Source organism: Calliphora vicina, chromosome 2 (assembly GCF_958450345.1).
Source record: "Calliphora vicina chromosome 2, idCalVici1.1, whole genome shotgun sequence".
Classification (NCBI taxonomy): Eukaryota; Metazoa; Arthropoda; class Insecta; order Diptera; family Calliphoridae; genus Calliphora; species Calliphora vicina.
Genome location: NC_088781.1, coordinates 28718839 through 28780278, shown reverse-complemented (window position 1 = coordinate 28780278; position 61440 = coordinate 28718839). Strand labels below are relative to the sequence as shown.

Here is a 61440-nt window from a genome sequence, read left to right as displayed (position 1 = left end):
TTGTATACACAACAAATGATTTTATTTTGTACACACTAAAAACGACAGACAAAATCGTTCATACGCCCAGGAAACTTTAGTCGAAATACTTTAATTTTATGGCCAACAACACGAAATAAGCCACAACAACCTTTAACTTTGCTTGCAGATGTGCTACTAACAAGAAAAATAATAATAACAAACAACTAAAAGTACGAAAGAAATGGCGAAAACAAAAATAAATGTAATTCTGCTCTGTTTTTGATTTCCACAAAAAACAAATTCTGCGACAGAAAACCTCTTCAAACAGTCACCTCACACGAACGCATGTAAACCTTACCTGACTGACGAATTGACTTTTCCCTGCTTAACCACGACTCTCAAACACGCCATGTAAATTAGATGTTGTGTTTGAAAGGTTTGACTGACAAGCATGATTTTTTTGCGCTGCCGTTCCAATCGTTTCCAGTCGTGGAAATTCTCAAAAACAAATACAACTCTATACGAACAGGGGAGCAAAACGACAGAGAAGAAAACACTAGCACAGAAAGAAAATAAAGCAAAAGAAGAGAGAGTAAACTTTTGAATGAATGTTCAACCGGAAACAGGGTTGTATTTGTGACGGGAAACACTTGACAAAATAAAACGTGATTAGTTTATTTACGATAATGCAAATTAGTTTTGTAATTTTAAGTGATAACTAACTTATAAATAACAATTTTTAATTTATGTATTTCATTTAATAGATAAAAACACATATAATATAGATTTTTACTATAATATCAATGAAATATAAAAAAACAAACAAATTAATAAAAAAAACTAGGTCGTAATTTTAAAATTAAAAATATGTACATAGTAGTAGAGCCCTGCATTAGTGACATAAATAATATTGTTACGTTTAACCTTTTCAAAACGTTGAATTGTTTCCTTTAAATAAACCGGATACTTTTGATTGCAAATAAAGTTTAAAAATTGTAACAACTCTTTATTTATTTAAAATGTACAACAACAGAATCAAATAGTCACTCAATGTTTTTTACACACGTTTATAAATTCGCAGAAATTCAGACACACTTTATAATGTACACGAATTCACTTGAAAATACAGCACACTTAAGGCACTCAATTGATGTTTATTCGAATAGCGTCTCTGATAAACTGAACTCACGACTGCAACCATGGCCACTATTTATACACACGCCATCTCTGGTGGACTTTCTACAATGTTCTTTAACTGTCAAAACTCGTATATTCGAAGTCTAGAGCTTTCGAATACACACGCCATATCTGGAGAACTTTCTACAATGTTCTTTAACTGTCAAAAGTCGTATATTCGTAGACGAAAGCTTTCGAATTCGAATATACGAGTCGCAGCAAACATTCAGCGTTACCATTGATCAACTCAAAGCTTTTATTCAATGTTAATAATACCCACAGATATGTTACAGTTTGAGAGGCACTGCTGTTTGAAATCATTATGCAACTTTAAATCAGCTGTTAAAATCGTTATATTTGAATTCAAGTACAATTTCGTAACACTGTCCCCCGCTTAAGCATGTTCGTCCTTAATAGGCATAGATTCACTTCTCTCATAGGCAGCTAGTCGTTCTAGATGTACGACCTTCATTTTAGATCTCGGGCTCTTTTCTTTCTGTATTCTGTACACCACGTCGTTTAATTTCTTAATCACCTTGTATGGTCCATCCCAATGAGTTTGTAGTTTGGGAGACAGTCCTTTCTTACGTTGTGGGTTATACAGCAGTACAAGTTGGCCTTCATTAAATCCCTCAGAATTCGCTGCTCGATCGTATCTGGCTTTCATTTTGTCGCTGGTCATTTTTATTCGTCTGTGTACAAATTCATGAAGTTCGTTAAGGTCATCTTGCTCTTGGGATGTGTTTTCATTATTTGATGAGGGCTTAATACATAATTCTAAATCACCAGGCAGCTTGAGTTCTGTCCCGAAGACAATTTTTGCAGGTGTTTGAGAGGTTGAACAGCTGATCTGTATGCCAATAGAAATTTTGGTATGTGTTCATCCCAGTCCTTCTGGTGTGCACTGACCACTTTTCTTAAATATTCCTCCAGGGTGCGACTGAATCTTTCGACCATGCCATCAGATTGAGGATGCAGTGGCGTTGTTCTGGTTTCAAAATTTCTACCCTGATCCGAGTGCAACTCCAGTGGAACACCATAGCGACACACCCTCGAATGGCGCACCTGAGTTATACTGCTGAAGTTGTCCACGACTTCCTCTTACTGGGCCCTTCGCTGCTATGCATTGTGGACAATTGGCTACCCAATCGGCTACTGCTTGCTTACAACCCACCCAATAAAAACGTTGTTTTAGCTTTTCTAAGGTTTTTGTCACACCAAGATGACCACCACTGGTACCGTCATGAAACTCTTTCATTACTTCGTTTATTTTAGAAGATGGTACCACAATTAGATTTGTCACTGTTTTACCGTCAGCACTTTCCCATATGCGGTATAAGCAGCTAGTTAACAATTGTAGATATTCCATAGGGCCCAATAGGATTTCATCAGTGGACTTTCTGCCGATATTTCATTGCGGGCTGGCCTTCTGCCTTCTTCTTTTGCCGATATTATTTTCGCCAGTATGGGCTCATTTCTCTGCGATACAGACCAATCTGCATTGGAATCTATATGCATTAGTCGAACGTCAATGACACATTCCTTTTCCTCGGCTTTTGCGCAATGCTTGCATTGCACGTTGCAAGGCCGCCTTGAGAGCGCGTCCGCATTGCCGTGTTTCAAACCCTTCCGGTGCTCGATGCTAAAGTTATAGCTCTGAAGCCGCTCAATCCAACCAGTTGCCCTTCAGGTTGCTTAAATTGCAGCAACCTCCTGAGGGCAGAATGATCGGTTCTCAGTTGGAAGTGCTGACCATACAAATACTTGTGGAAATGCTTCACACACTCTTATACTGCCAGGAGTTCACGTCGCGTTACGCAGTAATTTCTCTCAGGCTTGGAAAGTATTCGACTGTAGTAGCCTATGACCTTTTCCGTCCCGTTGATCACCTGCGAAAGCACACCGCCGATTCCGTATCCACTCGCATCGCTGTCTAGCACAATCTTCGCCCCTGGGATGGGATATGCCAAAATTGGTGCTGTACACAACAATTCCTTTAACTGCAGGAATGTCTGTTCTTGAGAATCACTCCACAGGAACGGTCACAACTTCTGGGTTAGCTCATGAAAGCTTGCGGCAACACTGGCAAAATTCGGTACAAATCGTCTGTAGTACGTGTAAAGGTCTAGAAAACTTCGCAATTCGTGAATATTTTTCGGACGAGGCCAGTCCTTTACGGCTCGTATTTTATCTTCATCTGTTGATATGCCGTCTGCTGTTACACGATGCCCTAAATACTTTACTTCTTTCTGGAACAATGCACATTTCTTTACGCTAAGTTTTAGTCCAGCCGCAGCTATTCGTTTAAGGACTTCTTCAAGGTTTTTCAGGTGTTCATCGAAGGATCTTTTTCATAATCATCGGAATTTCTTCCGAAATCTTCATAGTAAAATTGTTCAAAAATTTGTTGTTAAATATTTGACTTTATTTTCACAAATAAAAATTATTCAAAGACAATTTCTATGAATAAAAGTATTCAAACATTTTTTGTTGAATATTTAAATATTTTTCTTTTTTTGGAGAAATAAAATTATTCAAAGAAAATTGCTTTGAATAAAATCTATCAACAAATTTTCGAATAAGTAAAATAATATTTTATTCATAACTAGTTGAATAAACTAAATTGAAATCTATTCATTACATAATAAATTAAAATCTATTCATTACATAATAAATAAAATACAATTGCCCAATTCACAATTGATGTTGTAGCGTTGTAGCATTGTATATCGTAAATATTTTGCAAACTAATTTTTCGAAACAAAAACAAAACATTAATAAAAAAAATTACGACATACAACGATACAACACTACGACACCAATTGTGAATTGGGCAAATATATTGTTACTTAAATACAAATACTATTAGTATAATTTTATAAACGAACTATTAGACGCAGGGCAAATGATGCTATCAATGAACATTTAAAGTAATCGAAACGGAAATGGAATGAATACTGTTATTTTTTCAGATGAATCCAAATACAATTAAAGAGCCATTTATGGGAGAACATTTGTAAGACGGCGGAAGAATCCCATTACACAGGTCAACAGCAAAAAAAAGGCTTCAATAGCCACTATATAGATTTGATGCATCATGATTACCTAAGGGTTAGTCCGATATTACTGAAATAAACTTGGAAAAGTTCAAATTTACATAACCTTTAACCTGTTTATATATTGTGTTTTAATCGGCTCAGTAGTTTCGGAGTTATAATAACAAATTGAAGCAAAAATATATTTTTTACGTGAAAATATCAAATTTTTTGTTTTAAAAAACTCATGAAAAATTGAAAACGGCAGAAATTGTTCATGTTTATTACTTTATCAAAATGCCACATTTAATAGGAATAAAATGAAATATCGATCATTAAAATCGATTGACTCTTTACGAATTTATTCACAATTAAGTGAATTCGCTCATTTTCACAAAATTTTACATATTTGTTTATTATACATAAAATTGAGTAGATAATGTTCTTCTTTCGACTGATTGAATTTTGAAAACATTTTCCCCATGCTATGTACAAATTTTCACATATCTATTGCGTTGCAAGCAAAAAATATATGTTTTACGTAAAAAATTAAATTTTTTTTGTTTTATTAAAATCATGAAAAATCGAAAAGCCACATGTAATAGGAACAAAATGAGATATCGATCATAAAAATCGATTAATCATTTTCGAATTTATTCACAATTAAGTGAATTCGCTTCTTTTCAAAGTACAAGTGTGTACTTTGAGTGTACATTTACATGTGTTTTGTTTTTGTTAAAATGTTTGTTACAATAAATTTTACACTCAAAGAACACGCTTGTAAGCACATACAATTTTCTGAAAATGAGTGAATTCACTTAATTGTTAATAAATTAGAGTTTATTTCAGTATTATCGGACTAACCCTATTTGAGTTATGTGGAATTATGTGGAAACATCTACAAAAATTCGCAATTTTAGAAAAAAAAAATTAAAAATAAACATCTCCATCGAATTTAAAATTCGGACCATATTTGTACTACTGAAACCACAATACATCAAAATTGTTTAGTGGTTTAAAAAGCATCTAAAATTTTTTGCGATTTTGTTGCCCTGTGTTATTAATGTTACATTTAACCAAGAAAAATATAAATTTTATTATATTTAAAAAAATACCAAATAAATAATTTTTCAAAAAAAAAACTACTTTTACCAAAAAACCATTTCTTGATAAAAAAAAAAAAATAATAAATCGATAAAAAGATGCAATTAATTTGTGTGTTTGTATAATATGAAATTAAATTGATATCTTGTAGCTATCTTGATCTGCCGATTAATAATATCATCGAATTAAGATATGAAATTCAATTAGAATATTTTCCTAAATATATTCAGTACGGTAACTCTTAATGCAGTTTCACTTATTTTAATTACACTGTTTTCTGTTTGCCACTACTGTAATACCTTGCTCTTGCTACCAATAAATACAACTCTGCTACACAAAGAATAAAAAAGTAGTAAATGATTTGACATAAGACGAATTTAATTAGACGTCATCGAATGCACTGCTGATTATCGCATTTTTACGTTGAAATGTCAAATTACATATATAAAAAATATACAACCAAACGTTGTTATGTCAAACTCCATATATAAAAAATGCATGTATTCACCAGAATTTACATAAGATATCCGCAACTTCCACCATTTTAAATGCGACCTGATTTGACATAAGCTGTAGACCGCATATTAAAAAAAAAGAAAAGTGTCACATTTTGCATTGACGAGGAAAAGAAAAAAGTAAATTAGGTGTTTTAATATAGAAAAACAGAAATATTTGTTAAACAATTTCATAAGAATACAAAACTTAAATCATGCCAGACGAAGTTCAACAAACATTTGTACGTAGCTTTATTGACTACTTGAAGAAACAAATCGATGGCCAGGCCTTTACGCCTGATGCCCAAGAAAGTTGTGAAGTGGCCATACAATGTCTACAGGCAGCCTTTGATCTGGGCGAAGAAGAGGCCGAACAGCAATCACAAACCTCGTCAGCGGCCGGAAATACAATCGCCGCATCAGCTACAGAGGGGAAAGCCAAACAAGTTTCGCTCTTTGACCTTTACGAAACGCATTATATGGAAAAGAATCCCGAAACACTTAAGATGGCCGAGACTATTAAGAATGAAGGCAATCGTTTGATGAAGGATGGCAAATATAATGAAGCATTATTGCAATATAATCGCGCCATTACTTATGATCCCAAGAACCCCATATTCTATTGTAATCGTGCAGCGGCCTACATACGACTGGGCGATAATGAGCGTGCAATAATTGATTGTAAGTCAGCCTTAGTGTATAACCCCAATTATGGCAAAGCCTATGGTCGCCTAGGCATTGCCTACTCCAATTTGGGCAAATATGAAGAAGCCCAACAGGCTTATGCCAAAGCCATTGAATTGGAACCAGAAAATCAAGATTATCACAACAACTTGGAGGTGGCTCGTAACGCTCGCAATCATGCCCAGACCGGCATGATACCCCAATTGACAGAGGGTCTTAATGCCATGCTTACGAATCCTGCCATACGTAATTTGTTTAGCACTGCTGACATTGATTTGGAATCCCTGCAATCAATGTCCCAAAATCCAGCAGTTATGAACGCCATTGGTCAGATGTTCTCTGGCATGCAAGGAGGTGGTGGCGGTATGCCAGATGGTGGTGCAGTACCACCCATGCCCAACGATATGTTGCAGCTATTCCAGGGCTTTGCTCAGCAACTATCAAGTGCCTCCTCCGCCGGTGCTAATCAACCCGACACTAATCCACCACCCTCAAACCCTGATCAAAAACAACCTCCTTCCAACTAAATCCGGAAGCATTTTACATTTCGTTCCGTACAGTTTGGGCAACGAAGTGAATGATGGACGACAAACATTTTTAAAGAAAAATTAAGATAATTTTTTGTATTGTATCACTGTATTCAAACTTAGTTTACTTGATTTTTCGAATATATAATTTTTTTTATTTTAACTTAATTTGGAATTTAAAACTTATATAATAGCGAGTGTTTTAGTATTTACAATAATTTAATCTAATACTGTTTGAAAACTACTGCGGTAGAATTATATAATATACATTTAAATAAATAAAAAATAATGTAAAAAGGCTTCTTATGTGTGTATACACAACATATTAACGCTTTAATTAAATCATAATTAAAATTGACTTTTAATGGAATATATAAAAAAAGAAATCTCAAATCCAAAGTTGAATTTGCGATCCCATAGTGTATATATTGATCGTTGTAGTAAGCGGAGTCAATATAACCATGTCCGTCTGTCTGTTGAAATCTAATTTCCGAAACCCCCAAATAATTTACATACTTGATTGATACATCAATATATCTGCAATAGTTCGGTTCGATTGCTATTTAAATTTGGAAAAATCGATCAACAAATGGCAGAGATATAAGCTAAAAACAACCTCTATTTCTGGATTACTTAGTCATTAAAATATGAAATATGGATATCTAATGATAGACATTTCTTTCCAACGACCAACATTTTACCAACTTTTTTCCAAACATTTTTATTCATTCAGTTACAGAATCCTCGACAATAGGCCATAATCGGTTACAATTTTATTCACAAAACATTTTTTTTCATAGGGCGTGGCACCTCCCATACGAAGTAAAAATTTATTATTGCATATACATATATAGTACTATTATAGTGGATAGTAATTAATCCTTTTCCAATGGATCGTAGGATACTTCGATCAATTTGAATACTTTCTATTTATATATTGAATGATCAGATTTCGTTATATTTCGTTTTATTTTACAAAAAACTTTGTACAGGTTAAAAAATTCTAAAAACTAAACTTACCACTAAATGCAGCATTGTCTTAGTAAAATTGTCAATTCTTTTTTGGCATTAAATGTAAACGGACATCGAATGATCGATAAATGTACGACACAGAGGACAGTTTTGTCTTTGGGAAGTAAAGAACATATAATCCGCACATTCCTCACAAAGGCACAAATGTTTACAGGGCAGCAACAGAACACATTTTTGTCGATCTCGGCAAACAACGCAACGTTGTGTGGAATCCAACGATTTGTCACTATTACTGGGAGAAATACTTGGGCGGGGTAATGGGGATCGTCTTTGAGCCCCCAAAGTTCGTGTTGGAGTAGTAAGAGTTTGAATTACTCTACGTCTAAACATTCGTCTAATTAAAAGCTTTAAACAAAGCCAACATAATCGAATAAACTGTAGAAGAAAACAACAATATATATACAAATTTTCTAGAAAATTCATTTCCGTATACTTACTCTTTTCACTTTTAAAAGCAATCTCAAAATTGCCAAACCCACTCTTCTACGATTGTGCCACAAAATAAATAGCAAAACGATACCGATTGTCAAACGAAAAACATCTTCCACTATAACCTGCACTGTATAAACTAAAGCCTTGCGTACTGCGGTTATGCTTTCTACGATAAAATCTCCCACAGCGATTAAAGCATACAGTAACCATCTGGGCAACAGAGTTATTAACCACCAGGCACAGTCTGCTATTAACAGTAAAGCATTTCTTAATAAATTTAAAAAATCAGCTATAAAGCTTCCAATTTGAGTAGCTAGAAGCTTGGTGTGCAAACGTGTGTTGATAAAAAATTTGCTTATGTGTTTTATAAAAACACCCACGGCTTCCAGCACACAATTAATGCCACCATTAGCGGAGCTTCTGATATAATTCGAAACAGCTGCAATGCTGGTATTCAGTTCGCAAACAAAGCGATAAAGTTCTTCTCCAATAATAGCTAATGCAGTTAATATATCTCGTATAATATTGCATACTTGTATTATCAGTAGAAATATGCCTCGTCCCATATGATAACTGGCGGTCAGTATAAACACTGCAACTGCATGCAAAAAATGCATACATTTTAAAACCGGTTGCACCAGAAAAGACAACATTTTGCATTTCTAATAGCTATTCATTAATATTAGTTATTTTTTACTAAATTGTGTTTTTAGAAACGTTTTAAAATTATAAAAATAATAAAGATTTCATCCGGTTTGTTTATGTTTTTGTTTTCAAAAGCAGATATTTTGAAATAATTCACGGAGTTGTATTTGTTAAACTAAACAAACTAGTTGGCAACATATACATAAGTAACAATTGTAGTTGGGTCGTCATGCGATGGCGATATTAATGAAAATAAATGATAAAAAACAACACTGAGTAACTTTTTTTTGGAAGAAGTCCTTGAAAAAATACTCCGGACCATGTACAAGATTCCAGCACATTGAAGAACGTATTTTGAAGTAGCCTGTCAAATCGCCAGGTCTCAATCTCTAGAAAATCTGAGGGAAATTGGAAAAAGGCAAAATACGAACTCAACGAATTAAGTTTAATTAGATGCGTTTATAAGTCCCGGTCCACACTGTGAAACATTTGCTGCAAAACATTTGAGTTTGTTGATGAAAGGGGAAAGAGGAATGAAAAAGGGAACTTTGTTTCATGTACATGAAGTTTTTGTTGAGTATGTCATCCACATTTATTCGTTCGTATTCGTACTGTACAGAAATGTCAAAAACTGAAAAGCAAAAACTTCACTGTGTGGACACAAATGCAGTTTCAAAAGAGAATTTAAAAATGTTTTGCAGCAAATGTTTCACTGTGTGGACCGGGACTAAGGGAATGACGATTTACAAGTAGACGATTGAATCTTTAATTAGTTCAATGCTGTAAAACTATAATAAAAACAAGCACTATCCAGCAAAATACTGAGTCACTAAAGGGGCCAGAGAAGCTTTGTAAAAATGAAATGAAACCAAAGCTCCAAATAACTTATATACATAATTGATTGCTATTTAAATATGGTAAAATCGACCCACAAATTGCTGAGATGTAAGCGAAAACCACTACTACCTCCACTTTTTACTAGTTTTATCTATATATGGATTAATCATTAAAAATTGTTCTCAATCATTATCTTAAAGTATGCATATAACTTATATCGTTTATTTTAGAAGATATCAAGCCTAGATTTTGCTTTAAAATTAAACTTTTTGAAAGCAGCTAGTGATTGTTTATTTATTTCATTTATTCAGAATCAAGTTTAGCTATATACACCACTTTTTGGACCCTGAATAATTTTTTATTGTAAAGCTCGGTATTCTGTACGAATTCAATTTAAAAAATATGTCAAAATCCATATATATAGTGCCCCAATTGAAGTTGCAAAAATTAATCTGTAGTGTAACTTAAAAAATAAATTATATAAATTAGCAGCGTTTTTTCACACTACAATACATATTTGCAGTTTAAATGTGTAGGCATCACCGCTTTTTTAAAGTTGGCAACACTAAAACATCGGCATCATCAAGTTTTCAAAAAAGGTGGCAACACTGTGAGCCGACACCGTGAGCGGTTCATATGAACAAAACTATATTTTTTATATACAAAATTATCTTAAAACTTAATAAGTTTCAAGATAATGAGAAATTGGGGCCTTGAAATCACTCAGTTCCATAAGAAATGCACGGTTTGTGTGTTTTTTTTTGTTTGAAGTGAGCCAGATGAGCCGAAGTCTATGTTTTTTAAGTTGGCAACGCTAAAATATCGGCATCATCATTTTTTCGTATTCCTTTTTCTCTCTACATTTGTTTTTTCTTCCACCAATTGTCTAACAGCGGGAATACACGCGATTTTTTCATGAAAGCAAATAATTTACCAAGTATAAATAAATAATTAAATGATTGTGAAATTAGTGATTATATAGCAATATAAATAATTTAATAGTTGTGAAAATTTAAATAAGTAATATATTTAGGAAATACACGCTAATTCGGAAGTCTTTTCATAACGAATAGCAAACGAAAAAGTAATCGGAAAATTAAAAAAAACTTGTCTACGAGGGAAAATAGACGCTCGCTATATTTGTATACAATAATAGGAAAACATAATTAAAGAATTAAACATGGATAATATTGAACATTTGTATAAATGTTATGAAATTTTATCGGATGCTGGTGACAAAATATCAGAAGTAAGTTGAATATATAAAAGAAAATGAAAAACAATTTTATTTAAATATTATTTTGTTTTTTCTAGCATGTTTCTGAATACAAGGACATTTTGAAAGCCGTCAAAGGCTCATCGAAGGAAAAACGTTTAGCTTCACAATTTATTGGTAAATTTTTCAAACATTTTCCGGATTTATCTGATACCGCTATTGATGCACAATTAGATTTATGCGAAGATGATGATATGCAGGTGAATATATAGTTTTTGTTGTTGGTGGTTTTTAATTCTAACCTATAATTTCTTAAATAATAATTATTTTTGCAATTTTCTCATAGATACGCCGCCAAGCCATTAAAGATTTGCCTAAATTATGTCAGGACACCGTAGGCATAACAGCCAAAGTTGGTGACACCTTAGCCCAGTTATTGGTTTTGGATGATCCTTTGGAATTGCAGCAAGTTAACAATTCCTTGCAAACTATTATCAAGGTAATTATAGATAATCAAGCATATTTTCTCTTTATTTAGTTTTTTTTTTCTTCTAAATATTAAATTTTAGATGGACTGCAAGGGTTCTTTAACTGGTATCTTTACACAAATTTCAAATGGTGATGAACCGACACGTGAACGTTGCTTTAAATTTATTGCCACCAAACTATTTGCCATGGGACCAACGATAGTTACCAAGGAAATTGAAGAATTTATTATTGATGAAATCAAGAAAATTTTACAGGTATGATGTTAAAAGTAAACATAAACATAACTTATTATTAAATAAATTTTATTAACAATAATAGGATGTTACGGCCGATGAATTCCACTTGTGTATGAATATTTTGGGAAGCACTAAACTCGGCACAACCATAACAGGACATGCTGAATTAGTTAATTTGGCCAAAGAACAAGCCGAACTTAATGCTGACATTGATGCTATAACCATAGAAGATGAAATTGTTGAACGTTTCATACAGTGTGCCACACACGCCATGCCATACTTTTCGGTAAGTTTTCAAATAAAAACTAAAATGAAAAATAGCTTTGTTGTAATAAAAAATGTTTGAAATTTTTAACTTTTAGAATACCATAAAATCAACAGAATTTGTGGTTTATGTTTGTGATAAATTATTACCTTTGAGCACTTGGAATATGATAGCCACAGCAGCCGCACAAGATCAAGTACAATTGCGTTTGTTGAAAGTTTTTGCTGAAATGTGTGCATATTGTGATGTCTTAGAAAATGCCACACAACGTATTGACAATATTTATCAAGTATTGAGAGTAAGTTTTCTTTGCATTAAATATTTAAGAAATTATATTAAATTTTGTTTATTTAGGAGTACATGCCTCTACCTCAGCTTAAAGATGACGAAGACATTATTAGTCCTCCACCATCTTTTCAATTTTCACATGCTGAGTGTTTATTGCATGCTGTACACACTTTGGGCAAAAAACATCCCGATAGTTTGTCATTTGTTAATGATGCCGAAAAATTAAAAGATTTTCGCTCTAGATTACAATATTTGGCCAGAGGTACTCAAGGGTAAGTTTTGCAAAGAATAATTATGCATTTTTGTATTGTTTCTAATAATTGTTTTATTATATTTTTAGTTATATTAAAAAATTAGAGGAAGCTGTTAAAGGCAAATCAGCCGAAGATTTGAAAACCGAAGAAAATCAATTAAAATTGACTGCTTTGAAGACTACATCAAATATTAGCACTTTAATAAGAGATTTATTCCATTCGCCACCAAGTTTCAAGCACGAAATTCAATTGTCATGGGTTAAACGTAAAAATGTAAGTATTGTTAAGAAAACTATCTGTAGATATGGTTAGAAATTCAAAACTTTTCTCAGAAAACATTGATTTATCGTGCAAAAGAACTTATTGTAGAGTAGAAAACAGTATTTGCAATTTAAAACGTCGGTCGGGGCACGGTCTGGACTATAAAGCGTGTGAGGAAAAACTTCCCAACCACTTCCTTTTAAATAGTTTTTGACAGGTATTGCAACATGTGGACGAGTGTTGTCAAGATGGAATATTTGGGCCAACGCTCGCTTCAAACGAATAGTTTTGTTCGGTACAAGTTCCCTGTGATAGTCTGGCAATATTTCAGCAGCTCATAATAGATTGGACCGTTTTGGCCCCACCAAATACAAAGCATTGGCTTTGGTATCGACTCGGCTGGTTGTCAGGGCTTCATATACGATCGTAATGGATCCATTTTTCATTGCAAGTTATGATTCGATGCATAAATGAGCAAAATCGTTTTTATAGGTCTATCGGCTACGATTCGTTGGTACCCAATTTCCCTGCTTTTGGACAACCAACAATTTTTTTTTTTAAAATTAAATTTTTTTTTAAAAAATTAAATTTTTTTTAAAAAATTAAATTTTTTTTTAAAAAATTAAACATTTGTTTTTTTAAAAATTAAACATTTTTTTTTTTTAAAAATTAATTTTTTTTTTAAAATTTAATTTTTTTTTAGAAATGTAAAAAAAATGTTTTTGTGAAAAGTTTTTAGTGTAAAAACGGTTTCGAATAAAAAACGATTTGACGCTTATAAATTGAAAAACAGTTTTTTGTAAAAATAACGATTTTTAATAAAACAATAAGGGTACTCATTTAAACGCTTATGTTTGCCATTTGTTCAATTGTGCAAATTTGCGCGACGTGTTTCATGAACCCACCTTATCAATGTTGTGCAAGTTTATACAGAAAATTTCTCTCTATTTGATATAAATGTCAAATAAAAATAAATTCAACAAAAGCCTTAACAAATTTTTCAAATTGTATAAATTTTAATTTTAAAAATGTTGAATGAAAGTTAAATCTTTGGAACAAACGGTGATATACAGAGTTTGCAAGATTTTGTTTATATTCTAGCTGTTGGTTAATGTTTTCATACACAATGCCATTTAATACAATCATTCTGTTCCAAAGTTACACAATTTTCACATGCACAACATTTTTATATTTTATTTGATTTTTATTTCTTATAAATAAAAGTAAACAAAAGCAGCTGATTCATCAAATGCACAATAAATTCAAGTTTGCGAGCCTAAATTGTCGCGCAAACTTATCGGAGTTGTGCAAACGAATTTCCATACATTTTTTGACATTTCATTTGCGAGAGTGTAAAAATGCACAGATTGCACAGTTTGCGAGGCTTTTAAACGTTTACATGAGGACCCTTAATGTTTTTTTAAGTTAACATTTTCAGTATTTGAAAAATTTATGTGTAATTCCTTTATTATAATTCCTAATTCCAGAATAAACTTGGATCTAAACGTCACGCCCCCATAACCTTCGATGGCAAAGCGGAAAACGGTAAAGAAGAAGAAAAGAAAACAAAAAATGCAACAGATCAGAAAATCTATTCGCCGCCTTCGGGTAAATATTCAGCCAAAGTACAAAACTATGGCAACAATCAAAACAATCGTCAACGTTCTCGCAACTCTGGAGGCGGTGGTGGTGGCGGTGGCTACAGAAATCGTCGCAATTTTAAAAAATACTAAACATAAATATCAATGTAAAAGAGTAGTGCATATTTAGAAGCTGCTTTTCCCTAATATTAGTTTAATAATAACAAACCTAAAAACAACAACAACAATATGATATGATATTTAAGCTGATGATGGTGGCTAAGCAACAAAAATATCATGCAACTTTAAACTTTTTCAACACTTAACTAGTCTGCAAATTCAAATACATTAAACATATAACTTAGAGTTAAACAATTTCTTCTCCATTACTTCCACTGCAATTACTCTGCTCATATACGACAGCAATTTCAAAGCAACACACAAGGGAGGACAACTTAATCTCTTGGTCGTTTACTACTACAGATTTAAATGTGGTTGGAGAAAATGAAATCAATCTTAATTTTTCTGTTCTTCTCGATTATAAAAAGGTAAGCTTTACAACTTTTTTAATAATTTGAATTTTTTTCTCTCATTTCAGTTTTTTTTTTTGATAAAAGAAAGTTTGAGCTTCTTCAATAACAAACACTTCAAATAAAGTAAATTTTTCTCTTACGTAATTGCTTTAACTCATTTAGCTAAATTGTTAATACATTTATTTCTTTTTTCTTAAAAAACAATTCTTTTAATTTTTCATGCTCTCGACAACTTATGTTTTTTTTATTATTTGTTTTATATTCATCATTTTTTTTTTGTGTAAGCAATTGTTAAATGCTTTCCTTTTATAATAACTTTAATATGTTTACGAGATTAACATTTAAAAAATGTTTCACCATGTAAATCATAAAAGAAAATTATTTATTTCTTCTTTTTATTTAAAAAAAAAATGAGTAAATATCAAATAACTTACGATATTTTGTTTTCGAAACTAATCACTTTAATAATATAGAAAAGTAACTATTTTACAAAACGTTTTTTTTATAATTTAAATCTTTCTAAGCACTATTTTCACCATGTCTAGTTATTTCTTTACTTCAAGTTGTACTGTCAGTATAACTATAGGTTAAACAATAACTAAACATTGTGAAAATGGGGGTAAGTTTTCTTTTAATTTGTTTAGATTTTCTTTTTCCAATTTTTTTTATATTATTTTTTCCCCAAACGTTTTGTTAAAAGTTCTTTTCAATTCAATTTTCTCTTAAATTCTTATAAATATTATAACGTTTTAATGTAATTTTTATATATATACTCAAAAATATATATTTATATTAAAAACAAATTAAAAAGAACAAACAAATTAATTTAATGAAAAAAATTCTTAAAATCGTAAAATGATTATTGGTGTGTGTATATTAACATTTCATTCTCATCTTTTTTTCTTCATTTATATACACCGCCTTTAGTTATTTCTTTATTTCTTTCTTTCGGTATATATTCAATCATTCATATTATTAATTGTAATTTTAAAATGAATAATAAAAATAATTATTATAAATATCTCGACTTTGTTCGTTGAAAAAAAAAATAAATCTACGAATTATATATGAGTCGCAATATACTTATATTTAAATCAATAAAATTACAAAAAAAAAACAAACAAAAAAAACTTTTTTTCTATCGGTTGCGAAATTGAAAATAAAGGTATATCCCTCTAATAACATTATTACATACTAATAACTATTATTGTTAAAGATAATTTCACCATTTTTTTATACATTTCAACGTGAGTCGCAAGGCTATATAATGGGACGATTAGGGATGTCAACAGAACTTCAGTTGGATTGTCAGAGGGCAATCACAAATTTCTGGTTGCAAATTTGTCAACAGAAAATGATAGCTGTCAGTTGACATCTGTAATACCATTTTGGAAAAGGACCAATATTGTCCAACTTAGGTTGCTATTTAAAATCGAGAAAATCGAACCATTAATAGCTGATATATAAGCAAAAAGATGCTACTACCTCAATTTGTTGTTATTTTACTATGTAGATATTTAGGGTATTCAATTACTCGGGTTTCTGGTTTAATAGGTTAATTAGAAAATAATTAATCGGGGTTAGAATTAATCGGTTAATGTTTTTATATGAAAAATATAAAATCACTCATAGATCGGTAATAAGACGTCCTAGAGGAAAAAGGGCAATAATTTGTGATCACTCATATATATTTCCCACCAAATATCGATTTTTATATGAAAAATATAAAATCACTCATAGATCGGTAATAAGACGTCCTAGAGGAAAAAGGGCAATAATCTGTGATCACTCATATTTCCCACCAAATATCGATTTTTATATGAAAAATATAAAATCACTCATAGATCGGTAATAAGACGTCCTAGAGGAAAAAGGGCAATAATCTGTGATCACTCATATTTCCCACCAAATATCGATTTTTATATAAAAAATATAAAATCACTCATAGATAGTTAATGAAAGGTCCTAAAGGCAAAAAGACAATAATCTGTGATCACTTATATTTCCCACCAAATATCGATTTTTATATGAAAAATATAAAATCACTCATAGATCGGTAATAAGACGTCCTAGAGGAAAAAGGGCAATAATCTGTGATCACTCATATATATTTCCCACCAAATATCGATTTTTATATGAAAAATATAAAATCACTCATAGATAGTTAATGAAAGGTCCTAAAGGCAAAAAGACAATAATCTGTGATCACTTATATTTCCCACCAAATATCGATTTTTATATGAAAAATCTAAAATCACTCGTAGATCGTTAATAAGACGTCCTAGAGGAAAAAGGACAATATTCTGTGATCACTCATATTTCCCACCAAATATCGATTTTTATATGAAAAATCTAAAATCACTCATAGATCGTTATTATTTCATATTTCCCACCAAATATCGATTTTTATATGAAAAATCTAAAATCACTCATAGATCGGTAATAAGACGTCCTAGAGGAAAAAGGGCAATAATCTGTGATCACTCATTTTTCCCAACCAAATATAGATTTTTATATGAAAAATATAAAATCACTCATAGATAGTTAATGAAAGGTCCTAAAGGCAAAAAGACAATAATCTGTGATCACTCATATTTCCCACCAAATATCGATTTTTATATGAAAAATCTAAAATCACTCGTAGATCGTTAATAAGACGTCCTAGAGGAAAAAGGACAATATTCTGTGATCACTCATATTTCCCACCAAATATCGATTTTTATATGAAAAATCTAAAATCACTCATAGATCGGTAATAAGACGTCCAAGGGGAAAAAGGACAATATTCTGTGATCACTCATATTTCCCACCAAATATCTATTTTTATATGAAAAATCTAAAATCACTCATATAAAACAAATTTTGTATGGAAATTTTGTTTGATAAACCCTTGATAAATTTATAAACTGTTTATGCATATGGGGGTTATTATATAATATCCACGATTGTATCTGATTATCTTCGAGGTTAATGTCTTCAATTTTCTTTATAAAACATCCACAATTGCTACTGAATGTGATCAAAGTTAATGTCTTCAAATTCCTTTATAAAACATCCACGATTGTTCCTGAATGTCTTCGTGATTGATGTTTTAAATTTTCTTTATAAAAGATCTACGATCGCTCCTGAATGTCTTCTGTCTAAAATTGTTTTTATAATTGCTTATGCATGTTTTTGTGGTCAGTGTCTTAATTTTTCTTTATCAAACAACCACGATTGCTCCCAAATATCTTAAGTTTTATTTATAAAAGATCAACGAAAGCAGTTCCCCTTGATCATGTTGATATTCCGAAATAAAACACTTGAAATGTTATTTTTACATCAAGGAAAAAGTAAATTTTTATTCTTTTTTTTTGTTTATTTATTCATACATTTCTGTATGTGTAATAATATAATGCAATAATAGTAACAAAAAACTTAATAATAACTAATATTAACTATTAATTAAACATAACGTAAGTAGATATTATAAAAATAAAAAAAAACGAAAACAAAACTTAACAAAATTTCGAAAATCAATTCGAACTGAGCAAACAAATTTCATTTTTACTTAAAGATTTTAAGGTTTTTTTATAGAAAATAAACTTTACATAGTCGATTTTTAGTTAAATATAACAATAACATGGTAAATAATTAAATATAACTGCGGATATAAAGTGAAGGTTTAGTTAGTAGCTTCTTTATGGAGTTTCTTGTTTGTTTTATAAAAATTAGGGTAAAATTTAAATAAATAAAATAAATTCATTTTTATGCATTGTTTAATTTAACATTTCTTTTAAATGTTTTAATTAGCACTAAAACAAACAAAGAATATTTAAGTAAAAAACTAAACAAAGAGATATTTTATTTTTTTTTAATTTAAGTGAAAACTTTTTTAGGTTAATTTTATTTCAATTTTTTTTAAACACATAAATTAAGTGCAATTTTTAACAAAACTGAGACTTATTTTGTATTGTATGTATGTATTTTGTAGTAAATATATATTTTCGTTTAATAATTTATTTATTTTTCTCTTTTGTTTGAGTTTTAATTTATTGTTTAATGAATTTTTTTTTCATTATGCTTTTTTTACTTTTAATTGAAGAAGGAGTTTTTAGGTAACAAAATATATTTTTAGTTTTTGTATATTATTTATATTTAAACAGTTTTATTTTTATTATATTTCCTAGCTAAAGTATCAAGAAATATGTAATTGAAATTTTTGAAAAACAAATATTATGAAATATGAAAATACATGTAAAAAATATTTTATTTTTTTATTCATTCATTTGTCTTAATTTTATTTCATTTATTTTAGTTTTTTTCTTTGAGTGTATGTTTATTCTTAACTATGGTTTTTAGTTTTTTCCCGTTTTTATTTATTTTTTATTAATATTTTATTTCTTTAAATTCATATTCCTTTCGAAAATTCAGGTTCCCAATGTTACATTTCAGTTTAACTGTTTTTAAGGTACATTTGTAGTTAATTTTTTTTATTTCATTACATATTTTATTTAAAGTTTTAAATGATTTTTTCTTTATTTTTTTTTTTGGCTGAAATAAATGAAAAAAATATGTATTTTAAAGAGATTTTTATAAATTTCAGACATTTTTTATATCCTTCAACGTATGAATAAATTTGTAAATAATGATGTATAAATAAATTTGTCATTATCTTTATAATTTGAGCCAAAACCTCCTTTGCTAGCTAGATGAGTGGATTTTATAAAGTCCGTCTGTCCGCATGTCTGATACATCAATAAATCGGTCCATAAATGGCTGAGCTTTGAGTAAATAAAAAAATAAATTCAAGATTTAAGGATCTGTCTGAAATACTAAAGTTTCGAAGTTAATAAGTCCGCGACTTTTTTAATTGCACGGCTCTTAACTGAAAGGGCAACATTGCTCCGGTCAACTGGCATCTGTCAGTTGATTCCTGTCAAAGTTTGAATCTGCTGCGTCATTTAGTTTGTGTTTGACAGTTATTAATAGCAGACTATCTCTTGACTTGAGGAGAAACTGGAAAAAGTGAATTTCGTCTGCTTTATTATTTTTTACGAAAAAAAAAACATCATTCATATAAAGGCTATGCTTGATACTATGGGTACTCTGCACCATCAATTTCTATGGTAAAAAAGTGGTTTACTGAATTACGTTATGGCCGTACAAGCACGGAAGTGGGTATGAGAAAGCTTTTCGCAAGATCATCTCATAAAAATAGCAATTTTTACGTCCTGGACAAATCTTATTTTTTTGAAAGGGATAACAAATTTGGATTAACTCTTTGGAATCTCCAATGTTTATGTAGAATACGATGGTGACCCACCATTAAGTTTGACAATGTTTTAGTAATAATAAATTTTGATATCAAATAGCAAAATCATCATTTTTCGATTTTTAACTGAATGAAAATTCATACCTCTATTTAGGTTTGAAAAATCTTTGATAATCCCAATATCGTCCCCAGAAAGGTAACCTTAGCTTGGATCCGACAAACTGTTTGAAGGTTGTGTTTTATTCACGGACGGATGAAATATGTAAATATTCTCAGGGGCCTACTAGTGAAGACTGATACTCGGCTATCATCTTGGCTGAAATCTTGGTGCTCTTTAAAACCTTCACTAGAGGGGAAATGCTGTTAGGTTGTGCCGGGACACAGTGACGAACAGGGAATGAGGTCGCGGAAGAATTTGCAAGAAAAGGCTCTGAACTATGCTTGGAGGTGAGGGAAATAAAGGCAAAATCTGTGATTTGTCACTATTACAGGGTAATATCTGAGAGGAACTTAAATGTCACCAACTAATTCTTGGGGAACAAGCCAAATGACCCAAGTTACGACATAGCAGGCACCAAATTGCTGTTAGAGTTAGAGAGGGTAGTTTGAGAACTTTTGTGTGCGTGATTACGGGCTTAATAAAATTTGTTTAATTCCTCGGTACTCCAAACGTATTGAATTAATTCTTTATATAATTAATTCCTCATTGAATCATTCAAGTTTTTTCTAATTCAAATCAACAATGAATGAATTCTATTTAAATAAAAGCCTTTGAATGAAGCTAAAGAATTAGATTTTTGTCACCGAAAAAAAAGTACGTGAAAAAATAAATAAAACTTTTAAAAAAATCCAATATGGACTTTCCAAAAAAATAGCAAAAGATTTGAAGGTTCATCTTCACACTGTTTCAAAAGCCATTAAACAGTATAATGAAAACTTGAATATTGAAAGGAAACCGGGTCCGGAAGTAAAAAGGTCTATCAGATATTGGTAAAATAAGTCGGAACAACTCTTTCGAAGAGTACCGTACACTTCTATCAGAAAAGCAGCTCATAAAGTTAAATGCTCTGATTCTTTTGTACTCAGAGTCAAAGCTAATGCTGGGTTGAAGTCGTATAAAGTTCCAGATCGCAATGCGCAAAAGAACTTAGAAGCAAAAGAACGATCGAAAGAATTGAGATCAAATTTTATAAAAAAATACACCTTTTGTGTGATGGATGTTGAAACTTATGTACTGGCAGCTCTTTAACAACTTCCGGGTCAAGAGTTTTATGTGGCTGATGTGGAAGTTTCAAGAAGTTTCTTGTGTGGCAAGACATTTGCAAATATACCAATGATTTGTGACATCAGGTACATTAAACACAGAAATTTATATTACGGAGTGTCTACAAAAACGGCTTTTACCTTTCATAAAACAGCATAGAGTGCCTTCATATTTCTGGCCTGATTTGGCATCATGTCACTATGGAAAATAAAGCCTTGAGTGGTATTCAAACTATAATGTAAATGTTGTACCACTGCATGCAAATCCACCCAACTGTCCAGAACTTCGGCCTGTGGAAAGGTATTGGGCTCTTTTAAAAAAGAATTAAAGAACACAGGAAAGGTATCGCAGGACATGTACGATTTTATGCGTAAGTGGACCACCTCATCCAAAATGGTAACGAAAACAACTATGTCTCTTCTCTTTTCATTTTAATTATTCTCGAAGGAAATCATAATGGACCCTATGGGCCTCCGAGTGAAAGTGAATGGTTTCAAATATTTAAAAATCTCTTTAAATTATTAGAAAAAATCAGTTTAATACGCAAAATTAATTTTAAAAAATGTTGTATAGGTTTTTTAATTTTTAAATATAAAAAATTATGAAAACAAATTAAGAAATATTTGCTCTATCTAAATAAAAAATCGTTACATACAAGAATCAACACAAATGAACGATCATTAAATCCTCTTATTAAATATATATGTATGATATGTTTTTTTCGTTTAAATCTATAATGTTTTAAAGCCAATCAGTTTAATGTGTGATTAATTATAAATTAATTTATTATAAATATTTATTTTAACTATATTAATTTGAATTAAAAATAAAAAAATATTTGTTACCTAACTACAATACTTAATAAATAACAGCGAAGGGGGAGGGGGAAATATTAAAAAATATAAATATATTTATGAATATATTATAGCTTAGTATTATTTTATTTATAATTATGTTATGTTTTAGTTTTAAAGGTATATAAATATATTTTATACATATATATATATTTAATTAATTATTTATTTAGTTATAACTGTAGTTAAACACTTAAATACATTAAATAAGTATAAATTAATTAGCAAGTTTACTGTATAATATATAAATTTAGGTTTTCCATTTTCATATTATTATTTTATAAGGAAAGGTATTTAAAGCTAATGATATACAATATAACTAATTACTATTAATATGTAAAAAAACATTGTTTTTATTCAAATATGAAGGTACATGCAAAATATGGAACTACTACAAAACATAAAATTATGAACTGACATAACTATCACAATGGAGACATATAAGTATACATAAATACGTACGTACAAATATATAGTATTGTAGAAAAATAAAAACTATACGATTGTTTTACGAGTTTTGGATACAAATAGAAATAATTAACCCTTTAAAAGAGCTTTAGTAAATTTTGTTCATTTCAAGACACACACAAAAGGATCAATTTTAAAACAAAATATTTTTATTTTACAGTAAAAATATTAAGATTAACAGGGTTTTTTAAGAATTCTAAGTAAAAAAATTAGTTTATTTTTTGTAAGATGTATAAAAAAAATAGTATAAACATGATATCTAAGTTTAGGGTTAATGTTAAGGTAATTGCTATTACTTTTAAGTATTTATTTATAGTATAAAAATATCTGCAAATTAAACCTTTTTTTATATAAATTCATTTGCAGACATTTCTTTGTTTTGTGTTGTTATTAAGGTACATTAACTCTCGTGAAATTTGTTTAAAATTTTAGATCTTATTAACTAGTTTTTTGTTTTGTGATTTAGTTTAAGTAAGAATGCAACAAAGAAAACTATAAAAATATTAACACTTATAGCTAAGTTAAGGGTTAGTTTTACAGAGAACTGCTAAAAGCTAACTTTAAACTAATAAAAATAACCTTTAATTAAGGGCTTTAAAACTTATCTAAATGATAAATTAAGACTTAACCAAAATTAACTTAACTATGGTTAAAATTGTGAGAATTTAACAGTTCTAAGTTGTTTCTGCTTAACAACTTGATAAGCAGGGCTTAGATGTGGTAAAAATAACCCTTAACTGGTTTTAATTTAACTAATTGCTAAGAAAGAGAGAGAGATAGCTGAAATATGTAGAATTTGTGTTGGATGGAACTTTATAAAAAAAATAAAGACAAATTTAATCGTTTTTTTCAAAAACCAGTCAAGCAACCAATTGTTGATTTTGAGTAAATCAAAGAAACATAAAAGTTACTTTTACAAAATTTATATTTTTTCCTATAAAAGTTATCCATTTGTGTAACTATTTGATAAACATAAACCTTTTTATCTATATTTAAAATATAATATAAAGTTTGCACTTGACTGGTTTCTGAAACTAACAGCCATCACTATTGTAAATTTCATAAGAAATATTATAACTTTTTAAAGAGTTTAAAATCATATTAATTTATACATATTTGTTCTGAAATACACTCGTTCTACAATGGATTCTGCCTCCGTTGTAGTCCATTGAAAAATATTCCCATAAAACTCTTTATATCCAACCAAGTAGGGTTTTAAAGCTTATAAATCTTTTATTTTTTTCACATTTATTGAGACCTACAACAGTTATGAAAAAAGAATAGATTAGGGCCTAGTATTACATAGTATAAAAAGTCCCTTGACTTCTTTATGCGCTAAACACGGATTTCTAGGCTTTGCTTTATCATAATAGGGGGCAGAATTTATTTTTTTGCATTAAACGATGCGTTTACCTTTACAAAATAGTAATCGCCCAATAAATCCATTTTTGGATTTTTTGTTGCTTGACTGGTTTTTGAAATAAACGATTCAATTGAAATGTAAACTTACGAGTTTAAAACTTATTTAGACGAAATGGGATTTCGCTGGTTAAGCTTCTGTAAATCCATAAATTATTTAAACTCTTTACCTGTTTTATATTTAACTCTTAAAATCATAAATTAAAGTTTATATTTTACTCAAGTTAATCTATTTTAATAAAGACAGTTAACCTTAGGTGTTTCCAAAAGGTTAAACTGATTATTGTTATAAATCTTTAAGTTAGTTTAAAATCTGTAAATTCATGGCTTATGTTAATTGCTTTCCAAAAAAATGTCAACTAAAGTTTAAACTTCAATGAACGGACATGATCAGCTAGCTTAGGGCGGATGACAATTAATTATTAGATTAATTAATCTAGAAATAAATCTAATCTCACGTAAAATGGTTTTATTTCTAAGTTCATTTTCTGTAAACCGTATTCGAGTAACGTTTTCGTTTTTAAAATGAATTCACATATTTTTGTATATGCCATTTGATTGTTTCAATGCACGAAATCGGGTGATTTGAAGAAATTAAATTTTTCAATTACTTGTTTTTAATATAATATAAAAATAATATGTGCAATTTTTCTATTCATAAAACATTACTTTCGTTAAATTTCAGAGACTTGAAGTTTCCAAGAGCAAATTATTGGAAATTCAACGAGTGTTACTTCTTATTGTAAATTTCGGAATATCACACCTCTACCGACAAATTTAGAATATTCAAGACCTTTATAATGATAATTTAAATTTTTTTGGAATCTTTTAACCATCAATTGGAAATATACATTCAATATTCATTGAAACTATTACCATCATACATACATTTCAAGAAATTTCATCTCATATTATGCTATAGTACAACTATAAATATCCAGTTTCCGGTAAGTACAGTCATTTACTAAATTTTAAATTTGCATTAAAAATATTGAAACAATAAAAAAATTAACGATAAGTTAACTAGGGGTTTGAGATCTCTGTTTTGCAATATAAATTTGATATTTAAAAGGATATTAATGGAAATTTCTACAACAGTTTGTCTCATCTTAAATCATGCTTAATTTGAATCTGCTATCAAAATAAATTGATCAATAAAATCAATCAACGAAATATCCTTTTTTATACCCTTTAGCATTCGTAATTTTTAAATTTTTCATTTACGACCCCACAAAGTATATATATTCTGGATCGTTATACATAGCCATTTCCGTTTGTATGCTGAAATCAACTTTCCTTAGCCCCCAAATAATATATACAACATACATGATTCATACATCAATATATCCGTTATGGGCCCGGTTCGGTTGCTATTTAAAATCGAGAAAATCGGCCTACAAATGGCTGAGATTTAAGGAAACAACCAGATCAACCTCGATTTATTACCTATTTAATATAGACAATTTCAAAGTTCATTCAAAGATATTTCTAAGTTCTTTCAATGACGTATTTAACGCCATAGTAAGTCGGACCTACAATGGGTCAAAATCGTGATTTTTAACCCGATTTTTTTTTCACAAATAAATTTTTTTTTTAAATTAATAAAAAAAATGTTGAAAAACAATTTCACTAATAAATTTAAGAATTTTAGATACATTGTATTAAAATTTTGAAAAATTATATTTTTTAAAAAACTTAAAAAAAATTGAAATAAAAGTTGTTAATCGTTTTTTTTTTAATGACTTTGAATTGTTATAGTTATGAAATATAATCAAAGTCAACATTTTTAATTGTACGAAAGTCTTAATTTTGACAAATATTGATATTAATTGTTTTATATATTTAAACCAATATAAATGTGCAATGGTCTATAATATTGATTTTTTAAACAAAATTCTATGTTTGTCATCAAATTTAAAAAAATGTTGCTTAAACTGGGAAATCAGATTTTATAAAAATAGTAAATTTTTCTGTAGATAAAATGCTACAGAAATTTATTATTTTTGTTATAATAAAATAATTTTTTTTTTATTATTCTTTAAAAACATAAAAAAATATTTTCTGAAAGCATTTTTTTTATCAATATTAAAATGTAAAATTTCTCTGAACATTTTGTTTTCGTTGACTAATTTTGTAAAAATCAAGGTAAAATTAAATTGAAATTAGAACTTTTCCAACAAACCAAACGCTATTGAACTGGAACAATTAGGAATCGCCAAATAAACGTTTACACATTATCCGCTGCCATTATAGAAAGTAATTTTAGTGTCATCTCGGCCATGAAATCCGATAGCTCTGTATTATCCCAATATACCAAAGTATATCATAACAATGTCGAAAATATTATCTTTTTACTATAAAATTTTTTTTATTTTTTTTGTAATTTAAATTTAGATTTTTTCTTTTTATGGTTTAAGTTAAATTAAACCAATATAACACTATATAGTGTTGATTTCAATGGACATGTTTCACTAAAATACGTAATTGGGTTTAAAATTTAAATTTTTAAGATTGATAATAGTTAAACTTTTCACATAGTTCAAACTTTAAGCTTTATTAAAACCGGAGATTAACTTTAGCCGTATAGTTGGGCATAAAATATGTAAAATATGGCATAAAAATAGTTAAACTCTTTAATGAGTTTAAATTTTTAACCTTTATTAAAATCGGAGATTATCTTAAGCCAAAAACTGTTTCAAATAATTGAAATTTTCAAAGTGTTCATACATTTTGGAACCCCTCTCTCTCTCTCTTTAAAAGATTTCATAACTCTGAATTAAACTAAAATGTTTGTGCGATTTATAATTAATTAATTAATGTTTATGCATGATTAACTAATGAGAATCTTGTGAAATTAGTAAAACAGTTAAACTGTTTAAATTTAATGAGATGTTTTTTTTGTTTTGACGATAAATAATTTCAAATTATTATCAATAATTAATGAATTTTCATACTTACTAAACTAGTTTCTTAATAAATATATTAAAAACTTACAAATACTAATTACAGGTACCAAATAAAATAAGGTAATTGTAACAAAAATGACTAGAAAAAATATTTTATAAATCTAAAAAAAAAAAAAAAATATTGTGCGTTCGTTCGAGAAATTATATTTATAAAAGGGGGAAACACAATAAGGGCGTAGTAGAAAAGCAGCAGAATAACAATATATTAAATTATTAAGAAATTATGGTATTTTTTTCAAGTAGTTGTAGTTGATTTAGCGCAGCAAATCCAAACGCCTTATTGTGTTTATTGTCTTATCCTTTTTTATATTTGTTTGTGTTTTATTTGTGTTTGTGGTTTGAGAGGGGTTGTTTTTCGGTTTCCTTCTGTTGAAATCAATTGAAAATAGATTTTGACAACTTAAACTATTGCTAATTTTTCAATTAATGTCTATAGTTTCAAATAAATAATAAATTGCTTTAAATAAAAAAAAGAACGTAAGTCACGTAAGGAATTTTTGCTTTAAAAACTTTAAAGAAAGGAAACAAAATTTTCAATTGATAGTTAAAAGGATTTATAGAACTTAATTTTTTAAAAAAAAAATAAGTATAAATTATAAATAGTTACTTATATTTAAAAATATGTATAAATAAAATATATTAGTTGCTAAATAAAAATTTTATTTAAATTTACTATTTACACTTAAATTAATTTTATAGTTATTATGTAGTTTTTCCTTTTTTTCCTTAACTATGCTTATCTTTCTTATATTTAATTTTTTGTGTGTTTATTTAGAGGAAGGGATGATTACTATTTAAAACGGCAAACTGGCCACAAACATATTTTCGATTAAGGCGGGCGCCGGCACTAGATCCTCTAATTTTAAATAGAATATTCTCTGCAGGCCTTGTACACTTAACGATCTTAGTTCGGGTAGTTTACCTAGTAGGCGACTGAAATAGTGTGGTTTCTTTTGTGCTTCGGCATTGTAGGTTACATGATCTCTCAAACTACCAATAATTTTCATTTGTAGTTGTTCGACCTTTTTCGGTTCTCGTAGGCCATGACGTTCTGAAAGAAAAGATTAATAAGAAGATTGGGATGTATTATTATGGATAACAAAATAGGAAACTTTGTATATAACAAGTTTTTCTATAGAAAAGTTTGTGTATTACAAGTTTTTTTTACAGAAAATTTTGTGTATAACAGTTTTTTTTACAGAAAATTTGGTGTATAACAGTTTTTCTATAGAAAATTTTCTATTGATTTTTTTACAGAAAATATTGTGTATAACAGTTTTTTCTATAGAAAATTTAGTGTATAACAGTTTTTTCTTTGGAAAATTTTGTGTATAACAGTTTTTTCTATAGAAAATGTTGTGTATAACAGTTTTTTCTATAGAAAATTTTGTGTATAACAGTTTTTTCTATAGAAAATTTTGTGTATAACAGTTTTTTCTATAGAAAATTTAGTGTATAACAGTTTTTTGTTTGAAACATTTTGTGTATAACAGTTTTTTCTATAGAAAATGTTGTGTATAACAGTTTTTTCTATAGAAAATTTTGTGTATAACAGTTTTTTCTATAGAAAATTTTGTGTATAACAGTTTTTTCTATAGAAAATTTTGTGTATAACAGTTTTTTCTATAGAAAATTTTGTGTATAACAGTTTTATGTATAACAGTATTTTCTATAGAAACTGTCATGTATAACAGTCCTAAAATTAAATGCCATACCAACCTGTAACAAGTGTCAATGCACATAGACACGCAAATGCCGATATATCGATCTCCAGATTGTGTAAACTCTTGCTAAACTCCAAAATACCATTCAACCAATCGCCAAACGAACGTTGACACTGAGTCCGATGCAGTACGATGCCATTGCAGAAAGTCATTTTGGTGTCATCGATCCGAGCACGATACGACAAACGCAACACGAATAATTCCAAAGAGGCAGATTGTAAAAGTAACTCTTGATCTTCGGCCGTAAGATCAGAATAGCCCGGTATTTTCTCGGCAAATTGCTTAATGACATCGACCGAGGTGGTAAGAAGATTATAGAATTGTTGAACCTTTTCCGCTTCACTCATTACCACGGGAGAGACTTCTTGGTTAGGCTCACGATACTGTGAGTAGTCGAGACATGATGGATCGGGTGTGGTGTCGACATGTGATCGCACCAAAGCGGTAATTAGAGAGACGGGTGGCGAAGGTGGTGATTCTTGTGGAGACTTGGGTTTGGAAGGCAAACGACCGCGGCGACCTTTTAGAGAATCGGTGCGTACCACCTCCTTGACCATGCCGACGGCTAGACACTTTTGAAAACGACAGAATTGACAACGATTTCGTCGTCTCTTGTCGACGGGACAGTTTTTATCTGCCAAGCACACGTATTTGGAACCCTTTTGGACGGTACGTTTGAAAAATCCCTTACAGCCTTCACACGTTCGTACGCCATAGTGTTGGCAAGCAGCCGTATCTCCACACACCGCACACAATTGCGAGGGTGGTGTTGGTATGACTCGGCCATTGAGCAAATCAGTGGTTTGTGTAATGTGATGTAGTATGGGCGTCGATGTTTGCTGTCGCACACTGGGCGAATTGGACGCTGAACTTGGTGCACTCGACAGTTGCGAATGTGTGTGATGCTTGAGGTGTAGTGATGAACTACTGCCTATAATCAGCTTAGGAAGTTTCGGACTATGAGTGATGGGTGATTCAGAACGATTGACGGGCAACGAAGCTCTACGCAGAGGAGCTAAAGCAGCTGTGGAAGCAGCAGCCGAAGCTGCTTCCAATTCGGACATGGTAGGAAATGTGGGTAAGCTATATCGTTCAGCTGGTGAAGATTGATAGTTCTGAAAATATATGAATTGAAATTCATTAAAATAAAAATGTTGTCGACTTGGATTGTCGTTGTGAGGATTAAACAGATTGTTGTTGGATTTTTTTAAATTTTATAAAATTTTAAAACTTACATTTGGTTGCGACAATTGATACTGCTGATAGAAACTTTCACTCGCAGCCGCCGCCGCAGCATTGAAATTCTGGACATTTTCATTGCCCGAACTGGAGCCGTTATTGAATTCATACGAGGAAGCCGAAGAACTTGATGAGGCTGGCGTCGTTGTGGCATTAAAATGGCCATGATAACTAAAATTATTTGTTGTCTGTTGCTGGGGTGGGGGCTGGTTGTGGAGCTGCTGATGACTGCCGGGCAAATTGTGTTGATTCTGCAACTGCGAATGCAAATGAGGATGCTGGTGATGATGATGTGTATGCGTCGCCTGATGTTGAGAGCTGAGTGATGTGTTAGTGTTGCTATTGTTGGAGGTGGTGTGTTGATTCAATGCAGGTCCACCTATAGCCTCTGTGGATGTGGACAAAGGATAACAATCTTCATCCATTTTAATGGTTAGTTCTGTAGTTAGAGAATCTGAAGTTGAAGAGGATGTACCGTATTTGAGAGAATAGGTTTCTTGAAAACTGGGTAGTGAGAGTGGTCCGCCCAAAGGCGATAAAAGAGGATCTCCGCCCGAACGTGAATGGCCAATATGGTGGCCCGATTGTTGTTGTTGCTGCTGTAAAGCTTGTCTTTCCTGCAGAGTATGTAAAGCTATGGCCGGATCACTGCTAGACCTTAAACTGAGTAGACCAATTTCTTGAGGTGTGGAACGATCGAAACACAACGAAGAATGATCTTGTTCGGAGTTGGGTGTAGTAGCTGTATGTTGTTCGGGTATTGAGGAAAGTCTCTTTTCACGCAGGCAGGTTAGTTTTGTCAAGTTCTCTATAGAGCTGGTAATATCCTCACTGGAACCCACCAAAGTCTCACAGGATGAGTGTAGATCTTGCAGCTGGCTGTGATGATGATGATGGTGGTGATGATGCGCCGCAGAATCCGTATCCCTTGAAGGATTTTGATCAATTGAGGGAGAGAGTAAAGATTGATTTGAATCGGCAGGAAAAAATAAATCTGACAATTGATTAAATGTATGATCAATTAATTCCGAATGCTCCGATGTCGTGGTATCCGTCAAGTTGCCAATCAAATGATCCTCCGAAGCCACCGACAATATATGATGATTACCGCTATGCGACGACGTCACGTTATGGTGATGATGATGGTGTCCACCACTTTGAGTTTGTAAAGAATTGTGGTGCTGGTGATGATGATGGTGGTGGTGATGATGTTGTGACGCTTGAGTTTGGTTTTGTTGAGAGTTCGATTGTGTGGAAAAATTATCAAACGGAGAAAGAGTACCGAAAGTGTTCTGTAACGGGAGACGGTTTAAAAATGACTAAATCAGTTTTTTGTCTAAGCTAGTAACTATAAAAAAATCAAAATACAATATAGAATTATGAAACATTAAAGCTAAGAAGTTAATGTTTCGTTTTGCTAGTGCTAGACATGCGCATTGTCGTAACATTAGAAAATGCAGCAGACGGACGCACAACATTGTTTGTGATTGGCAGTTATTGTTTCCGTCTTGTTTGCTTGCCAATTTCAAGTTACAAATAATGAATTTTTTATATGGTTATTACCAGTTAATGTTTTGGTATTTTTGTTGTTGTTGTTCCTTGTACCTAGTACAATTTTCAACCCTCTTTAAGAATTGTATTGTTTGTGTGTGTTTGTGTTATGAAAAGAAGACCCTTTGGCTTGGTTATAAAAGGTGTTGCTGGTGATAATTTGTTGATTGGTTGCGGTTGACTTTCAATTGAGTGTTTTTTTTGGTTTTTGCCAGGCACAATATATTTTGCGTAAATATTTAAAAGTACTTTGAGTTGTTGTTAATGATAGTGTAATTAGTGAAATATTGTTGTGCAAATTAGAGGAGGGATTTTATAAAGTTTGTAGCTCTATAAATCAGTTGTTTAGATAAATAGATTTGAATATATGTTTGCATATATTTGTATGTTTATATGGCTATGGATATTATCTATAGTATCCAATTTAAGGTGTGATAATTAAAAAAACTGTTTAAAATATTCCCATGTGCTAAAAACATATAAATAGTTAATATTGCAGATTGTATAAAAAGCATACTGTGAAACCTTTTCAAATAGTAGATATTTTGTATTTTTTTTTAATATTTTGAGATTTCTGTGGTTTCGTTTTTATATTTTGCCATTTTTTTAATAAAAAAAATCTAGCAACTTCTACGTTTTGAAACCTTTCATTTTTAACTTTAACAGTACTTCAAATATTTCTGAAATGTTTATAAGAAAAGAAAATCTCCAATAAAATAGTTACAATTCCGATTTAGACTTCGTTTTGTAACTTCGTCGTCTTGTCATCTTGGAAACTCTGTAACAGTTCTTCAGATATTCACTTTCAATTTGAAGAACAAATTTGCATACGATTGAATATTTTCTTCAAGGAAGTAGTCATAATTTTAATTTTAGACTTCGCTATTATGTTTGCATTGGAAGGTATTTAAAAGGTCTATCCTATTATATGTCGAAATTTCGGATTTAACCTATTTGTTCTAAAATTCCAAATTAGGAATTCCTCAATGAAACATTGGGACCACATTAGGTGCGAGGCTGGTAAAAGGAATAATCTCTGTAAGAATACATTTATTTTGTCCAGAGGTTAAGATTTGTATATGGTGTTGTGATCACTAAAAAATCTATGACATTAAAATTTCTGTAATAATAAGTATCCTATTTTTGAACTCGTAAAAAATATTAGTTGGAAATTTATTTTCGTGTAATCGTAAAGATCATTTTATAAACAAAACATTAATATATATTGGGTGTATTACTTAACCCTTTCCGTACCAAGCAATTTCAAAATTTGCGGATTTCAATGAACTTTTCGATCACATTTTTTATTTGTACACAAAATACTAAAGTAAATCGCACAAAAACATATTACAAGATGAAAAAGAAATAAGACGTAATATTGAGACATTTAAAACAGTAAGAAAAAACCGTATAAAATTTATAAATGTCTCTACAAAATACTTTAAATTTGCCTACATATTTGTGTAGGCGGGGACGGAAATGGTTAAAAATTCCAGATCTACAGTTTTTAACAATTAATATGTCATTTTGAAGGGTACATTTACTCTCACTTAAGCCTAGTACTGTGTTCATATTAGCGAAAAATTATGTTTTTTTCATGCTAGAAATTTGACACTTTTGATTTTAATTTCGTGCGAAAGAAGTGCTGCTTATGTTATTTCGTAGTTGAAATATAAGGTTGGCAGATTATTTCACATGTTTTTCACAATAAGAACCCAGATTCGTCAAAACTGACGTTTACAAAAGTGGTGTATCAGCTTTTCTTCATTTAACCCTATCAAAGAAAAAGGATAGCGATATATTTTTCATACATATTTGCTATTCCTTTCTTACGTTGGGGTTAAATGTGTGATGCCACTTTTATACATTTTAACACCGTGACGTATCCGTTCATCATCTGTGATAAAAACAGAGTACTGCTCTTGCGAAATTAATGATTAAGTGGTGATTTTGACACGGAAGACAAAGATCGCCCAGGCCAGCCAAATAAGTTTGAAGACCAAGAATTGGAGGCATATCTCGATGAAGATTGTTGTGTAAAATCATTGGAAGCTACTAAGCAGAAACATTTTTAAAATATAAATTTATTTAAAGTATTTGCCATATTAGCAATGACATTTTCTCATCTTTCTGGAACATATGGATTCGTGAAGATTATCCCAAAGAGAGCTTTCTGCTTCGATCAAAACAAATAGTAGTCGGACGGGGCATGGTCTGGGGGGTTACTCTATATTGCGATGCGAAAGAAATATGTTACAATTGGTACCCTTTATTGCGTTTTCTCATCGCACAAAAAATTAGTTTAAAATTTTTTTATTTACAAGTTTTGACCTTTCATTTTGTCATTCTTCGCTATTGTTTATTTTGTTTTGCCAGTGTTGCTTCTTTATGCGAAAGCGTTTGCGTAGACCATACATAGTACCAAATTGTATTCTTATCGCATTTACCTTTCGCATCGAAATTGCTTTCGCATCTCAATGGAGAGTAACCCCCCCTGGACTATAAAGCGGATGAGCCAAAACTAGCCAGCCACATTCATTCTAAATAGTTTTTAATAGGAATTGCAACATGTGGCCGATCGTTGTCATTATGGAATATTACTGTTTCATTTCTGGCCGCATATTATCGGCGTTTTTCGGCAAATGCTTGCTTTAAATGAATCAGAAGTGTGTGGTACATGTTCCCTGTGTTGGTTTGCCAGATTTCAGCAGCTCATAACAGATAGGGACCTTTTGCACCCACAAAATGAATCCTTTTAGCTTCCATAATTTTGCAAGCTCTTGTTGAGTTTTAGAACAATCTTCATGAAGTAATGTCTACAATTCTTGGTCTTTTTTTATGGTTGACATGGGCGATCTTGATTTTGCATGTCAAAATCATCACTTCTGAACCGCACAAACCATCTCTCACACGCTGAAACCGATGGAACACATTCACAATATGCTTTGATGAGCAATCGGTGTGCTTCAGCAGCACTTTTTTTTCAAATTAAAGAAGTAAAGCAAAACTTCCCGCATGTGACGCTTTGTTGATACAAAATTCGAAATTTTTGAAGCAATTGCTTTGAAGAGTTTTGCATATGATTTTTATACCCTTCACCTTCGTAAGATGGTTATATATAAGTTTGTCATTCCGTTTGTAATTTCTACATTTTTCATTTCCGGCCCTATAAAGTATATATATTCTGGATCCTTATAGATAGCGGAGTCGATTAAGTCATGTACGTCTATCTGTCTGTCTGTTGAAATCAACTTTCGGAAGCCCCAATACATCAATATCTCCGGAATTCTTCCGGCTCGGTTGCTATTTAAAATCGGTTCACAAATGGCTGAGATATAAGGAAAAAACCAGGACAACCTCGATTTTTCACATATATCTGGATTACTAAGTCATTAATATAGACAATATGGATATCCAATGATTGTTATTTCAAAGACCTTTGCAATGACGTATATAAGTAATGGGTCAAAATCGGAAAAAATATTTTTTAACCCGAATTTTTTTTCACCAAAACTTTTTTTCGCTAAAAGTTAAAAAAATTGAAAATTGAAAAAACAAAAAAAAAATTTTAAATTAAAAAAAAAAAATTGAAAAATTTTTTAAATTTAAAAAATGTTTCCAAAAATATGAAAAAACAACTTTGGAAAAAAAAATTTTGTTTACCTAAAAATATTAAAAAATTTTATTTTGAAGTATAATTTGGTGAATGGTATATAAGATTCGGCACAGCCGAATATAGCTCTCTTACTTGTTTTATGAAAACTTGTGTGCATTATGGTGAAATTAATTAAATTATCAATAAGAGATAAATAGCACACACAAGCATGTTTAGGCCTAGGGCTTTAACACATATTAAAATCTTTGATTTTGGTGCCCTACTGTAAGTCAGCACAGCGTCATTTCTGAGGGTCTGTGGAGTCACATAGCATTGATATTTCTATGAGAAATTTCATTTCAATCAGATCAGCCAAAACATTTTCATTCTGCCTCACTGTGGAGTAATATGAAAATTGATCTGAAAAGTTATTAGTAGGGGGCGGATTTATATGCAAATGCATGTTTTTTCTCGAACGTCCAAATACAATGTAGAATAATTATCTATCCGAATCGCACATTTTGCTGCAAAATGGCATCGATTTGTTAGTGCATATTTTTGCATATTTTATTGATAATGCATATTTTGTTATATTTTACTTCAAAATGCATATTTATATGCATATTATGCCAATTTTTAATAAAAATATAATTTTTTGTCGTTAATGGGCAATACATTGTTTCGACAAAAAATTGTTTGTCGAATTTGTTATAGAAATTGCAGTAAATGTTATCGACTAACTTCTTTCGACATCGAGAAACTGACATTAAGTTCTTTATTTCTCTATCAGTAATTGAAAATTATCATTTCAAAACGTTTTTCTTCAAAAAAGTTTAGTTTTTTTAAGTATCAAAAATTTATTAAATGTATCGAAAAACATTCATATTTGTTTTCATTGCAAATTCGATTAATAAGAGATTTTGTAACACATAAACAGTTCCGCTCCTGACAGTAATTTCCAAGCAGTTCTACTAGACTGTCGTAAACTAGTGATTTTGGATAACTTAGACCCAAATGCACTACACAATTAAAGTTTAAATTCCCTACACTATAGATTACATAGAGACACTTATGTAAGTGACAAACTTTATGCTAGATTACATGGGATGTATAAAGTAACCAATTTACTTCTATCTGCATTACAAATACCACGTCAAATGAACCAAAATATATAAATTGGAGTCAGCCAAGTGATTAGCTATTATTAACAATTTCCGTCTATAAGGGATCATTTACTAATTGCTTAATTGCTGGGTTATTACGAGATAAATATTAAGGTTGGATGCTACTCAACAGTACGATCAAAATATTGATGATTTTAAAAGGAAAGTCACAATATAGAAGATCTAAAGATTATGGCTTTAAACAAGTATTCATACCAATTAAAATTAAAATCCATCGTTTTTTTAGAACAAACATTATTTTAAAAATAGTTTTAGAACTGTAATGGTTTAATTCCTGGTATAATTTGAAGAGTTCTAACTGCTGCCAACAGTATTGTGTATTTTTTGGACATTTCGAAATCCATACATACTATGGCGAGTCTAATAGCTAGTCGACTAGTAAATGATTAATGTATGTTCAAGTAATAAGTTTTGTGTTGAAAAGTCCTCTGGAAATTTTAGCACTTTGCTTGTGGTTGCTGTATTGTGCTTTATATTAGAAAGTTCTCACGTTCAAAACAATTTCATTATATGACAACTTAGGGAAGTCTTTTAGCACTTCATTATTGCTACTGACTATATGCTAGCCTTGTCATGTTGACTTCTAACTCAGTCAGTAACCGCTTAAAGTTTTTCTTGCCCAAAATATCTTTACTTTTTAGTCACTAGCTTTAATTTAATTAATCCATTAAATCAGTTATTAAAATCAAAACTAAATAATATTAAATTAAAATAATAATAATAAAACAAAATTTAAAAAGTAACTTCTTACATTTGGTTGCAATAGTAACATGCTTGTTGTAGCGTTTGTTGGCCGTGTCTTGTGATGTTGAATCTGCTGTTGATTGGTATTGGTTGTTGGTCGATTTGTTGTTGTACTACTTAATGTTGAAGACGACGATGCTAATGATGTTGCTGCTGTTGTTGTAGTGGTTGTAGCTATAGCTATTGTTGTTTTTGTTTGTATTGAGCCAGCAGATGATGTTGTAGTTCGGTTGTTTAATGTCTTGGTGGCAATTGATGTTGTTGGTTCTTGTTCTGTTGCTGTCGTTTCAGTTTTTATTTTAACCAATTTATTGCCACTATTATTGACGATATTGCTGTTTTGTTTGTTTTTAAATGTTGTTGCCGCTGTTGATGTTGTTGTTGTAGTTGTAATTGTATTTGTTGTTGTTATTATTGTTGAGATCTTCGGTGGTGTTGTATTTGCTGTTATTGTTTGTGTTTTAAGAGGTGGTGTCACAGTTGTATTTGCTGTTGTTGATGATACCGCTGCTGCTGCAGGTACTGCCGCTGTTGTGGGTGTAGGTAACGTTGTTGCTGCACGTTCTTCTTGTAAATTGGCGTTAGTGTTAAATGCTGCACCTGTAATAAAACAAACAAACAGATTCATGAAACAAGTGCTTTATTTTCCTAGGAATTTATGTTTGTATTTTAGTTAGAACTAGAAAAATAAAACCATAGCCATTCAGCAAAATTTGTTGGCATTTGCAAGAAATACTCAAATATTTATTAATTTATATGAGTTTAGTTACGGTTTAGTACCACAGAATATAAAATACAAATGGAAAATAAAATAATGCAAATAAAATTATATTATAATATGGAAATAAATGAGTTTTTATTGTATATAATACCTTTGAGACTAATAATGACATTTAGATTTAATTTTTATTTTTTTTTTTATAAAATGAGGAGGGATGTTAGTTAGTAGGTACATACCGTTAGATTTTAGTGAGCATAGAGTGATAGAGGATATATCAAACAATAAATGGGATGATCTTAAAAAAGTGGTTGATAAATAAATATTTTTTTAAGTAAAATTTATATAGAAAATATTTGAACTTTTCTAAGACAATTTTTTTACAAAATTTTAGGAGTTTTGTTTGTCGCTTGAATTAATTAATTTGGCTTTTGTATGAATTATTTTTTGTCACACTGTGATTAACTTTTGTATGATACAATATGAACATAATGTTCCTATGCTTCAAGCTCAAGATGATTTACAATTAAAATTATTAAGCGTAAAAATATAAAAGTTTATGAGTGTATTGTATTTGGTAAGAAAAATCCAATTTAGGAAGTGTTTATCAACAAAATATTAAACAATTTTTGGTTGAAAAATGCTTCACAATATGTTACTTAAAGACATGAAATCTTTAAATTTTGTATCACTAATTCCTTATGAAAAAATTTAATAAACACGTAATAATCGTTCGTTTTGTACCAATTTTTTTTTAAAAGTCTAAGTTTTTTTTAATGAAATTCGAATTTATTTAGAAAAAGAGGGGATTTTAAAAAAAAAATGGCAACAAATTATACAGTAATAATGTTTTTTTTAACTGAAAAAGCAGATCTGAACTCCTTAAACATTGATCTATAAAAGGTACAAAAAATAAATCTAAAAATTTAAACTAGAGGGAAAATATTTTGAATGAAGTTAAGTAAAATGTTTAAATTCAACTGTCTTATATTGTATGTGTTGTTACGAAGTTGCATTAACAATTTGAATGAATTTAACGGTCTGTAACGACTGCTTGCAACATTTATTATGTTTATAAACATTTCCAGTGCTCGAAACGTCTACTTATCAACAATGTTGATAACACTGCTGTTATTAACATTGTTTGAGGATATGGCAGCATTAACTGTTAAAGCTGATAACATTAACATAGCTGCTAAAAGCTCTAGAAATAGAACATTCTAGTTTTGTCCGTTAGATAGATAATTCATGAAACTACTGTATAGTAACAGAAAATTGCAGTCAGTTTGTTTAAATATAATATAAATGTGTGCATAAAAAGACAGTCACTATTTAAATCGTTGTGTAAATTAAATTAAGTAAAGAGTTGTTACAATTTTAAACTATTAAACTGTTTTTATTTGCAATCAAAAGAATGAGGTTTATTTAAAGAAAATAAACCACCGTTTTTAAAAGGTAAAAACGTAGAATTCTATTACAATAAAAAACTTTGTAGTTTTACTGAGTAGAATAATCAGAAGTTCTGCTGATTCTCTCTGAACTAGTGAATCTAGACATTACAATGATTACCAAATTAGATCTGTAACTAATGGGCTAAGAGGAAATCAATTGAGCAAATATAGATTACAGTCTTAAAGCACTACCAAAGTACTCAACGTACAATAATACACTTACTGTTTGCAATGATGCAGTTATGACGTTACCAACATGTCCTTTTGTAACATGTACGATCATGTAGGGAAGCTGACTGACCTAAATTAATCCATAGTCTCTTTTGGGTGTATGACTTAAAATTTACCGTTTTTAAAAGGTAAAAACGTAACAGTTTATTACAATAAAATGCTTCACAGTTTTACTGAGTAGAATAACCAGAAGTTCTGGTGATACTCTTTAGAAGCTAGATATTATAATGATTACCGAATTAGTTCTGTATCTAATGGGCTAAGAGGAAATCAATTTAGCGTATATAGAATACAATAGGACTAGAGCTTATGGTGAATGTGTTCCATCGGTTTCAAACATTCGTGATATGGTTTGTTCGGCTCAGAAGTGGTGATTTTAACACGGAAGACAAAGATCGCCCAGGCCATCCAAAAAGTTTAAAGACCAAGAATTGGAGGCAATACTCCATGGAGATTGTTGTCAAACTCAACAAGAGCTTGCAAAATCATTGGGAATTACTCAAGCAGCGATTTCAAAACGTTTTCAAGTAACAGGATTCATCCAAAAGCAGGGAAAATGGATACCATACGAATTGAAACCGAGAGACCTTCAAAGCATATTGTTTATGTCTGAAATGCTGCATGAACGTTCTAAAAGAAAATTGTACCGAATCATTACTAGCGATGAAAAATGGATCAATTACGATAACACGAAGCATAAGTGATCGTATGTTAAGGTCGGCCAACCATCCCAATCGACACTAAAGCCAAATATCCATGGCGATAAGGTAATGTTCTGTATTTGGTTGGTAGCAAAACGGTTATGAGCTGTTATGAGCTGCTGAAATTTAACAGTGTTTGTGTATAACCGTATTTTCAGTAGAAAATTGTATGTCTAACAGTATTTTCTATAGAAAATTTTGTTCAAATTTTTCTTCGATCGTGATTGATCATGATCGATGAGTATGTTATGCTGATATTGATCAAATGACAATGTTTAGTGTGACACTTGTTCATTAAATAAAAAGTAAATTAGTGTCGTTTTAAAGAGTTTAAAAAATGTATACTGATTGGCGATAGGCAAACATTCATTTAGAATATTAAATTTCTTCTTCTGAAAAATTATATTTTAACAACCAAATATATCATACTTTTTTGCTTCTACAATTCATACAATATTCATACGTAAGAAGTAGCCTTAAGAGCAAGTCCAACTTAATTACAATTCATATCCACTAAAGATTAATCAATGTTTATTACTAAAAAAAACTATCTATGTGTACTCAGACATACAAAAATAACTAAAATTTTAAACTTGTTGTTTCGATAAATTTATGATGGTCTCATAAATTACATTACGACTATACGAGAACGTGTGTAATATGTATTTAAAAAACATTTTTTTTGTTCGGAAAACACCAAAGAATTCTTACTAAACACACAGTTTTTCGTTAATATTTTGTGGCCATAGTAATATTAATGTAGAATTAAAGAAACAAAAATAATAATAATAATAATAATATTAAGAAAAAACTACAAATTAAATGTATTTTCAAGGCAGACACATTCATACTTGTAGATAGATGGATATAGACAGTGGAAGTTAATTTTTAAAGATGCTGCTGGTTGGGATTTTGTAATAACTACAAGTACTCATTTAGTTAAGTTTTTTTTTTTTTTTTATTGAAGAAGTGATATGATGTGTATGTTAGAGATTTTAAAGTGGTATACAGCGATTGTAAATTACAGTATTAAGGTAGAAAAAATGTATTTATTAATGTTTATTAAAGTTTTAATTAAATTTATTGAACTAATGAGAAAACCATTTTATTTTTCACCATTTTATTATAATTTAAAAAATTTCATACAAGAAGGCGTATGATTAATATTAATTAGGATGTTATTGGAAAAATTAATTAAAAATATTTCTAGGTGGGATAAAATTTTTCTTCAGAAAACCGAAATTAGATAAACTAATAAACTATATACATGTAAACTTATACTGGAACATTTCCGAGTTTTTTTTAATTTACTTATTAAATAATTTTTTTTTTTTTAATGTTTCCTAAATTTAGTCTGCTAAATCAAGCAAATATTGTTTCGACAGATGTGGTTTTTTTAAATAATTAAGACAAATTAATATTTTTACAAATTTATTATATATTTTCTAAGCGATTTATGGTATATTTTCGATATAAATTACAGTATTAAGGTAGAAAAAAATTTAGAAACTTTTTGGAAAAGTTTAGAATTTTAAAAAGTTCATTTATTGTGCTAAAACAGGCAAACAATTTTAGAAGTATTGTTCTCCATTTAAGTTTATTAAAAAAATCCTAAATTGATTGTGCTAAATCCGGCAACAATTTTAAAAATATTGTTCACCATCATAATATAACAATAAAAGGTAGAATCACTACAAAATATGTTCTCAATTCTACATGCCTTGAATTGTCAGACTAATATAAAATAAAAGTAAAATTGAAAAAAAACATCAAAAATTATCTAAATTGAAAAATATTTGAAATTCAATTTAAATGTTTATTTGAACAAAATGTCGTAAGATTTATAAAATGTCCTGAAAATAAAATTAAAGAATGGAGTGCAGCCTGCGGTGTTGAGCTGAAGAAACACTCACGGATTTGCATGCATCATTTCAATGACTCCGATTATATTGAACTATATTTCAAATATAAACAAAATATTTCTAAATTTTCATTTGTTATTATTCGTATTTTTGGATTTCTGTTTTTTATTTTTCTATTATTTGACGTAACAAGGCATATCATTTTAAACTCTCTCCCTAGTGATTCTACCTTCTAATGGTTGTATCATGGTTCACCATATAAAAGTTATTCAAATTTATGTTTTATTTTGATTTATTGAACTAATTATCAAAACCATTTTATTTTTCACCATTTAATTATAATTTAAACATTTTCATATAAAAAGGCGTATGATTAATATTAATTAATATGTTATTGAAAAAAAATTAATTAAAAATATTTCTAGGTGGGTTAAAATTTTTCTTTAGAAAACCGAAATTAGCCATACTAATGGACTATTATCAGATGGCATTATTATTTGCCAAAGTTTTACATATCGTCACCTTAAATGCAAATGGACGTAACTACACAAAAATTCAAAATCGTGTTTTTGATTGGTTATGGATCTTTTTATCAAACAAAACAAAAAATGGCAAAATTATTAAAAAAATTCGATCACAAAAAATTGCCAAGAATACTTTATTATTTTGATTCTCCGGTAAAAAAATAACAATGTAGTTACGTCCGTTTGAATTTAAGGTGAAGATAAGTTCTTATTAATTTATTTTTTTAAATACTTCATAAATTTATTCTGCTAAATCTGTCCAACAATTTTAAAAGTATAGTTTCGACAGATATCTTTTTTAAATAATTAAGACAAATTGAATGTTTCTAAAAATGTATTATATATTTTCCTAAGCAATTAAATTCGGTATTTAACAGTTAAGAATTTTTAATAACATTAATCTTCCTTGCTAACTTGGCTTATTGTAGGGTATTAATTTGAAGAATATCACAATTCACAAACATTTAACACTATGGCATGAAACAGGAGATTTTATTGCCTGCCGGTTTTAGGCTCTGTCTGTTTCATCTTAGTTTTTCTTATTTTTTTCTTTTTGGGTTTGCAACATCGTCATCATCATTGTCTTTTTCATCTTCAGCATCAGCATCACCATCATTATCAGCTACGATATTATGACCCATTCATTAGTTGGTTAAATGTTTGCCAACAGTTTATTCTACGACTATGAAATGTTTGTTGCAATAAAATTAATAAGCAACAACTACAACAACAACAATAATAACATGATTACAGCTTGACCAACAAACACAATCTTTATGCTGTTGTTGCTGTTGTTTGTTGGACAACATTAAATATTTTTTTGTTTGTTTTGCTTTGTTGTTTTTATTTGCAAAATGTAGGTGAACAACTTGTTTATTAATCGTATGTGCTCGTACTCGTGTACTCATATCAACGAATGAATGTACATATGAGTACATACGATTACTGTTATTGCTTGTTGTTATTGTTTTAGGTGTATGAGAGAATTTTTTTTTGGTTATTTGTTAACACGTGTGTGTTTGGAAGTGTGTATGTTTGTTGAAGTGTGAGTAAAAGTTTGTGTTTGTGATATTGAATGTTGTTGTAACGCCCAACGGAAATGTTTAGTTGTTTTTGTAGCTGAAGTGTCTGTGTTTGTATGTCTGTTGATTTCCAATATCAATCGTTGTCGTATGTACAATTGGGCAATGCACTCACTCACACTGGCTCTCGCATTCATATTGTTGCAATTGAGTTAGTTATGCAAAATAGTATTCCAAAGAATAATGGTACTTTTTGGGGGAATAATTGAACGTACTTTTTGGTTAAGTATTAATTACTTTAATTATTACAACTAGGAAATGATTAAATATTTACTTAAAACAATTTAATTGAGTAATGTTGGGCATTGCTTTCGCATGTCATATCAAATATATTTGGAGAACACATGGCGTGGCTTGACTCTTAGTTCTGTGTTAAAATTAAAATTAAGATGCTAGATTCTGGTTTATAAACATTATAGATTAAGTTCCAAAAACCGTAATTCAAACCTCATCAAATATTATTTTTCTACCTCAGAAAATTTGTAAAGTAAATATTTTTTAATTTTCCCTCAAATTGTACAAAAAACGCACAATTATACCCTTTTAATCATCATTTGTACTCATATGCATACAATTACTTATTTACACAGTCTGTTTTTTTTCATTTTCAAATTAAATCTTAAGAAGAAATAAAATTCAAAAATTAATCATTTTTCATTGGGTGTCTGCAGGCTTGTGTGCATACAAAAATTTAGCAATCTGTTAATTATAGGATTAAAATCAATCATCTTTTAGGTATAATAAAAAGCAAACATATAAAATGTTGAGAAAAAAATTAATATTTAATTAAAAAAAAACTTTTAAACACTTAAATATTGGTCAAAAAAAATAAAAAAATTGCTTACAGCTGAGGCCATTAAAATAAAGAAGGAAATCCTTAAGTGGATAGATGTTTGGGAACATTTTTAAACTCAAATGAGTAAAAAATCATAAACAAATATTATGTTTCAAGGTCATTTGTGTAAGAATTATGAATTCATATGCAAATATTTACTATAGAAACTAGGTTATGCAAAATTAGTTAAATTATTGTTATAACCTATTGGAAAATTTGTTAGAATTTATTATTATTATTAGTATGGAATGATTTTATTATAATGTTCTTAGAGGAAAACTTCATCTATTGACGTTTAACTGCACTCATATAGCAAAACTTGTCTATATTTTAAATTTTTTAATACATTTCCATGTCCAATTGTCAAAATTGTCATTTTATTATAAATTTATAAATTTTTATGTAAGAAGGCGTATGATTGATATTAATTAGGATGGTATTGGAAAAAAATAATTAAAATATTTCTAGGTGGTTAAAAATTTTTCTGTAGAAAATCGAAATTGGCCAAGCAAATTAACTATTGTTATATTAAAAATAATTTCTCAAAAGATATTCGGGAATGTGAAAAATGTTTTTCTTAAGTTTTATATTTTGCTAAGAAACATTTTAATTTTTTGCTGTATTAAAGTTATTAAAATTGTAAATGAATTTTATTAAACTATTTGCCAAAAATATTTAAATCTCCACTATTTATTATAATTTAAAATTTTTTATAGAAAAAGGCGTATGATTAATATTAACTAGGATGTTATTAGAAAAAAATGTTTTAAAAATATTTCTTAAAAGATTTTAATTTTTATATAGAAAACCGAAATTAGCCAAGCTAATTCACTAATACTAAATTGGAAAATATTTGCTAACATTGAAGATATTTAGGAAATTTTTGTGGAATACATTGGTAAAATTTAATATTTTTTAAATTTGTATTTGAGTTTTATTAAAATAATTGCAAAAAACATTATAATTTCCACTATTTATCATTTTATTATAATTTTAAAATTTCCATATCAAAGGCGTATGATTGATATTAATTGGGATGATATTGCAAAAAAATTAATTAAAAATATTTCTATGTGAGATAAAATTTTTCTTCAAAAAACCGAAAATAGCCAAGATAATAGACTATTTAAAAGTTAAAAAACCATATTAAAAATTTAAGATATTTTAATATTTTTTTTTAAAAGTTTAAGTTTTTCCATTATTGTTTTATTAAACATAAATGTATATTTAAATTGTACTTATATTTTATTTTACTAATTGTCAAAAACATTTTAATTTCCACTATTTATGATTTTATTATATATTTAAAAATTTTCATATAAGAAGGCGTATGATTGATATTAATTAGGATTATATTGGAAAAAAATTAAATACAAATATTTCTAGGTGAGATAAAATGTTTCTTCAAAAAACCGAAAATAGTAAAGATAAAAGACTATTTATAAGTTGAAAAACCATATTCAAAAATAAAGAATTTTTAATAATTTTTTAGAAGTTTACTTTTTGGAGAACATTTTTAATTTTTTTCTTTAATGTTTTATCAAACATATGTAAATGCTAATTGCATTATTATTTGAGATTTATTGAGCTAAGTGTCAAAAACATTTTAATTGTTGTTTCGTTATAATTTTTGAAATTTTATAAGAGAAGGCGTATACTTAATATTAATTAGGATGTTTTTAGAAAAAATTAATTAAAAATATTTCAAGGCGAGATATAATTTTTCTTCAGAAAACCGAAAGTAGGTAATAAATAGGTTATCTTTAAATATTTTTTTAATTTTAATTTTATATTGCAAACATTTTTTTTAAAACTTTTAGTGACAAATTCCAAATTTTGTAAACTAATAATATAATTTATACCATTTGTTGTTTAAATAAAAATGTTCTAAAAAATTTACATTTAGTAGGGCTGAATCTTGCTAGTGTGTTTCAAAAAATATTATACATAAATTCTGTCTTTTAATCTTGTATTTGTATTTTACCCCGCATTTGTATTTTACCCCTTTAAATCATAAACATTTTACGAACCTATAATACCTTTTTTATTATTATAGAATGTTTTTTTTTAAATATAATTAATGACTTTAAAGTGCTATTAACACTGTGTTTATTAGAAGTTTGTTTTAGTCAGAAAAAATAAATAAATTTTATGAATTAAACCCAACAACTAAAATATATTATTTTTTTTCTGCAACATTTTAATGAAGTGATCAATAATGATGTAGCCAATGTCTTTTTTTTTGTCTGCCAACTTTTGGCGGACAGACAGTTCATATGTCTATTGCAATTTAATACCTTTATACTCCACTACATGTGGTATTAATTTTCGGTAACATGCAGTTTAATGCAGTACTGTGCTGTGCTGCTCTCATACGGGTATTGATGATTAATACCCAGATGATCATGCATACATACATAGTACATACATGTTCGAGTATCAACAAGTTGTATTATTGTATTTTCTATTAAGTCTTCCAACATGCTGAGGAGGTTTGCGTGTTAAACGCAAATTTAATGCATTTCAATTTAATTCAAACAATGCAAAACTGCAGCAATGTTGCTTTTATTTTCTCAAATTTATTTCTTTCATTATAAATCTTTATTTACTGGAAAATGTAAGTGTTGTGTTGTGTGTGTTCGAGATGATCAATTTGAAGACAGTGACAACTATTACATCTAATGGTCCAGAGTGGGCGTTTGATTAAGATTCCACTTTTAGTTTTTATTTTTTTTGTTTTTGGAAAATAAATCAAATTTAAAATGATATTTTAATTTTTTATTAGCATTATTACTTTTTATTATTTTTAAATTCCCAGTGTTGTATGTGCTTCATTGCATTTGATGGTTTTGTTGATATGCATGTTAGATCTAATTCCCATGCTGTGATTCAGAGTTCAAAGTTGAGGGAAGACAACAACAACAACAGCAACATTAACGGCAACATGAGCATCAGCAATAACATATGTTACTTTTTCGTTGTATATTGTTTAACTGCTTTTTGTGGTAACGTATTTTGCCGAAAAAAAAAATATATATTTATATGCATAGAAAACTTGCATAATGTTTAAACAATTTATTATATTTCACAGTTGATAGGGTTTTGTGATGTGAGTTTTTATTAAATGAAAGGGTTTTTAAAAGAAAGGTGTTCTGCTTAATCACACCGATTGTTTACCAACGATTATGGTGAATGTTTTCAACATTCATGTGTTTCAATGTTCGAGAAATTGTTTGTGCGAGAAAAGATCGCCCAGCCTAAGACCAAGAATTGGAGGCATTAGCCCATGAGACTCATCCAAAAGCAATGCAATTGGGGACCATACGAATTAAAGCCGAGAGACCTTGAAAGGTGATTTTGCGTTCGAAATGATGTTTGAACATAAAAGTAAATAATTTTTTTGCACAGAATCATTACATGCGATAAAAATTGGATACATTACGATAACCCGAAGCATAAGATATCGTACGTGAAGCCCAGCCAAACAGCCGAATCGACACCAAAGCCAAATATCCATGGCGCTATGGCAATGCTCTGTATTTGTTGGGACCAAAGGCTTCTATCTAATATGAGCTGCAGGAATCTGGCCCGTCCATCACAAGGAACCTGTACCGAATGCAAGTGATTCGTTTGAAGCGAGCATGACAACGTTCGGCCACATGTTGCAGAACTATTTAAAATGAATTGGTTGGGAAGTTTTGCCTCACCAGGTTTATAGTACACAACTTCCCCCGTCCGACCACTATTTGTTTCTATCGAAGCAGAGCGCTCTATCTGGGATACGCTTCACTCTGAAACAGAGTATCCGAAATTGGCAGAGTATCCGTTCTAGGCCGCAAAAGATGAGGCGTTCTTTTTGTCTTGGAATCCATATGTTGCCAGAAAGATGGGAAAAGGTCATTGCTAACAATGGCCAATATTTTTAATTAATTTATATAGTACAAATGTTTCAAAATAAAAGCTAAAAATTTGAAAAAATTCCACATTTTTAAGTGATACACCCAAAATTTTTCCTCCAAAAGGTTTGTTTTTTTGTCGATATAAGAAATTTTACTTTTGTTTTACTAAATTTATTCTCAAAAAATCAAAAACAATGCAAATCAAAAACAATGCAATTTTCTATTTGTTTCACATTTTTAACTTTTCATATATAAAGTCGTATGATTAATATTAATTGGGGTAATATTTTAAAAAAATATAAAAAAATATTTGCGTGGTAAATAAAAATGTTCTGCAAAAAACCGATATTTACCAGGATTGGATAGTTTTATTACTGTGGAAAATATTTTGAAAAATGTTAAAAAAAAAATTGTTTTAAATTTTTTAAAATTCATAATTTAATTTTCATAATATATTTAAAATATTGGAGGTTTTTTTAAAGTATTACGCGTTTTGTATTCTTATTTAATGGACAAAAGCTAAAAAAAATCTTTATTATTTTCTATTTGTTTTGCATTTTAAAATTATTATATATGAAGGCGTATGATTAATATTATTTGAGAAGATTTTTTTAAAATCGAAAAAAAATATGTCTAGTAAAGATTAAATTTTTCTAATGAAAACCGAAATTAGTTAAGATTCATATTATATTGCGTATAATAATAAAATAAATATTTTATGTTTTAATTTTCATATTTTAAAATTTTCATATATAAAGGCGTATGATTAATATTAATTGAGAAGATTTTTTAAAAAAATGGAAACAAAAATATTTCTAGTAAAGATTAAATTTTTCTAATGAAAACCGATATTAGTTAAGACTTCATATTATATTGTGTATAATAATAAAATAAATATTTTATTTATTTTTTACAATTCAAATAACTCTCTTTTTAAAAACACCCTTTTTAGTTTTCTAACATACACTTGTTGCCGATGTTGTTAAAGGAATTCCATTTAAAATGATTTGTGTTTTAATCCCAAAATTGTTGTTTTTTTATTTGTCAAGTTTTTTTTTTTAAATTTATAATTTTTTTTCTAAATATTTGTTAATATTCAATGCGGCGTCTTTTGTCTTTAACTGTTGATTTTCGGCTAAATTAGCGTATAATTGCTTAGTAATGTTGGTTTTTTATTATTATTTTTAGATAAAGTCGTAAAAAGCTTTAAATAAATATTCGTAATGACAACATAACTCAATATATTTTTAATTTAAAAATAAAAATATTTATTAAATTTTTTTAAAAACACTGCTTAATACGTATGTCTTGTATGTAAAAAAACACATGTCCCGCATTTAATCGTATACATATTGAATAATAAATTGTTGGGCAAATTTACAGGTTATCAAAGGTTGCAAATATGTTTTTGGCAGAAATAGAAAGTAATTCTTGTATTTATATAATATACTTGAAGTCTTTTTTGTAGCAGAATTAAAAAAAAACTTAACGATGTCGCATTTTGTAGCTTAATTTATGTTTCTGTTTTAGTTCTTTTTTTAAGTATTTAAGCAAATTAATTATACATTGTTGCTAAGAAAACTATAACTCTTTAATTTTTATGTTAAACGAAATAGATTTTAAATTAAAAGGGTATATTTTTGAGGTGACTTTTAAATGAATTTTGAATAGTTTTCACAATAAATTAGAGTTTTTATTAAACATTAATGTAGTTTGTCACAATATTTAGCATAATTTATGGGACTTTATTTTCATGAGAATGTAGAAAATAATAGCTTTATTGTCAGTTGTAAATATGTTTAAGCTTAAGTTTATATTTTAATTAAATTAACACTTCACATGACTATAAATTTATACTAAATGACAATAATGTTGTGACAAATTTACTGAAGGTCATCTTTTAAAAGCCAACAAAATGTCTGAAATTCATAGTTTTACATTGTACGTATTAAATGATATTTTTATTGTAATTGTATAGAACATACTATCAAACACATTTAAAATTTCATTATTTATCATTTAATTCGAATTAAATTTTTTTTTAATCAGGCGTATGATTGATATTAATTATTAAGTTATTAGAAAAAATAAATTAACAATATTTCCAAGTTCAAGAAAATGTTTCTTTTGAAAACCGAAAATAGCCTATATAATTAGCTGTCTTTGCATTGAAAAATATTTTTTTAAAAATTTTAGATATTCTGGAAAATTTTATTACAAAACTGTTTTATGGATATTTTTCTTTAAAAAATACTTAAATACTATAACATAAAGAACCTATACCACAGTACTTTGAAACCCATAAAAACAAACATCTCTAATAAATTCGTTACAATCTCTTGACTTGTGCAAGTTGCAAGAAATCATCATTAAATTAGCCTCTGGACTTTTAGAAAGGAATCGGTTTAGAGCAAACATCTTTTATTTAATATTTTTTTTTTTTTTGGCAAAATATCATAAGAAATATGTAATTCTTAATGCATTTTTATAGTTATGCTAATTAAATATTATTTTCCCGAAATAAACCAAAAACAACAACAGCAACAACAATGAAACAAAACTAACAAATTGACTACTTCACTCTAATATGGACACAGCAACGAAACAAATATTTTAATGCCCCCCTACAAACAGTAAACAAAAAAGGATTGGCAATGATGTTTATCAATTGGAGTGAATTGTTTGCCAGACATTCCATACAGTCAACCAGCCATCCAGTCAGCCAAACGGCCACCAGGCAGCAGCTCCGCTCTAAAGGAATGGTAGCTGTGGCCAATGTTTTTTTTTTCTTGCTTTTTTGTCTTCGTTAAACCAACAATGAAACTTGTGTAATCATTGTTACTTGTAGGTTCTTCCATTCCTATTTTGAGACGTTTTTTTTTTCTCTTCATCTTTTCGGTTTCTTATTTGTTGTTGTTTGGTTGGTTGTATGTATTTTGTATGAAAACAAAATGTTTTATTGTTATTAATAATTGTTGTTGTTAGTTTTTATTAATATTTCTTTATACATTTTTATTGTTACTAGCATAACCCGGTGCACTTCGCTACCCCTACCCTAGTAAAATTAAAAAATATGAATGATTTCTGATACAACCTAACTACGGTACGAAAATAACTCATGCAAAATATAACTAACTAATTTGGTATGGGAGATAGCACTCCACTGTTCTGACCCCACCCATTTTTAAATATTTTGTGTAAAAAAATAACTCATATCAAGCTTTACTTTAACTTTCTTTATAATGGAGGTGTCATTTCTACTACGCCGATCACGCTTAGCTAAACTTCGTACAGGGATCAGGAATAAATTCGTTTTTAGCTAACCTCCGTAGAATGGTAATAAATTGATTGATACAGAGTTTAAATATTTTTAGAATTATAATTCTCGAGATATTCAAAATTAATTATTTACATTGTGCCACGACAACTACTGCAATCCCGACCATTTTCAGACAATCTCTGTAAAATTGTAAGAGAGCTATGCGGACAAAGTTTGAATAACCTTGCAATTATTACTTTGTATGGAAGGTGACTCACCTCCTTTTCCGACCCATCCCATTTTGGTTCCCCAGATATTCGAAATCAATATTTACTCTGTATGGGAGGTCCTCTAATAAGAAATTAATTCGTAAAAAGTTTAAACACTTTTACAATTATAGTTCTACAGATATTCGAAATTAATTATTTACTTTGTATAGGGCCACGCCCACTATTCCAATCCCGAACAATGCAAAATTATAAATGAGCCATTTATACTAAGTTTGGAAAATCTTGCAATTATAGTTCACAAAATATTTAAAAATAACAATTTAATTTGTATGGGAGGTGATTCACCATTTGTTCCAACCCGTCCCATTTTTTATTAAACTTCATGCCGTGATAAGAAATTGATTCGTATGAAGTATTTACCCCCATATAAATTAACAGTTTTTAAATTTGTCAAAGGTTTATAAAAGAAATTTTGAATGGAAATTTTGTTTTATAAACCTTTGATAAATTTAAAAATTGTTTATGCATATGGGAGTTAGAAAACAAAACAAAGAAACACCTTCAAAATATAGTTTTTTAATTGACTTTGAATTACTAAAGTCTTCTTCTATCTTTTCTATAACAATTCTCACTTAAAATAGAGCGAAATCAATACTGTTTATTTGTTTCTCTTATTTATTTACAACAACAAATTGGACAAACACGCTTTGCTTTGTTTACATTTTAGCTTAAGGTTCACATGCACATGTTTTTGCATATGTGTTAGTAACATCTTTATACACTTATAACTCCTAAAAAACGGAACCGATTTCAATAAAATATATATTCTGCACTTCTGTGAATAAATCCCTTTAACATGGTATATTTCTTGCCCAAATTGAATGTATAATGTGAGCGTAAAAGGGGTCTAAAGAAATCAACTTGCCTATTAATATTATGATTTTATTATTTGTGATTTGTTTGATGGCCGATAATCAAACGAACAAAATATAGGAACAATAGCAACAAAAATTAGACAATAGACAGTGCAATAGTTGGACACAGACAAAGGCTTCTTTCTAAATAATTGTGTTGAAGAGAGAAGATTTGACTGTTTTGTCAAATTCCCTTCTATCAAAAGTCACAGTGGTTTTATGGGTTTACTAAGAGGGAGTTCTGCATCGATCGGATAGGGCAAGGTCTGGACTATAAGGCGGGTGAGGCAAAACTTCCCAATCACTTCTTTCTAAATAGTTTTTTAAAAATTCCAAAAATAGGAGATTTTTGCAGTTTTTTGGGTGAAAAAATGACTTAACTCTTTTTTTTTATTAAAAAAAAAATTTCTTTAAGAAAATATAACAATTTTATGTTTTTGAGTAAGGTATCTTTAAGGTATCCCTTCGGTCGAAAAGTACGCCCTATATTTTTTAAAAAACGTGTTTAAAAATTTTACATGTCGAAGGTACCCTAGTTTGAGCCCCCATAGCGCCGCCCCTGGAGAATTTATAGGGCCCATTTTAATAACTTAAGCCCAAATACTCCTTGGCTACGTCCACGTCAAACTTTATCCCGATCGGGATTATACAGAATATTTTCAATAGAAAAAACATGTTATACCGAAAATATTTTATAGCAACAACTGTTAAACAGAATGTTTTCAATAGAAAAAACCTGTTGTACAGACTATTTTCTATAGACAAACTGTTATACCGAATATTTTCTGTAGAAAAACTGTTATACAGAATATTTTCTCTAGAAAAAGCTGTTATACAGAATATTTTCTGTAGATAAAACTGTTATACGGAATATTTTGTCTAGAAAAAGCTATTATACAGAATATTTTATATAGAAAAACTATTATACATAATACTTTCTATAGAGAAACTGATATACAGAACATTTTCTATATAAAATAAACTGTTATACAAAATATTTTCTATAGAAAAACTGTTATACCGAATATTTTCTATAGAAAAACTGTTATACATAATATTTTCTATAGAAAAACTGTTACACAGAATATTTTCTGTGGAAAAAACTGTTATACAGAATATTTTCTATAGAAAAACTGTTATACAGAACATTTTATGTAGAAAAACACTGTTCTACAGAATATATTCTATAGAAAAAAACTGTTCTACTGAATATTTTCTATAGAAAATACTGTTATGCAGAAAATTGTCTTTAGAAATAACTGTTATACCAACATTTTCTATAAAAAAAATATAGAAAATTTAGTAGAGAAAATACAGTTATGCAGATCATTTTCTATAGAAAAAACTGTTATACAGAAGATTTTCTATAGAGAAAACTGTTATACAGAACATTTTCTATAGAAACAAACTATTATACAGTAGATTTCCTATAGAAAAAACTGTTACATAGAAGATTTTCGATAGAAAGAAACTGTTATACAGAATATTTTCCGTAGTAGAAACTGTTATACAGAACATTTTCTTTAGATTAAACTGTTATATCGCATTTTTTCTATAGAAGAAGCTGTTATACAAAACATATTCTATAGAAAAAAAAGTTATACAGAAAATTTTCGATCTAAATAAGTATTATAAACCAATCTTTTAGCAATAACTGTTATAACAAAATTTTTTTTAGAAAAAAACTGTTATACATAATAGTTTCTATAGAAAAAAACTGTTATACAGAACATTTTCTATAGAAAAAAACATATTCTATAGAAACAACTGTTATCCAGAATATTTTCAATAGAAAAACTGTTATATAGAATACATTCTGAAGAAAAAACTGTTGTACATAATATTTTCTAAAGAAAAAACTGTATATTTTCGGACCAACCGTTTAGAAATGCTTCAATTCGTATGGTACCCAATTTCTCTGCTTTTGGATGATTGTATAGCTCGAAATGATTATATAATGGTATAATAGTATAAAAGTATAATAGTATAATAGTATAATAGTATAATAGTATAATAGTATAATAGTATAATAGTATAATAGTATAATAGTATAATAGTATAATAGTATAATAGTATAATAGTATAATAGTATAATAGTATAATAGTATAATAGTATAATAGTATAATAGTATAATAGTATAATAGTATAATAGTATAATAGTATAATAGTATAATAGTATAATAGTATAATAGTATAATAGTATAATAGTATAATAGTATAATAGTATAATAGTATAATAGTATAATAGTATAATAGTATAATAGTATAATAGTATAATAGTATAATAGTATAATAGTATAATAGTATAATAGTATAATAGTATAATAGTATAATAGTATAATAGTATAATAGTATAATAGTATAATAGTATAATAGTATAATAGTATAATAGTATAATAGTATAATAGTATAATAGTATAATAGTATAATAGTATAATAGTATAATAGTATAATAGTATAATAGTATAATAGTATAATAGTATAATAGTATAATAGTATAATAGTATAATAGTATAATAGTATAATAGTATAATAGATAGTAAATAGCATCGAGTTTTCTGTATTTTTAGTATAGTTACAATTTTTCTCTCAACCACTGTTCCTTAAATTTTAAACCATCCCATAAGTATGTTTCCATTTTTTTTTAAAGAAACGAACATATTCCACAAATGCGGTCAGAAATAAAGTTTATATGTTAATGCTAATGTCGGATAATATTTGTAATATGTTGCAAGTCTCTGTTGGAACAAAAAAAGTGAAACCCCCAAAAATAATGTTAGTTTTGTTTTTTTCTTTGAAATTTATAATAGTGACATGGAAACATAAACCACTACAACAAACCCATAACAAAAATGGTCCCAGTAGTGCAAGACCCAGAAGATGATGCACACAGACACAACTAGTTGGACATAAAACATTACACTCTTAACTAAAGTATTGCGCGTTAGCAAAACTAAAGATGAGAGAACTAAAAAAAAATGATCACAAAACTTTTGTTTTCATTAGCCAGTAACAACCATAACAACAACAATAAAAGAAAATACTATACAGAAAAATAAGCAGAAGATCCAAATTAAACTCCTTGTTGATGGTGTCTTCTTTATGATCGCAGGCAGGGTTTCTCACAATGTGGTAGTATTTAGAAAGATGTGGTAATAACTATTGATATCTCCAGGTTCTAACTTTGAATTTTCTGTTTCGATCTATTTATATCTCTGGAAATCTTTAGCTTCACCAATTACTAGTTTTTGCTTTATTATGAAGATCTCTCGTAAATAGTTCATACTTTTCTAGTTTGCACTGATCGTGAAGAAATATTTATGATCGTGCCAGCAAAAGTTTTCATTAATGTAAATCTCTGTAGATTCTTGCTAGAAATCACATTCTCTCTCTCTTTCTGTTAAATATTTCCCCTTTTATTGCTCCTCTTATCCTGCCGCCATTTGTCGTTTGAGAACTTCTGCCTGAAGGTGATTACATAAGTTAGTTATTTTTTTACGCTATGTTTTATTGTATTTTATTTAGTATATATTTTTTATAAGTATAATATTGTTGTTAATACATATTATTTTCCTTAGAGCTTACAACATACATTGTTAATAGCCTGGAGTGTATTGCTTTTTTTTGTTGTTGTTGATAGTTATTTTGGGTTTTCTTTTAACTCTAGCACTGCACTCTGTGGCTCTAGACGTTCAGCACTAGGCCAAAGTTAAGTTAACCAAATAGTATACATGTACATATAAATTTAGCAACCTCCATCATATTAGCATTGGGTTTGGTATATAATCACTCTAACAAAGTACTCGTACTTAGACTATAGTTCGATTTTTGTTGTTGTTTTTTCATATATTTTCAAATATATTTATTTTTGGGTTCATGAGTTTTTGGCAATTCCATCAAAATAACGTCGCCTGGCCTGGCCTAAAATCAATGTTTGGGAATTTTAGTTTTATTTGTTGCTTTTGCTAGTTTGTGTCCACTACAACTACTCCTCTATTGTAGTCGTTTTTCTTTTGAGCATCTTAAGCTGGTAATAACTTGTCGGTTGCTTTTTTTTGTTTGGTTGCTTGGCTGACACAAACTTACACTGACAACTTGCCACAGCCAGGGAAGTGGTGATGATGATGATGCTGCCACTGCCTCTAGAGCGCTGTACTTCTTTCTTGTGTTGCGTTCAATTGATCAGTCTTTAACGACATGAATTTTAAATTTGGATGAGCAGTTTTTTATTTCTTCTTTCGATTAGCATATATTACTATTATGTGAAATGGCGGGAGATGGTTTCCCCAGGGACTGTAATACATTGTTGTGCGATATGTTTTTTTTTCTTTTTTTGTATATATATTTTAATAAAATTATTGATTTGATTAGATTTAACATATTTTTGAATTGATTAGAAATGTGAGAAATATTATTACTTATGTAATTTGAAAAGATGGGAGTGATATTTAGAAGAAGTCCATCCATAACTCCACTTTAGAGTTATGAATCAAGGACGGGCCAAATTTTCTAAAGAAAATACTTTTATACAAATAATTTCCTATGGAAATTTTCTATAGAAAATACTGTTATACAAAAAATTTTCTATAAAAAATACTGTTATACAGAAAATTTTCTGTAGAAATAATTGTTATACACCAATTTTTCCATATAAATAACTGTTATAACAACTGTTATGCAGACATTTTTTTATCTAAATAACTGTTATACAAAATCTTTCTATAGTAATAGCTGTTATAACAAGATTTTCTGTTATTTAAAAAATTTTCTATAGAAATAACTGTTATACAGAATATTTTCTATAGAAATAACTGTTATACAGAATATTTTCTATAGAAAATAACTGTTATACAGAATATTTTCTATAGAAATAACTGTTATACAGAATATTTTCTATAGAAAATAACTGTTATACAGAATATTTTCTATAGAAAAAACTGTTCTACAGAATATTTTCTATAGAAAAAAACTGTTCTACAGAATATTTTCTATAGAAAAAAACTGTTCTACAGAATATTTTCTATAGAAAAAAACTGTTCTACAGAATATTTTCTATAGAAAAAAACTGTTCTACAGAATATTTTCTATAGAAAAAAAACTGTTCTACAGAATATTTTCTATAGAAAAAAGCTGTTCTACAGAATATTTTCTATAGAAAATACAGTTATACAGAAAATTGTATTTTGAAATAACTGTTATACCAACATTTTCTATAGAAAAAATGCAGAAAATTTAGTAGAGAAAAATCAGTTATGCAGATCATTTTCTATAGAAAAAAACTGTTATATAGAAGATTTTCTATAGAGAAAACTGTTATACAGAACATTTTCTATAGAAAAAAACTATTATACAGTCGATTTTCTATAGAAAAAACTGTTACACAGAAGATTTTCGATAGAAAAAACTGTTATACAGAATATTTTCTTTAGAATAAGCTGCTATACCGAATTTTTTCTATAGAAAAAGCTGTTATACAGAATATTTTCTATCGAAAAAACAGTTATACAGAAAATGTTCGATCTATTATAAGTGTTATAAACCAATCTTTCCATAGCAATAACTGTTATAACAAAAAATTTTTTTTTTAGAAAAAAACTGTAATACAGAAGATTTTCTATAGAAAAAAACTGTAATACAGAAGATTTTCTATAGAAAAAAACTGTAATACAGAAGATTTTCTATAGAAAAAAACTGTAATACAGAAGATTTTCTATAGAAAAAAACTGTAATACAGAAGATTTTCTATAGAAAAAAACTGTAATACAGAAGATTTTCTATAGAAAAAAACTGTTATACAGAATATTTTCTATAGAAAAAAACTGTTATACCGTATATTTTCTATAGAAAAATTTTTCAATATATATTCTATAGAAGCAACTGTTATACAAAATATTTTCAATAGAAAAAAACTATTATACCGATTATATTCTATAGAAAAAACTGTTATACAGACTATTTTCTATAGAAAAACTGATATACAGAATATTTTCTATAGAAAATGGTTTGTATAACAATATTTTCTATAGAAAAAATTGTTATACAAACCATTTTCTATAGAAAAAACTGTTATACACAAAATACTGTTATAAACAAATTTTCAATCAAAAATACTGTTATACGCAAAATGTTATATGGAAAATTCTGTTATACTTAACATATTTTAGAAAATTCTGTTATACAGAATTGTCTATAGAAAAATCTATTATACACAGAGTTTTCTATAGAAACAACTGTTATAATTAACATTTTGAAAAACTGTTATAATTAACATTGAAAAATCTCTTATACACAAAATTTTCTCTAGAAAATACATAAATTAATTAGTCTTGCAATACATTTTTCAATAAATTTTAGGACTGGTAATAAACTTCTTCAATGTGAAACTGTTTCTCCAGGAAATTATGAGCTATTTATCTTTCTTAGCCAACCTTCCTATTTAATACACAATGTGCAGTGTCCATGACTTGAACCATACAATAAAAGGTTGGCCACAGAGTGTGTCGGTCTGCCTGTCCGCTTGTATGTATGGAAAAGTGTGATGGAGGTGCATCATGATGTTGTTAGTAGTGATGATTTAAACAATGACTGATTTAAACTAAGTGTGAGAGTAGACTCAACAGAAACAAACATAGCCACAACATGCTGCAATCGAATGTTGTACATTTTTTATGTAGATTTTTTTTCTAGTGACCCAATGAAATAAAACGATGACTTTTTAACACACTCTTACCGTTGACAGACACAACATTGAGACGGACAGATGAAAAGACAAACGGACAGCCGTACATATGTATGTACGTACTGAGACTGATGTACATACAAAGCAGACATAAGATCGATGAATTTTGAATAAACTGTTTTTTACGGATAACAACAAAGACCATGTTTTTGTTGGTGGGGTGGTTTTTTTTTGGTTGGTTGAAGTTTGTAGTTTGTGAATCTCCATTTGAAACATCATAGAGGCACTAGAGTTCACATCATGTCATTTAGCGCACAGACAAACACACACATGTATTCTGTAGTCGGACAGATATTTATATATATGCGATAGAAACAAAGTTAAACTCTGCGAATATGACCATTTCGTCATTTGTTAGAGGTATTTGCACAATGGAAAGAATTAAATCTAAATTCCATTTACGAAATCAAAATAAATTTTATCTCTTAACCATTCAGTTAATGAATTCATTATGAATTAATTCATAGACTCAATTCCTTTGAGAATTAATTCGTTAAATATTTGTATGATTGCTACAAATATAATTGCTACAATCATATATATGATTTCTGCAATCATGTGAATCATAGCTGTAACATATTATGATTGTCGAAACAAAAAAATAAAAACACTGACCATAATATTGCTAAATAAATTGCAACCATGACCATGATTGCTGTGATCATGTACATTAATATTTTTACTTCAGAATCATTAAAAACCTTTAATTATTTGTTTAACCACTGACCCATAGTGCCTTCTTCTAAGCTAAATGCACTAAAATTTAAACGCAATTTATCTTATTACCATAAACATGTTATAAACTAACTGATGAATATCCCTTCAGTCTGTAAATCTTATGCTTACTACTAAAAATGTATAAAAAATAAAATATAAAAGTCTGCCGAAAAACGAAAAACATTCCGTCTGTCTATCCTTTCATGGGTAATATATTGTAAATCGTGTTATTTCTGTTTGTCTGCCGGCTTTGGGTCTCTGGGATTTTTTATTTCCATTTGTCTACTTTTGTTTTCAGTTGTCCTACAAAACTACCTTCGCTTTCGGTGAGAATCTTATTGAAGGCATTAAGGGAATTTCCAATTAACTTGGTTACATCTTAAAACAAAAACAGAAAAAACACCACAACAACAATTGGTTTGACTAGGCTAAAACAATATTGGCTGGTGTATTTGTAATTGTTGTTGCAGGTTCAGTTAATTTTTGTTTCTCCATTAAAGATATTATCTCCAAATGAAGCCCACGAATGTTGTGAAGTTGTTAAATTTTCTGTTTTCGTAAAATACAATTTCTTGGATTTTGTTTGTATTCTGTTTTTCGTTAATAGACTTCCTCCTCCTTAATTTAGGTTTTTTTTTTTATTTATTTCAGCTGTTGCTGTTCGTAGTTCAAATAATTTGAAAGCTTAAGTAATCGTACTATATATAAATTTCTTCCTATATAGTGTTTGTTGCTACTAATGATGTATCATCTTCTTGTTTTTGTATCTAAGGGTATTTGGTTTATGTTGCAAACTAATAGAAGATGCTTTTGTTTTAACTTTTTTTCAATTTAAAATTTTCAATTGTAGTTATTTGGGTCACACTACTAGCACATACTGTGGAGTTTTAGACAATTTGTTTAAAATATGTTTAAAATACAAAGACTTTCGCTTTTAATTGGATACAATGTAAAAAAGGGTTTTTT

The 61440-nt window shown here is 29.0% G+C and overlaps 4 protein-coding genes across 4 annotated transcripts; 2 read left to right on the top strand and 2 right to left on the bottom strand.

Moving 5' to 3' along the window:
* Window positions 1-5840: 5840 nt before the first annotated feature.
* On the top strand, window positions 5841-7335 carry Sgt (small glutamine-rich tetratricopeptide containing protein). The gene has a single exon (XM_065500517.1). It carries the CDS (start codon window positions 5986-5988, stop codon window positions 6979-6981), a length of 996 nt encoding a protein of 331 aa, XP_065356589.1. The 5' UTR covers window positions 5841-5985; the 3' UTR covers window positions 6982-7335.
* Window positions 7336-7931: 596 nt separating this feature from the next.
* On the bottom strand, window positions 7932-9171 carry LOC135951369 (E3 ubiquitin-protein ligase RNF26). The gene is made up of 2 exons (XM_065501008.1): window positions 8451-9171; window positions 7932-8388 (listed from the first exon to the last, which is right to left on the bottom strand). The coding sequence occupies exons 1-2, from the start codon at window positions 9096-9098 to the stop codon at window positions 8050-8052; spliced, it is 987 nt and encodes a 328-aa protein (XP_065357080.1). The 5' UTR covers window positions 9099-9171; the 3' UTR covers window positions 7932-8049.
* Window positions 9172-10793: 1622 nt separating this feature from the next.
* On the top strand, window positions 10794-16179 carry cass (cassowary). Its single transcript, XM_065501280.1, has 9 exons — window positions 10794-11176; window positions 11242-11403; window positions 11490-11642; window positions 11713-11886; window positions 11951-12154; window positions 12231-12431; window positions 12488-12693; window positions 12762-12948; window positions 14424-16179. Exons 1-9 carry the CDS (start codon window positions 11108-11110, stop codon window positions 14667-14669), a joined length of 1602 nt encoding a protein of 533 aa, XP_065357352.1. The 5' UTR covers window positions 10794-11107; the 3' UTR covers window positions 14670-16179.
* Window positions 16180-28029: 11850 nt separating this feature from the next.
* Hr38 (Hormone receptor-like in 38) lies at window positions 28030-37651 on the bottom strand. Its single transcript, XM_065499914.1, has 4 exons — window positions 37319-37651; window positions 30234-31529; window positions 28994-30113; window positions 28030-28325 (listed from the first exon to the last, which is right to left on the bottom strand). Exons 1-4 carry the CDS (start codon window positions 37337-37339, stop codon window positions 28069-28071), a joined length of 2694 nt encoding a protein of 897 aa, XP_065355986.1. The 5' UTR covers window positions 37340-37651; the 3' UTR covers window positions 28030-28068.
* Between the last annotated feature and the right edge of the window lie 23789 nt (window positions 37652-61440).

Bases quoted from the DNA above. Each gene is read 5' to 3' on its own strand.
- Sgt (XM_065500517.1), top strand. From the start codon at position 5,986: ATGCCAGACGAAGTTCAACAAACATTTGTACGTAGCTTTATTGACTAC.
- LOC135951369 (XM_065501008.1), bottom strand. From the start codon at position 9,098: ATGTTGTCTTTTCTGGTGCAACCGGTTTTAAAATGTATGCATTTTTTG. The intron at 8,389-8,450 runs GTAAGTATACGG...TTTCTTCTACAG, and splicing joins TGCTTTTAAAAGTGAAAAGA to TTTATTCGATTATGTTGGCT.
- cass (XM_065501280.1), top strand. From the start codon at position 11,108: ATGGATAATATTGAACATTTGTATAAATGTTATGAAATTTTATCGGAT. The intron at 11,887-11,950 runs GTATGATGTTAA...TAACAATAATAG, and splicing joins AAATCAAGAAAATTTTACAG to GATGTTACGGCCGATGAATT. The intron at 12,694-12,761 runs GTAAGTTTTGCA...TTATATTTTTAG, and splicing joins TTGGCCAGAGGTACTCAAGG to TTATATTAAAAAATTAGAGG.
- Hr38 (XM_065499914.1), bottom strand. From the start codon at position 37,339: ATGTTACTATTGCAACCAAAT. The intron at 31,530-37,318 runs GTAAGAAGTTAC...CTCCCGTTACAG, and splicing joins TGTTACTATTGCAACCAAAT to AACACTTTCGGTACTCTTTC. The intron at 28,326-28,993 runs GTTGGTATGGCA...CTTTTCTTTCAG, and splicing joins TGCATTGACACTTGTTACAG to AACGTCATGGCCTACGAGAA.